At 43.4% G+C, this 72089-nt stretch overlaps 1 protein-coding gene across 1 annotated transcript; it reads left to right on the top strand.

Moving 5' to 3' along the window:
• The first annotated feature begins 20887 nt into the window (after positions 1–20887).
• B4GALNT2 (beta-1,4-N-acetyl-galactosaminyltransferase 2) lies at positions 20888–62834 on the top strand. Its single transcript, XM_060135722.1, has 9 exons — positions 20888–21039; positions 21733–22024; positions 48040–48240; positions 49178–49315; positions 58649–58677; positions 58736–58923; positions 59658–59798; positions 61424–61643; positions 62481–62834. Exons 3-9 carry the CDS (start codon positions 48065–48067, stop codon positions 62684–62686), a joined length of 1098 nt encoding a protein of 365 aa, XP_059991705.1. The 5' UTR covers positions 20888–21039; positions 21733–22024; positions 48040–48064; the 3' UTR covers positions 62687–62834.
• The last annotated feature ends 9255 nt before the right edge of the window (positions 62835–72089 follow it).

Below are 72089 nucleotides of genomic sequence, written 5' to 3'. Positions count from 1 at the left end.
CCCAACGCAGCCAAAAATAAATAAGTAAATTAATTAATTAAAAAAGAAAGAAAGAAAGAAATCTTGCCATTTGTGACAAGGATGGACCTTGAGGACATTATGCTAAGTGAAATAAGTCAGACAGGGGCTTCCCTGGTGGCGCAGTGGTTGAGAGTCCGCCTGCCGATGCAGGGGACACGGGTTCGTGCCCCGGTCCGGGAGGATCCCACATGCCGCGGAACGGCTGAGCCCGTGAGCCATGGCCGCCGAGCCTGTGCTTCCGGAGCCTCTGCTCCGCAGCAGGAGAGGCCACAACGCTGAGAGGCCCGCGTACTGCAAAAAAAAAAAAAAAAAAAAAAGTCAGAGAAAGACAAATACCATATAATCTCACTTATATGTAGAATCTTTAAAAACCTGAAAAACAAAGAACCAAAAAAACGTATTCATAGATTCAGAGAACAGATTGGTGGTTGCCAGAGGTGGAGGATGGATGGTGGTCAAAATAGGTGAAGGGAGTCAAAAGGTAGAAACTTCCAGTTATAAGCAATGTACAGCATGGTAACTATAGCTAATAATATCGTATTGCATACTTGAAAGTTGCTAAGAGGATAAATCTTAAAGGTTCTCATCACAAGAAAACAAATGTGACCGTGGATGGTGACAGCTGTTAACTACTTACTGTGGTGATCATTTTACAATATATATAAATACTGAATCATTGTGTTGCACATCTGAAACTAATATGTCAATTATACCTCATCATGTTATATATCAATTATACCTCAACAATGGGGAAAAAAAAGAATTGTTAACTAGGTGAAGCTAGGTATAAAATGGTAAAAGAGGTAACTCAAAGTGTAAAAAGAGAAGTCTGGGGTATCATGGAGTGAGGAACTGAAGTAGCTACAAATAAAATGAAGAAGCTGCTTCTATTGGCTTTTAGCTACAGGTTATGAGTTACTTTCTTCCTTCTCATGTCCAGTAATTTTTTTTTCATTTTACAAAATTTTTTAAAAAATTTATTTCATTTATTTATTTTTTGGCTGTGTTGGGTCTTCGTTGCTGTGCAGGCTTTGTCTAGTTGCGCGTAGCAGGGGCTATTCTTCCTTGCGATGCGCGGGCTTCTCATTGTGGTGGCTTCTGTTGCAGAGCACAGGCTCTAGGCGCGTGGCTTTAGTAGTTGTGGCGCATGGGCTCAGTAGTTGTGGCTCACGGGCTCTGGAGCGCAGGCTCAGTATTTGTGGCACACGGGCTTAGTTGCTCCGCGACATGTGGGATCTTCCCGGACCAGGGCTCAAACCTGTGTCCACTGCATTGGCAGGTGGATTCTTAACCACTGCGCCACCAGGGAAGCCCCCATGTCCAGTAATTTGTATTGTGTATTGGACATTGGGATAATATGTTGTAGAGGTTCTGGATTATTTTATCTTCCCATAAAGAATATTACATTTGGTTTTGGCAGGCAGTTAAATTGCTAATAGGTAACCCTGACTTAGGTTTTGTTAGAGTGAGTCTGTTTAATTTTTTACTTTATTCCTAGAGTGTGTGTAGCCTTACTTCTAGGACATGGTCTGTCTGGGATCTCAGATTGTTCTCAGAACAGCTCAGATTGTTTGCCAAGCTCTTTTCATTCTGGATGGGGAAATTTGGGCTGACCACAAGAAACCATATCTAAGAAGCTTGAGAATAAAATAAGATTTTATGGGAAATTTGCTGCCTTCAGCTGGCCCTTCTAGAGAGAAATTTTATTTTCCAATTATATATTTCACTTTTCATTTCTCAGGATTGGGTTTTCGTCCTCAAACTTTGAACAAGAGTAGAAACAGCAGACAGAACAGAACAGGCATAGTTTGGGAGTTGAGGGTGTTAAAAATTCTGGAAGAAACAGGGAACACACTGCAGTCTTCAGTAGAAGTTTTGAACTGCTTATATTAGAAAAAGCAGAAGTTAGGAGGGTAGGGGAAGAAATAAAGCAAGTAGAATTTGATAGAAGAACGAAAGCTGTCTTCCCCTTTACTTCTTTTTTAATAAAAAATTGGGTTAGTAAATTGCTTTAGGCTAGGCATTAGGAGTCCTGAGATCTATTCTCACTGATTGAACTATCATTAGGGACATTTATTTCAGCCAAGTCTCTTAGTTATTTATGTTATTAGGGAAGACCTATGCATAATCAGAATTTTAAACCTTCACCCAAAGCAATATCTTTATCTGCCTTCTCTGTCTTTTAAACCCTTTATCAGAAGCACTCACACAGGGAAAACCATGATTTGCAAAATCATGATTTGGAAATCGTCTCTCTAGTCCTCTTCCTGTTTTGTGGTGGAGATGCTGTGAGAAAGCAGTGGCCTGGTTAAGTCATAAGCAGAGAGCATCACACTCTTGAATCCCTGAGAACCAGCTGTATCCCTCACTCTCAGGGGCTCAGTTTTCCATCTGGCTTCTCTGAGGGCTTCAAGCAGGCCATCAAAGGACCTTGGAAGAGCACTAGTCAGTGGTGGGGGTCCTGGAACCCACAGGTCTCCTCCCCTAGGGAGGTGGTCAATCGAATAGATACCTTCTGGTGCCCGTGGGCTGTGTTCTACCTGAGGGGTGCCAGAATGAGGTACAGGAGCACTTTGGGCAGCCGAGGATTCTGGGGTGTGAACTCAGGTTGGGCACGGATGTGGAGGTGGAAGGGCGTTCTGACCTCACATTGTCTCCAGCTGCTAGAGCCATTCGTGGCCTCTTCCTCCAGCGGCCGTGCGGGCCCTGCAGCAGCGCTGTCGAAGCCATTACTCTGCCTCATCTCGTGCTCACTCTCTCCCCTTAGACGCGTCTGACCTTCGGGAAGGCGTTCACAGAAGCGCTGGAAGCCAAACAGGTGGCTCAGTAGGAAGAGGATGCAGCAGTTACACACGACCAGATGATTGAAAGGACTCATGAGACTTAGCAAAGTATACTTGTTACGACAAAGGGTACAATACAGTAGAAGAAAGAGAACCCAAGCAAACATCAAAGAGGTCCAAGACATTCAGGTCCTATCTCAGTCACCTAAGCAAAGTGTACTTGTTACGACAAAGGGTACAATACAGTAGAAGAAAGAGAACCCAAGCAAACGTCAAAGAGGTCCAAGACATTCGGGTCCTATCTCAGTCACCTAGGACATGCTTTTGGGGGACATCACAAACCACCAAGATGTGTGTAAGAGATCTAGGTCTTGCAGAAAAATAAGATAACAAAAAACTGCAGTGCTGTGGAAGAATTGTGTCCTCTCCAAATTCATACGCTGAAGCCCTAACCCCCAGTGTAATGGTATTTGGAGATGGGGCCTTTGGGAGGTAATTAGTTTTAGATGAGTTCGTGAGGATGGGACCCTAAAGAATGAATTAGTGCCTTTAAAAGAAGATACACAAGACTTCCCTGGCGGTCCAGTGGTTAAGAATCTGCACTTCACTGCAGGGGGCTCAGGTTTGATCCCTGGTAGGGGAACTAAGATTCTGCATTGCATGCTGCATGGTGTGCCCCCCACCCAAAAAAAAAAGATATACAAGAGAACTTCTAGTCTCTCTCTCCACCATTTGGGCACACAGCAAGAAGGTGGCTGTCTGCAGGCCCGGAAGAGAGCTCTCACCAGAACCTGACCATGCTGGTGCCCTGCTGCCAGACTTCCAGCCTCCAGAACTGTGAGAAAAGAACTTTCTTTTGGCTAAGTCACCCAGTTTATGGTATTTTGTGATGGCAGCCCCAGCTGACTAACATATACAACCATGTTTTTCCAGAATGAGGGAATGCAGGACAAACTAGCTCAGCCTTAAGCTGAGTGAGCATAGCTCATCTAATTTTATTCCCAGACCTTCTGCTATGTGTCTCTTCATTTAGCGGGTCCTGATTTGTATCCTTTATAAGAAAACTGTAATAATAAGTATAGAGTTTCCTGAGTTCTGTGAGTCATTCCAGCAAATTATTGAATCTGAGGGGGTGTGGTGACCTCTGAATTTGTAGCCAGTTGGTCAGAAGTGCAAGTGATCTGGACACCCCTGCACTTGGCATATGAAGTTAAGAGCAGTTTGGGAAATTGTGCCCTTAAACCTGTGGTGTCTGTGCTAACTCTGGGTGGTTAGTGTCAGAACTAGAGATACAAATTTGATAGTCATTGGCATGGAGATGGTATTTAATGCCATGATCTGGATGAAATTTCCTAGGGATACTGTATAGTTGGAGAAAGGACTCTCAGGAATGACCTTGGATTACATTTTGAGTTTGAGCAGATAACAGAGCCAGGAAAGAAGACTGGAAAGCAGCTGCCAGGGTGTGGGAGGGAAACCTGAACTATGTGGTGGGGTAGAAACCAAAAGAAGAATGGGTTCCTAGAAAGAGGGAGCAGTCAACTGCTAAAAGCTCCTAAGAAGACAAATAGCATGAGTGTAGAGAAGGGACCATTGCATTTGGCATCGTGACGTTCTCAGTGGAGTGTTTACCACCTGGGTGTCCTTCCTGTCAGACCTAACTCAGTATTTACAAGATCCTTCCTTTCTCATTCTCCTCGGTCACTTTGGAAGAAGGCGTTGAAAATATGCCCCCTGTGTTAGCGGAGAAGCTCTATTAACCTTCTTGTCTTCAGTGTCAATGAAAATAATAATGCAGGAGCTGCAGATAAGAAAAGAATTTACTTATTTATTTAATTGGGGTCTTGAGAATTGCGATTGAGGGCTTCCCTGGTGGCGCAGTGGTTAAGAATCCGCCTGCCAATGCAGGGGACACGAGTTCAAGCCCTGGTCCGGGAAGATCCCACATGCCGCAGAGCAACTAAGCCCATGTGCCACAACTACTGAGCCTGCGCTCTAGAACTACTGAAGCCTGCGCACCTAGAGACTGTGCTCCGCAACAAGAGGGGCCACCGCAATGAGAAGCCCGCACGCTGCAATGAAGAGTAGCCCCCGCTCGCTGCTATTAGAGAAAGCTCGTGCGCAGCAGCGAAGACCCAATGCAGCCAAAAATAAATAAAGTAAATAAATTTTTTAAAAAATTGCAATTTGAGAGGCACAGATTTGGGTAATACTGAAAGAGTGTTCCAAGGAAGAGAGAGTCAGGGGTTTATAAATACAAAAAGCCACTAGGTTGTTAAAAGTTGCCTGGTGAGAATTGTGATTGACTTTGACGAAAATCGGAAAATATTTGTCCTCAAGGAATCCCAAGTTGTTGTAGGGTAGGTGTCTGATAAGTAGATAGATTATCACAAGTTATTCTAGTGTAAGGGTCCAACACATATGTTGAGTTTCTGGCAGGTGTTCTGTGTGACTTCGTCAGGTCAAAAGGTCAGATTCCATCCAGGCTGAGAAGTGCATACATCACACTTCCCTAGTGTCCTGCTGGCTCCTTTGTGGAGAGTGCTCTTAGCAATGCAGACTCCCATTGTGATTTTCCTTTCATAGTAGAAACTTGGGGGCATCGAAGTTCTTTTACATCTCCTGTCTCTTTCAGTCCAAGTTGGGGCCACTTTGTCAACATAACTGCCAGAAATGAATATTTCTTATGTATTTGATTTCAGACAACTTCATGGGCCAGAAGCCATGCTCACAATTCTTTTATGCTCTCTAGACTTAATATTGGATATTTATGAACAGGCATATCAACTGTTTACAATAGCCAAGACATGGAAGCAACCTAAATGTCCATTGATAGAGGCATAGATAAAGAAGATGTGGTACATACATACAATGGAATGTCACTCAGCCATAAAAAAGAACAAAATAATGCCATTTGCAGGACTTCCCTTGGGGCGCAGTTGTTAAGACTCTGCACTCCCAGTGCAGGGGGCTCATGTTCGATCCCTGGCCAGGGAACTAGATCCCACATGCATGCCGCAACTAACGGTTGGTGTGCCGCAACTAAGGAGCCTGCCTGCTGCAACTAAAGGAGCCCACATGCCACAACTAAGGAGCAGACAAGCTGCAACTAAGGAGCTCGCCTGCCACAACTAAGACCCAGAGCAACCAAATAAATAAATAAAGAGTTTCATACAGTAGAGCATTAAAAGAATAATAATAATGCCATTTGCAGCAACATGGATGGACCTAGAGATTGTCATACCGAGTGAAGTAAGTCAGACAGAGAAAGAGAAATATCATGATATCGCCTACATGCGGAATCTAAAAAAAAAAAAGATAAAAATGAACTTATTTACAAAACAGAAACAGACTCACAGACTTAGAGAACGAACTTATGGTTACCGGGGGTTGGGGGAAGGGGTAGTTAGGGAGTTTGGGATTGACATGTACACACTGCTATATTTAAAATGGATGGGGACTTCTCTGGTGGTGCAGTGGTTGGGAGTCTGCCTGCCAATGCAGGGGATGCGGGTTCAATCCCTGGTCCAGGAGGGTCCCACATGCTGCTGAGCTACTAGGCCCGTGCGCCACAGCTACTGAGCCAGCACGCCTGGAGCCCATGCTCCACAACAAGAGAGCTCACCACCGTGAGAGGACCCTGCTCGCTGCAACTAGAGAGGGCCCACGCGTGCAGCGACGGGGACCCAACGCAGCCAAAAATAAATTAATTAATTAACCAATTTTAAAAAGTAAAGAAAATTAAGGTTTAAAACAAAATGGTTAACCAACAAAGACTTATTGTATAGCACAGGGAACCCAGCTCAATATTATGTAACAACCTAAATGGGAAAAGAATTTGAAAAAGAATAGATACATTTATATGTATATTTTGCTGTACACCTGAAACTAACACAACACTGTTAATCAGCTATACTCCGGTATAAAATAAAAAGTTAAAAAAAAAAAGGCAAAACAAACAAACAGAAAAAGAACTGGCATATCACTCTTCTGTGAGTTTACAGTTATTCATTCGAGGAACCCTTCTGTCTAGCTGAGTGGATTTATTAGGCCCTGCCTTCATCTTTTCAGAGGTCTTTTTAAAAGGGTGTGATAGCCACACACTTGACTTTTTCTTTATCTTAAAGCCATGTAGTAGATGGCAGTAATGGCCACAAATTCCTCCAGTGGGTGTATGCACACCCCTTTCATTGTGACTGCCAATCCTTCCATCAAGAGGTAGATCCTGTTTTTCACGCTTTCAATCTGGGTTGGGCCAGGTGGCTTGCTCTGTAGGATGTTACATTATTAGCAAAATTGATGAAAGCAGAGACTTGGGAAGGGTTTGCCCTCACTGAAGTTAGGAACCTTTCTCCCTCAGAAGGGTTCCTAAATGTGAAGAGTCCTCAATGCCAGCTGAGGTCTCCTTAGGCCACTCAGCCTGCCAACAATCAGACATGCCATGAGGCTCTCAGGTTATTCAGCCCCAGCTCCAGCTGAACCCAGTCCGGAGCAGAGGAGCTGCCCAGTCTACCCACAGTATCATGAGAAGAAATAAGTGCTTGTTGTTTTTAAGCCATTCAGACTGGAGAAGTTTTTTACGTAGCAAAAGCTAACTGATACAGGCTGTATCTTAATGGCAGCATCATAGTATAGATGGTAAAGTGGTCAGAGGTTAAGAGATACATGAATGTCTGGATAATAAAGAATAGCTTGGCTGGATGCTCTGGGGTCTGGAAGAAGCAAGATTGAAAGACTAGAGAAAGGAGGTCTAGAGATGTGTGTGGATGGACCTGTGGGAGTGGGCATCAGTGTGCATATATTTATGTTTTCCATCAATAACCGTAAGAGGGCATCCACCTCAGAGGCACTCAACAATGAGGTGGATACACTAACTCATTCAGTGGTTGCCAGCCAGCCTCTGTCCTGCCCCACCCCCCAGCCCCACCCTATGCTTGCCAATGGGCCCATGAGCAGAGTAGCCATAATGGCAGGGATGCAGCTAGGCATGGCCCTGTGCATGGGCTCCCATCATCAAGGCTGGTCTCCGTTCTGCTGCTACCTCTGAGTGTCTGACCTGTCAGCAGCAGAAACAATGGCTAAACCCTCAAAATGGTACCATCTTTAGGAAACCAACTTGCCAGTCAGAGGCAGGTTGATTATATCAGATCCTTTCTGCTCCGGAGGGTCCTAACTAGGATTGATGTAAATACCAGGCAGGGGGTTGTTTTCCCTGCCCAGTCACCCTAGTGCTTGCTCAATGGGCCCAGGTACAAAGTGGCCATAGTGGAGACACGTTCTTCCCTTCCCAAGGTTGATTTGGCCTCTGCCACTGCTGAGTGCCGAACCTGCCAACAGCAGAGACTAACACTAAGCTCCCCCAATTCCCTGGGAACCAGCTGGCTACCTGGAGGCAAGGTGGGTGGACTACATTGGACCCTTCCCCATCATGGAGGGCAGTGCTTTGTCCACATGGGATAAGACACGTTCGGGTACAGATTTGCCCGCCTACCCTCAGCACTTCTGCCCGAACCCCCTGTACAGAATGCTTCGTCCATCACCATGATGTCCCCCATAAAATGTGGAATGCCAACCAGGGGACACGTTTTGTGGTGAAGCAAGTATGATAGTGGGTTCATGCTCACAGAATTCCTGGTCTTAACAAGTGGCCCCATCACAGAAGCAGCGGCTTGACAGAACAGCAGAAAGGTCTGCTGAAGACTCAGCCACACGCTAGCTGGGAGACAGCACTGTGCCTTTGGAGTTCTGTCCCACAGCGCACAGGACACAGGCCCAGTGGCGAGGCTAAGGCAGGAGTATAAGAGGCAGACATACCGTGTGTCTAAATACTTTAAGTTACAAATGAGGCTAGCAGTCAAATATAAAATGTTCTGCCCTCCTACCTTAACAAATACACTTTCATAATGAATTGGAAACTCAATTTTTTAGTGCATCTATTCCTTTTTTTAAAAACTAAATAAATTTATTTATTTTTGGCTGTGCTGGGTCTTTGTTGCCGCACGTGGACTTTTCTCTGGTTGTGGCGAGCAGGGGCTACTCTTCATTGTGGTGCACAGTCTTCTCATTGTAGTGGCTTCTCTTGTTGGGAGCATGGGCTCTAGGTGCAAGGGCTTCAATAGTTTTGGCACGTGGGCTTGGTAGTTGTGGCTCACGGGCTCTAGAGCGCAGGCTCAGTAGTTGTGGTGCCCCGCCCGGGCTTAGTTGCAACGTGGCATGTGGGATCTTCCCAGACCAGGGCTCGAACCCATGTCTCCTGCATTGGCAGGCGGATTCTTAACCACTGCGCCACCAGGGAAGCCCCAGTGCATCTATTCTCTATTTCTGTATTACTATTTTTATTGAAATATAGTTGGCTTACAATATTATATTAGTTCCAGGTGTACAAATGGCAATTCGATACAAAGTTATTACAAAATATTGACTATATGGCCTGTGCTGTACTTTACAACCCTAATACACTGCTGGTGGAAATGTAAATTGGTACAGCTTCCATGGAAAACAGTATGGAAGTTCCTCAAAATATTAAAAATAGGACTACCATAGATCCAGCAGTTCCACTTCTGGGTATTTATCCGAAGAAAATGAAAAGATATGTGCATTCCTGTGTTAACTGCAGCACTATTTACAATAGCCAAGCTATGAAAGCAACATAAATGTCCATCAACAGTGACTTCTCTGGTGGACCAGTGGCTAAGACTCTGCACTCCCAATGCAGGGGGCCGGAGTTCGATCCCTGGTCAAGGAACTAGATCCCACATGCCGCAACTAAAGATCCCGCATGCCCCCAACTAAAAGATCTCACGTGCCACAGCAACTAAGACCTGGCGCAGCCAAATAAATAAATATTAATAAAAAATAAGTGCCCATCAACAGATGAATGCATAAAGAGGTTGTGGTGTATATATATATATATATATATATATATATATACAATGGAATATTGACCATGAAAAGGAATGTTGGCATTTGCAACAACATGAATGGAGCTGGAGGGTATTATGAACTAAGTCAGACTGAGGAAGAGAAATACTGTATGTTTTCACTTATATGTGGAATCTAAAAAACGAAACAAACAAGTGTAACAGAAACAGCCTTACAGATACAGAGAATAAACTAGAGGTTACCACAGGGGAGAGGGATGGGGGAGGGTCGAAATAGGTGTAGGGGATTAAGAGGTACAGATTAGAAGGGGAAACTCAAATTTGAATTGAGAGTTTTCGGATCTCTGTAGTGCAAGGCAAACCAATGTCCAGCTGCAGCCCGTGGTCTAGCCCCTTCCCTTTCCAACCACTGCCTTTGTCTTTCCGTAAATTTGTATAGACCAAACCTTCACATCTCAAGCGCCATCCACACGCCGTGCAAATAGCTAACGCTTGGCCACTCTGTGAGTCTAGGGATGTATATGTTGATGGTGGTGACACATTCCTAGGGAAGAGGCCTGTGCAGATTCCGGAAGTGGGCAGGGAATTCCAGGGTCCTGGGCACCTAGAGAGTGGCCTGAGTGTGTGTGGGCTCTGGGTTGGTACATCCCCTTGGCCCAGACTCTTCCTCCCATGAGAGTGCCCCCACAGGAGAAACACAACAGGGCCTCTGAAGTTCATGGCCCAAGTCAGGGTTCCCTTTCGCTTGTGTCTAAAGGGCATATGCCTTAAACCTGTGGCCAGTATATGCCATCTTCTTCCCCTTAGCCTGGAAGCACGGATTGGGGAACCATGGAGTGAAGGATGAAGCAGTCCTCTTACTATTACACATAAAAATTTGCTTGAATAATTTTTCTTCCCATCCCCCATGACCTTGTGTTTGGGGATGTGAAGGTCCTAGTGAACAAGGAGGAATGTTCTCACTGAAATGCACAGTCATGGTTTCACAGAATTAGGAACTGAAACTGTCTCCTGGAGGTTTGGGGAGAGAAGTGAATATACAGGTTGGTTGGCCTCCTTGTTTTCCTTAGCCCCTCACTTGCTTGTGCTGCCCTGATTTTACTCTGAGGACACCTGGAACAGCTCTGAGTCACCACAGGTGTGGCCAGGCATGAATTGTTCCAAGGTAATGGCATAACTCCAATAGCTCCTCCTTGAGTTTATATAACCACCTTCGGCTAACCTCGAGCCAAAGCTGCTGTCCTATACCTTCCACCCACCCCTCCACCCCTAGGTTTTTTCACAATCTTCCCATTTCATGGTATTTTCCCTCCATAGTTAGTTCAGCTTACTGGTAAAAACCAGAACCACACCATAGTTCACTTCTAAATATTTAGCAATTTCCATTGAGATTTCCTCTTTAAGGCATGCATCATTTTAAAGTATGTGTCTCAGTTTACAAATTAATAAGGGTTCCTGGCGTGTGTGTGTGTGTGTGTGTGTGTGTGTGTGTGTGTGTGTGTGTGTGTGTGTGTGTGATTCTAACTGCTCTGCACTATGGTTAGAGAATGTGGTCTATAAGATGTTGACTTTTTGGAGATTTTGGGGGGCACAGTAAACAGTCCATTTCATAAATGTGTGTGTGGTTAAAAAGAATGTATATTCTCTATCTTTTGAGTACATATATGTGTGTATGTGTATATATGTCAGTGTACATAAGCGTGCGTGCGCGCACACACACACACTTGATCAAGGTTGTTAACTGGATTTTTCGATTCTAGTAAATCCTCACTAGAATTTTGTCTGCTTGAACTGTTTATGTTAAAATCTCCAACTATAATTGGATGCTTGTTAATTTCTCCTTATAATTACATTTTTGAGGTTCTATTATAAGGAGACAGAAGATTTCCTGATTACTATCTATTCTTTTAAGAGTGTTCCTTTTATCTTTACCAAATATTGCTCCTTGTCTCTGTTAATATTCATTGCCTAAGATTTTCCTGTCTGATTTTAATATTGTTCTACCAGCTTTCTTTCAGTTAGCTATTTGCCGAGTAAATATTTTCCATCATTTTATGTTTAACCTTCCTGTGCCCCTTTTGTTTTGTTTTATTTTGGTTTGGGATGTGCCTTACGAGGATCATATAGCTCATTTTAATAATCCAAGTTGATAAGCTGTCTTTTTTTTTTTTTTTTTTTTTTTTTTTGGCCACACCTTGCAGCTTGCAGGATTTTAGTTCCCTGACCAGGGATCGAACCCCCGGCCCCTGGACAGTGAAAGCGCCGAGTTCTAATCACTGGACTGCCAGGGAATTCCCAATAGGTTGTCTTTTATATATGAGTTTAGTCCTCATATCTATCTTGGTTTCTAATATAGCTGTACATATTTCTAACATCTTATTTGCAGGTGATTCAAAGACAAGAGGTATAGCTAATATAGCAGATGACAGACCCAGCTCACCACCTCTGTTTGGTGCTTCTGCTTCTCCCGAGCCTGGGTCTGCCACCAGGTGCCCAACTAAACCCTGTGGTATTACAGGTAACCTGAGGCTTATGCAGTGCCATCCGGCTGAATGAAGCACCTGTGTAAAGTGTTCATAAGAAACTGCAAACAAGCTGTACCCACTCGTTCACCGGCCGTTTGGGTCTCCATGGGGCCTCTGAATTAACTAAAGGGCCATGCAAATAGACAGTTTTCCCAGGGGTGTCAGATGACGGGTGGACAATGCCATTAGGTGTCCTTTGGCGTGGGAGGTCATTCGAATATCCCTCTTTCCACCTCTTGCCCCTCAGCCTAAGGTGGTAACAGCTTCTTGCTGCTGCTAGTCACCCAAAGGTTTCACTGTCTCATTTTGGTTTCTTTAACCCTACCCACATCTCTGTAAATAACTCTTATTCTAACTCCCTTCAGCCAAACCCTTTGGAGTGAGCCAACTGTGAACTTGACATTGACCGATGCATACGATTGTTAAAGGAACTTTAAATATTAATCAAAGTTTTCCTTAAAACTTAGGATTAAAATGTACTGGACTTGTTGATAGAAATATGTCTTAGTTGACTTTTGTCAAAATAGTGCTGTGTAAAAACCATCCCAGGGCTTCCCTGGTGGCGCAGTGGTTGAGAATCCGCCTGCCGATGCAGGGGACACGGGTTCGTGCCCCGGTCCGGGAAGATCCCACATGCCGCGGAGCGGCTGGGCCCGTGAGCCATGGCCGCTGAGCCTGCGTGTCCAGAGCCTGTGCTCTGCAATGGGAGAGGCCACAACAGTGAGAGGCCCGCGTACTGTAAAAAAAAAAAAAAAAAAATCCCAGAAATGCGTACAAGCATTCATTCTCAAGTTTGTGGCGTCCAAAGATCAACTACGTTTCAGCAGACCTAGGCTGTGCTCAGCTAGGTGACTCTGCTATAGACTGCTCGTCAGTTGGTCTTGGCTCCTGGCCATGGGTTCGGTTTGAATCCCCTTCCTGGGTTTTCTTCTAGAGTCAAAAGCTGAAGGGACAACAGCTACCTGGGGCGTGTTCTTCTAAGGGCAGGTCACTGGAACTCAGGAGAAGAAGCCGACCCACACAAACAGGTTTCAGCCTCTGCTAACATCCACTTGGCTCAAGCAAGTGTTGTGACTGAACCCAGGGTTGCTGGGCTTGGCCCACCCTGAGGCCATGGCAAGCATGTGATGTAGAACTCTACAGGGGGGTGAAGTATTGGAGCCCATAATTCATTCCACCACAAATAATAAGATTTGTTCATTGAATATGGAGCTTGTAGTTGTGATTTCAGTACATTCAGTATTAATTTGTGAGTCAGAAAGAGAAAAACAAATACCATATGATATCATTTATATGTGGAATCTAAAATATGACACAAATGAACCTATCTATGAAACAGAAAGAGAATCAGGGACATAGAGAATAGAATGGTGGTTGCCAAGGGGGAGGGGTTGGGAGAGGGAAGGACTGGGAGTTTGGGATTAGCAGATGCAAACTGGTAGATATAGAATGGATAAACAACAAGGTCCTACTGTATAGCACAGGGAACTATATTCAATATCCTGTGATAAACCATAATGGAAAAGAATATGAAAAAGAATATATATATATGTATAACTGAGTCACTTTGCTGTACAGCAGTAATTAACACAACATTGTAAATCAACTAGACTTCAATAAAAAATAAAATTTAAAAAATATTAACTTAAACCCTAGTAGTTACAGAGACTTCAAAGCACAAAAGCTGCCCTTCAGGCAGAAATCGAAACACAGATGTAGAGAACAAACGTATGGACACCAAGGGGGAAAAGCGGTGGTGGTGGTGGTGGTGGTGCTGTGGTGAATTGGGCGATTGGGACTGACATGTATACAAGGATGTGTATAAAACTGATGACTAATAAGGACCTGCTGTATAAAAAAAAAAATAAAATTCAAAAATTAAAAAAAAAAAGCTGCCCTTCTGCAAGAGGGAAGAGAGATGGGAACATATGTATAACTGATTCACTTTGTTATAAAGCAGAAACTAACACACCATTGTAAAGCAATTATACCCCAATAAAGATGTTAAAAAAAAAAAGCAGCCCTTCAAATAATAATTGCCAACACTTACTATGAGAGTACCACTTGCAGGCACTGTCTGAAGCAATTTACATGTATTAACTCACTTAATTCTTAAAACAATCTCATGAGGTAAGTGATATTATCATCCACATTTTCACAGCTGAGGGTACTGAAGCACAGAGATGTTGAATAACTTGTCCAAGGCCACACAGCAGGTAGGGGGCAGGAGCAGAGCCAGGCTCTGGAGTTCACCTTTTAACCAGTACACTCTGCCTCTTGAAGGCATCCAGAGAATTCAGAAGACAATTGAGAAGAAATCCGTAGCCTTTCAAGTCTGCATTCTTTTCCCCTCGGTCCTCATCAGTGAGGCACTTTCTTTTTTCTTTTTTGGCCGCACCATGCAGCTTGTGGGATTTTAGTTCCCTAACCAGGGGTTGAACCTGAGCCCTCAGCAGTGAGAACATGGCGCCCTAACCCCTGGACCACCAGGGAATTCCCAGTGACGCACTTCTTGACTGTCAAGTTAAGGCTAAAGACAGCGAGGCAGTATCCTCCACTTCAGTCCTCGCTTCACTGTTCCAGACTTGGCTCTATCCTTCCTGACTTTCTTTCTGTCTCTTCCTGTCTCTTCTGTCTCTTTCTATTTCTCCCATAATCACTAACCTGGACCCTCCCTTCTACACAGGCAGCAGGCGAGGTATAGGGCTTTAGATCCAGCAGACCCGGCTCCAGTCCCTCTGCCTCCCCTCACAAGTCTCTGAGCTCACTTTCCTCATGTGAAAATGAGACAAACACAACACTGAAGGCCCGAGATTGTTCTGAGCATCAAATGGTAAAGCAAAACGCGTTCATTCCTTTCTCCATGAGATAGTTTTGAACATTAACTATAAGCCAGCTCCTACGCTAGGGATAAACTGGAGAGCAAAACAGAAGTGGTGATGTTCCTTGTTTTCAGGGAATGTTGGAAACAGGCAGCAACACACACACACACACACACACACACACACACACACACGCACGCACACGCACACGAGCACATTAATATAACTTACAAACTCCGCCCGGGACGGCGACCAGGAAGTACTGGGTGCTACAAGGACACCAAAAGAAAAATTTGACCTGGTCCCTGTGTTACCGAGTCCAAGCTCGCTCTGCTCACCGCACGACTGGCCAGGGAATCGGAGGTGTTGAGGCAAGGAATATGACTTTATTTGGAAAGCCGGCAGACCAAGAAGGTGGCAGACTAGAGTCTCTGAAAAACCACCTTATCTGGGTCTGGCTGCCAGTTTCTCTTACAGTATCAGAGAGGGAGAGGCAGTAAGGAAGTAAAGTAAAAGGGCCATCAGTCTTGCAAAACATCTGCTGGAATGGCCAGCTTCAGGGAGGAGATGTGTTAGTTTCTTTTTTCTTGCAGCCATTCACAGGTGGGCAGGGTTTCCTGAGGCAGGTATGATTATAATAACAAAAGCAACGAAAAGCAAAGGTTAAAGTCAAAGAAACAGGTCGAACAAGGAGTCCGATTTAGATACACCTGCTCCGGAAAAGGCCACTTTGAGGAAGTGACATTTAACCAGAGACTGAAAATAAAAGCCAGACAAAAGAAGCATGGAGGATCGGAGGAGTCTTTCGGGGAGAAGGAATAGCATGTGAGACCTTGAACAACCTTTGAGCCCACCAAGATCATAGCCTAATTTATTTAGGACCTTCCCTCCTTGAGGGCCCAACCCTGTACATCTAGAGCTTAATTATTCTCGGGCAAAGGGCACCACTTGCCTTTTGAGATTATGGCAAGCCAGGTGTTGGAGGAGGTAATCAAGAGGACATGGCCTCTGGTTGACCCTCGAGGTGGATGTAGGCAGCTCCTCGCCCCCTCCCCTGTCCTTGGAAGGTACACTCTGTACATTGTTCCCTCAGCGAGAGCCATTCCAAGGACACAACCTTGAGAGAGCAAGGTGGTGTTGGGACCATCAACAACGGTATACGAGTGAACCCTGTTAAGGCCTCTATATAAACTTAAGATTCTGGCAGATGGATGCTGAGATCCACTTGCCTTGCTGCTGCTCAAGACAAGCCTTGTAAATTCCCTTGCTTAGTAAAATTGCCAGCTACCAGTCTGGAGTGATCTGCTGCTTTCTTCAGTCGCTTCTTGCCCTCCGTGTACACGGGCCAGTTTGCAAACCAACACCAGGGTATTTTGTCCCTGCTCCTTCAGTCCTTTGAACAGCTGACCCCCACCTTCTTTTTTTTTTTTTTAATTTCAACATAGGACTTCCCTGGTGGCTCAGTGATTAAGAATCCACTTGCCAATGCAGGGGACACGGGTTCAAGCCCTGGGCCGGAAAGATCCCATATGCCACGGAGCAACTAAGCCCGAGAGCCACAACTACTGAACCCCGTGCGCCTAGAGCCTGAAGCCCGCGCACTGCAGCGAAGAGTAGCCCCTGCTCGCCGCAACTAGAGAAAGCTGGAGCACAGCAATGAAGACCCAACGCAACCAAAACTAACTAACTAAATAAATTTATATAAAAATAATTTCAGCATACATTTATTGAGCATCAGCAAGGACTAGATTTGGGGAGGAGGAAGGGCTAGTGACTATGTGGATAAGAAAGCAATTCCACCAGTCAAGGTAATCATCCACTCAGTCAATGAACAGTGCCTAGTTTGTGCAATTTGCTGTACAGCAGTAATTAACACAACACTGTAAATCAACTATACATCAATTAAAAAAAAAAAAGAGTTTGGACTTTGACCCAGTGACACCAGTAATGGAGGTGGGTGTAATGGGACACTGGGAGTGGCTAGAATAACCAAACACAGAGGAGGTTCAAATGACTTAAGAACTTGCCAATTTATCAAGTGACAGCCAGAAATGGGCCCACACATAGGGAGAAGTGGAGGTCTTGTTATGGTGGTAAAATACATAGTAACCAGCCACCATGAAAAAGCCTGAAGTCATCCTGGGAGAGGCTACCCTCAGGCTGGCCCAAACAGCACCTGGTGTAAGATGTGCACAGACCTGGCCACACGTTAGGGCTCCAGGTAGACGGGAGGGGCCCTTTCTTCCCTATGTCTCAGGGCAGCAGCGAACACTGCTTGGCTCTGGGTCTAGACACCCAGGGACCACAGCCAGGCTTTTGCCATGGGGAACTGGTGTTTAAACCCCTGGCTAATCGAACTGAAAACCAGCAAACATCCTCACTTAGCTAACTTTCCCTTCCTGCCCATCACAAAGAATGCACCCTGGAACCAAAATCACAGGTCACAATGTTACGGAAGAAAAGTTCTGTGTCCAGTGCACAATGAGGCCAAGCTGAGGCTTCGGAGTTCGGAGCAGAGAAAGGTTTATTTCAGAGCCAAGCAAGGAGGATGGGTGGCTCGTGCTCAAAAACCCCTAACTCCCCAATGGTTTTTGGGGAGAAGATTGTCTAGGCAAAATTTGGGGTGAGGGCTGCAGTGTGTGTGACTTTATTCCGATTGGCTGGTAGTGAGGTAATGGTTGGTGTTCCAGGAATTGAGACAGGCTGGGATTTGGGACCTGGGACACTTTGCTGCAGTGCTTGCACCGGGACAAAAGTCTCCTCAAGCAACAAAATACAGAGAAACTATAAGAGACTAAAAACAACTGCGTCCATGCGCAACTGGGGCAAATGATGGACAAGATACAAAAAGACGAAAAAAAAACCCCAGCTGCCACCTCTGAAGAGTGGGAGCAAATACCAGGGTGTCGGGAGCAAAAGCAGGGTACTGCGCATGCCCCCTGCACTCAACACAGCTAAAAGGGTGGGTAAGCCTCCTAAGCCACCCCTTTGGCTAGACCCCTGGACACACCCCCTACCCTCACCCCCTGTGAGGGACCAGCTCATCCCCCCTCGTCTCTCCTCTGGAGCCAGAAAGGGAACCTGTTACTTGTTTTCCGCTCCCCCTCCCTGCTGCAGCAGGGGCCCCAATAAAGCCTTGCCTGAATTTCTTGTTTGGCCTCTTAATCAATTTCTATTGATGGGGGAAGACCAAGAACCCTGGTTGGCAACAGAATCTTGTGTTCAGCCTGAAGTTACCACCTCCGCTTGGGTGGGGGCCTTACTTCCTGTAGAAGAACTCAAAGGTATTGTTATGTATATTCCCTGAGGAGGAACCAGGATCTTGCCCCATCGCTGCACTATAGTTTCTTGATAGTTCCTCCTTTGTTTCTGAATTCCCTATTTCCTTATTTGAATCTGCTCTTTGGTACTCAGGGAAGGTCTAGAAGGCTGAAGCCTTTATCCTGCAAATATGAAATGGGGGATCTGATCAACTATACTTCAATAAAATTTTTAAAAAATTAAAAATTTCAAAAAAAGAAAAGAAATAGGGGACACCCAAAAGGCTTTTGTGCCCAGGAGGACCCCACAGGGTCCTTCTCGGTTCAACAATACTTCTGTGAGGCAAGAGTTAATCTGGCTGAATTAATCCAGTCCCACTTCCAAGTCACAAGAAGAGCTCCCCATTTAGATAGAGCTGGGGGGGGGGCGCGGTAGAGTGGAGTCTGCACTGGCCTTAGAGACACAACTCCTGGGTGCAAGTCCTAGCTCCAGGCTGGCCACAAAAGTTTGAACAAGTCATGAAATCTCTCACAGGCTGGGTGTTCACATCTGCGAAGCGGTTCACAGCTTTATTATCCGTTGAATTAAGAAGGACAATGCATGTGAAAGCCCTTGGTAAACGGTGAGGTGTTTTTATTACATGTACGTGGCAAATAGTACAACGTACAACGCTTTGCTGATTAGTCTTGCCCGGGAAAGCATAGTATCCCTTTCACAGCTATTCTTAGAAAATAGTTACCTATAATAGCTGCTTCAGAACTCTCTCCAGCAGGGTTTCTCTTTTCTGCTGGCTGCTGAGAAGCTCTGAGCCGAATTTGGGACTCACCTGCAGCAAGGTCGTAGATCCCTCTGGTAGCAGATCTCTTTCCAGACTTATTTGGTTTGACTGATTGACTGTCATTTTTCTCTTTTATTTGCACGACATTCTATTTTATGTCTCTGTCTTAAATTCCTTTTTGGGACACGGCAGGGTATAAGTAAGGACGTACTATATACACATAGAAACACCGGTCATTTTGCAAGCATTTTAAATGCCTTTGTTTTATTTTTTTTAAATAAATTTATTTATTTTATTTATATAGTTTTGTCTGTGTTGGGTCTTTGTTGCTGCGCTGGGGCTTTCTCTAGTTGTGGCGATCTGGGGCTACTCTTCGTTGGGGTACTCGGGCTTCTCACTGTGGTGACTTCTCTTGTTGCGGAAAATGGGCTCTAGGCGCGCGGGCTTCAGTAGTTGTGGCGCATGGGCTCAGTAGTTGTGGCTCGCAGACTCTAGAGCGCAGGCTCAGTAGCTGTGGTGCAGGGGCTCAGTTGCTCCGTGGCATGTGAGATCTTCCCGGACAAAGGCTCGAACCCGTGTTCCCTGCATTGCAGGCAGATTCTTAACCACGGTGCCACCTGGGAAGCCCAGTGCCATTGTTTTGTCTAGTTTAAAGCAAGGTTATGTTTGTGACTTAAGCTGGGTCATAGTAAAATACAGTACAATTGCACTTGAGATGAAGTACAGGAAGCCGTCCGGCACCGCACCTGGCTTATGAAAAGGTTCCAGCAAATGCTAATTTCATGTGAAATTCACCAGACTCGTCCAGACACAGAGGCATTAAGTGGCTGTAAGGGGCTGTTAGAGGGTTTCAACCCACTCCAGTTTTCCTCCCCGCCTCTTTTGCCGGAACTGTTCCGGTGGGGTGTGGAGTGCGGAGCGAGGTGGAGGCGGGGCAAAGACGGAACTCTAGCTTGAGCTGCGCGGGAGGCAGTGAGGCTCGCGGACAGGTGGATACGGTTTCAATGGGAAGGAAAGCGAGAGGCCGCGATGGTAGGGAGGCTAGAGGTGGGCGCAGGGATTTTGTTGCTCCTTAAGGTGGAGCGGGAACTCCGTTTACCCACCGAGCGGGAGAAGTGGTCCCAGACCGAGTCTGGGAAGTTGGGAGAGAAGCGCGGGAGCGGGACTGCAGCCCTTGGGTAGGGTGCGCTACGCGTTCGAAGAGCGCTGCGAGGACGGGCTCCGACAGCCCAGGGCTGGTGACCCGGCCGGGAGAAGGCAAGCGCGGGTGCCGCGGGGTAAAACGCAGGGTCCACGCGGTTCTCCGCAGAAAGGCCCCTTCTTTCACCTCGGACCACTAACAAGGTGGCGTCTGGCCGGTGTGGGGGTTCCGCGTACAAGGGACAGAAACTGCTACACTCGCCCGGGGCTTCCGAGTCACCCAGACTCACTTCGAATTCCAGCCCTTCCACCTACTAGCTGATCACCCCACTTCTCCTCAGCTTCCCCATCCTAAAAGTGGGGCTAATAACAGCACTCGTCTCTTGGGGCTGTTGCGACGAATAAATGGTACAACGTAAATAAAGCGTTTAGCCCCCAAGCCCTTGCCTAGTAGCTATCACAAGCAGGGGCTGTGGTCATTACTGTCACCTTTTCGGCAATTCCCTGGCGGTCCAGTGGTTAGGACTCGGGGCTTCCACTGCAGGGGGCACTGGGTTCGATCTCTGGTCCGGGAACTAAGATCCTGCAAGGTGCGGTCGTCCCCAAAAGACCACAAAGATGCTGGGACGGACTGGCGCCAAGCTGGGCGGAAGGCAAGACCCAGGAGGTGGGCGGGGGTTGGTGGTGACGTGGACAGGTCCGACCCAAGCTCCCGCGGCTTCCTCTACCCCGGGTCGGTGCCAAGGGCTGGACAATCGGCGGGGTGGCTGCCCGGCTCCACCACCTCGGAACGTGCTAGGCGGCGGGTTTCGGGATGACTTCGTGCGGGTGAGTGTCCCCGAAGCAGAGAAAAGTGGGAGGTCAGACTTGGCCAGCCGGACGCGCCGTCGGGAAGCGGCCAGGTGTGGGGGCCGCGGAAGCCAGGGCCGAGGGAGGGGGCAGCCGGTCTCTAAATTAAGTCCAACCGGTCCCCTGCGTAGGTGGGGCAGCGAGGAGACAGTACCTGGGGACGGTATTGAGAGCCCCTGCTCGTTTTCCAGCGCTGCGCTCCAGGGAACACTGGTTTTCGAGGTGGAAAATTCGACGTGGAGGCTGCCTCTCGTGCTTGGAGTGCGTAGCGCTGTGGTGCCGAGCGTGGGGGGCGGCCTGGAACCCGGACGCTCTGACCAGGGCTGGACATGTGGGTCCCTGGTGATGTGGGTCCCCGGCGAGGGGACCGCGGGCTCCGGGCAGTTGGGAAACCTAGGCTGCTCCTTCTTACGCAGCTTCAGAAAACAGCCCGGGGTTTTGGAGTCAGGGGTTTCGAAAAGTAGGTTTTCAGGTTCAGGCGACAGCCTCGAGGCAGAGTGAGCGTCTGTTTTGGGGCTCCGGGCGCTAACGCCTCTAAGGAATAGCATATTAATTAACGGGGGAAAAGTAGACTTGGAGGGCTCATTTAGTTTTTATAAACCAGGAAGAAGGATCAGAAATACATTTTGTGCCTTTTATCCCCAAAGTTTACTTTTTCTTTTTCAAAACTAGAACGATCATTTAACGCTAACAAGGAAGGTGTCTCCCGACAATGCAAAAACGTGCTGGTCAGATGATGTTTTATGAGCACTAAAATGAAGCACACGTTGTACAGAGGCTGTGGCAGAGCGAGGGGAAGGAGGCAGCCCTCGTGTCGCCGAAAGTCCCTGGCTAAGGCTTTCATTACAGCACCTTCCTCATTCCCTCACCCCACATTCCTGGTGCCAACGAATTTAACGCTGGCAAGTGCTCGGCAAACTTGACTTTCCTTTCACATATGGGCAGCTGGAACCCTGAACAAAAGGTCTGGGTTTTAAATGATGTTGTTGCTGTTTAATTTACATCTCTATGATCTTAAGGCGGCTGGCCTTTGTGGCCTTGGGGAAGTAACGTTTCTTCCTCCGAAGAAACTATTTCTTTTCTTTGCCTTTTTAGTTTTCTTTTTTATTAAAAAGTATCTGGCTTTGGGGCTTCCCTGGTGGCGCAGTGGTTGGGAGTCTGCCTGCCGATGCAGGGGACACGGGTTCGTGCCCCGGTCCGGGAGGATCCCACATGCCGCGGAGCGGCTGGGCCCGTGAGCCATGGCCGCTGAGCCTGCGCTTCCGGAGCCGGTGCTCCGCAACGGGAGAGGCCACAACAGTGAGAGGCCCGCGTACCGCAAAAAAAAAAAAAAAAGTATCTGGCTTTGAAATAGGTATTTCTGATTTTTGTCCCTCTGAGATAGGCTAGTTGACTCCAACACACCCTACCAACCCAGGAAATGATCACTACAGTAGCACGCAGTAAACTCAGTAAATGTTAGTTTTTTTGCATATTAGTAAGTTTTATTTAAAACTAAAATGTCAGTGACTTAGACTAGCTGGCAGGAATAATCTAGATTTTCATATTTTTTATTCTTCGGTAATACCGCAGGACCTTCATCGGCAAATGCAGCACGTGGCATATGAGTCAGGGGAAATGAAGCAGCGTTATGTTGAGCAGCGTGTCTCCAAAAACAGTTTTCAGACTGATGGGAAATACAGACAAGAGGGCTGTTAGTTGGTAAATTCATTTCATTTCATTCAGTGTGGTGCACTTATTTGTTACGTATAGGCCCTGTTCTAGACTGTGCCACTAGTGTTCACCGAAGCACTCTTTGAAGAATTATGTCCATGCCATAGTTGTGGAAATGGAGAATGAAATGAAGTTTGCCCAAGGACTACAATGGAAGGAGCAGGTTGGAATCCAACTCCATTTGGGGATAAAGCCAGTATTTTTTTGATTGTGTGGGACATTTTATTCATAATATTTCATTCCACAGAAGTTTGATAATCCTACCACGTGCGAGGCATCATACTAGGTACTGGGAATACAACTGACACGACCTCTTGGAGAAGTTATGACTCTAGCGTATTTGACATCATCAGCTGATCATTTTTTAATACTCCCCTTCTCTATAGGACAGAATTATTTTTAGTAATAATATGTAATACCAATGATAATTACTGTTGTCTTGCTTTCTTTTCATTTGAAGACAATTTTAAAAAACTACAATTTTTAAAGATATGCAAACTGGGTAAAATATTTTATGTATGAATTAATCCATACGTGGTAAATTCACACTTACCAGACAAAATATACTTGGCAGTCTGCACTGTTTTAAATTTTAAACACTAATGAAAAACTCAAAGTGCTCACACGAATGGCCGAATTGAAGTTAACTGATGCTTGGTTTCATCTTTAAAATTGCTGTGCTATTAGTGTTTATTTCACATCTATTGCATAGATGGAGGAATGAGTAGTACCCCCGAGGTTAGGGACACAAACTTCTCCCTAAGACAGCTTGAACAATTCTGAATGTTATATATTTACTCTGATTGCAAGTTGACTCTTGAAAGGAGCCTATGTTGCTGAGCCAGGTAGTGTGTTAAAATCTCACACCATGATTGTGGATATGTCTATTTCTCCTTTGAATTCTTTCAGGATTTTGCTTTATGTATTTTGAGACTATGTTATTAGAATAAAGAATTGTTATCTCTTCCCGTGAACTGAATATGTTATAACTTGTGGTATTTATCTGTGGTTTTGGCTTTTTGTCTTAAAAGTCTACTTCATTTGATATTAATATAGAGATACCAACTTTATCTTCGTTACACTTGGTATATTTATCTCCCTTTTTACTCTCAGTGTTTCTATATCACTGTTTTAGATGTGTCTCCTGCAAACCGTGTATAATTGGGCTTCTTTTTTCCATCCGTTCTGATTGCCTTATGTTTTAATTGGAGCATTTAATCAGTTTACATTTATGTACTTATTGATACAATTGGTTTACATCTAACATCTCAATGAGTGCTTTCTGTTTGTTCTACCTGGTCTATGTTCTTCTCTTTTCTTGTGCTATTTTGTATTATTTTATTATCCCATTTTCCTATTGAATATTATTTCTTATTTGTACTACTTCTATAGTAGTTACTCTATAGATTATAACATATTCTTGACCTATCATAGTCTAAAACTACTTGGTATTTTTAATCTTCTTCCTAGACAATGCGAAGACCTTGGAACGATTTTAGTCTGTTTGCTGCCTTTCCTGATTTACATGTCATTACTTTACCCTTTTTTGGTTATAGTGTGCTTTATGATTGTTTTTACTGTTTTGTTTAGGAACAAAACAATATTAATTTACACAGTCAGTAGTCATCTAGACTTACCCACTTATTTGTCATTTTTATTTCTCTTCCTTCTTTCCTTATGATCTTCCTTCTGGAGTAATTTGCCTTTAGTAGTTACTTTAGTGCAAGTATACTGGTGACAGATTCCCTCAAATGTTGCTTGTCTGAAAATGCCTTTATGGGCACCTTCATTTTTGAATAGTTCTGATGGTATAGAAGATATTTCAGTGTCTCTGGCTTCCCGTATAATCTGCTGGAAAGTTAACTAACAATCTCTTTTATTTTATTTATTTATTATTATTATTTTTTGCGGTACGTGGGCCTCTCACTGTTGTGGCCTCTCCCGTTGCGGAGCAGAGGCTCCGGACGCGCAGGCTCAGCGGCCATGGCTCATGGGCCCAGCCGCTCCGCGGCATGTGGGATCTTCCCGGACTGGGGCACGAACCCGTGTCCCCTGCATCGGCAGGCGGACTCTCAACCACTGCGCCACCAGGGAAGCCCCCCCCGTAATATTTATTAGCTCCTTCTTTGGTGCATAGGCAACAGCCTCCACAGTATGGAATCCAGCTTCTTCCAATTTCTTCACATCATTGGCATGTATGCCACATTGCTCTAATCGAGAAATAGGTTGTGGGTCAAAGCTCTCTTCTTCTACTGAAGTATCTGCATTTGCTTCAAGCTGTATCTGCATAGCCACTACTTAGTGTTCAATACTCCGCCTGCAACGTAACTCGCCTGGGCGGGCTGCGGGCTCTGACTACAGTCCGCCGGACCCGCGCGCGCCCGACCCCGGATGGACTGCAGACCCGCTCGCCTGTGCGCCACTTCTCTACACCTTTGCTCCGGCCTTCTGCATGAAACCCAGGCGAGTTTCAGCTCCTAACTGCGCTCCTAGGGCGCGTCTCAGCTCTCTTCAGGCCTCGGTCTCAGGCGGCAGCGCCCACTCCGTCTGCCGCTCTTATTTTATTTTTTTATTGAAGTATAGTTGATTTACAATGTTTCAGGTGTACAGCAAAGCGATTCAGTTATACATATATATATCTATTCTTTTTCAGTTTCTTTTCCATTATAGGTTATTACAAGACACTGAATATAGTTCCTTGTGCTATACAGTAGGTCCTTGTTGTGTATCTGCTTTATATATATCAGCGTATATCTGTTAATCTCAAATTCCTCATTTATTCCTCCCGCCCCTCTGCCTGCCTTGGCAGTTATAGTCTGATTTATCTTCCAGTCTTGTCTAATTGTCTGTTAAATTCATCCACTTAACTTTTCAATAGTGTTATTTTATTTTGTATTTCTAAAATTTCTGTCTGTTTCCTTTTGTATTCTCCAATTTTGTGTTAAAATTCTCCATAATTAATTTACAGTTCTTTAATACTAAGTCTATTTACTTTACAATATATGTCTGATAACTCCAGTATCTGAAGCCCTGTGTTTTTATTGCCTTATTTTCCTCTTTTTAAAAATGCTATCGCCACATGTGCCAAACAATGTCTTTACAAAATAGTTCGTGAAAATAATCTGAGACCTAGGATAACTTCTGCCAGAGATGATTTATGTTTTGTTCTGCTAGGCACTGGGTTCACTAGCAATGTGGGATTGCCTCAATCCAACTTCAAGAGATGACGGGAAGCCTTATGGCCATGCCTGGGAAGTCCTATCTGATTCTGGTTCACTCCTCCGAGGTGTAAGCCATTGGAGTTCCAATGCAAAGCAAAGGGGATTCACCAGGAACGCCCCCCCCCCCAGCCCATCTCCACTCACGGTGGATCTTGGACTCTAACGTTTATTCCCTTAACCCCAAGGGGCTGAGATAAACATGCTCAGCCTGTGAGCCGCCCACTTAGGAATCAGCAAACACATCCAGAGGAAAAAGTAGCCTCCATCCTTAGCCTCCGTTATCTCTTGAATCCAGTCCCAGTAATTCCTCACCGTCTTGGTAGCCATCTGATCCTTTCAGGCAGATTTGTTGTTGTAGTTGTTCAGCTTTTCTAGTTGTCATCAGTGAGAACGTTGGTCTGAATTGCCCAGTCAATTGTTATTGGAGGCAGAAGTCTCTTTTGCCTCTAAGGCTCTTAGACTAGCCAGTAGAGGAGGCAGGAGCTCCATCAGAATGTTCTTCTGACTTTCTACCAATCACAGTAGAGGATGGGGTATAGCCAATTCTAATTTAGTTCAAGGAAAAAAGGATAATGTTATCTGTGTTCTTAATATAGTGAAGCAATTCATAGGTATTATATAATTACATAATAACTCATAGTTGTTATGTAAATAATTTGACTACGTTTCTGTTACTTGCAACCAAAAATTCCTGACTAAAATATTTAAAAGTAGTGTGTATATATCACCTTTGCCCACAATTTCACCAAACCTTTTTGGTTATTTATTTATAATTAATTAATTATTTATTTTATTTATTTGGCTATGTTGGGTCTTCGTTGCTGCTCGTGGGCTTTCTCTAGTTGCAGCGAGCGGGGGCTACTCTTCGTTGTGGTGTGCGGGCTTCTCATTGCAGTGGCTTCTCTTGTTGCGGAGCACGGGCTCTAGGCGCACAAGCTTCTTAGTCGTGGCACGTGGGCTCAGTAGTTGTGACTCACGGGCTCTAGAGTGCAGGCTCAATAGTTGTGGCGCTAGGGCTTAGTTGCTCTGCGGCATGTGGGATCTTCCCTGACCAGGGCACGAACCAGTGTCCCTTGCATTGGCAGGCGGATTCTTAACCACTGTGCCACCAGGGAAGTCCCACCCTTTTTGGTTATTAACTTAATAGGCATAAAATGCTACTTCAGGGCTTCCCTGGTGGCGCAGTGGTTGAGAGTCCGCCTGCCGATGCAGGGGACACGGGTTCGTGCCCGAGTTCGGGAAGATCCCACGTGCCGCGGAGCGGCTGGGCCCGTGAGCCATGGCCGCTGAGCCTGCGCGTCCGGAGCCTGTGCTCCGCAGCGGTGAGAGGCCCGCGTACCGCAAAAAAAAAAAAAAAAAAAAAAAAAAAAAAAGCTACTTCAGTGTTATTTTCAATATCAATCTTTTTAACTTATAGGTGAGAACAAATATTTTCCTGTGTGTTCACCTGCTAAATGTACTTTTTCTTTGGTCAGTCATTTCTTCATATTCTGTGCCCATTTATTACTTGGTGTCTTGGTGCTTTTCTCGTAGGTAAATTAAGATTAAACCTTTGCTCTCATATTTGTTAGGAACCATTTCAGTAGTCTAATACTACCCTTTTGATTTCAGTTTTTTTTTCACTGTGCAGACATTTTTAAAAGTTCTGATGCATCTTTAAATATTTAAATCTTTCTCTTTGTAGATGTTTCTATGCTGTCAAAGTGTCATGGTTCACAAAGGGATTATTGTAATAAAGCACACAGAATCATGAGACTACATTTTTAGGCAAAAGGAAAATCTTGACTAATTGGTTTCCACTGTCTGCAGAGACAGCTTAACATCAGACCCTACTTGCTCGGGTACAAGAGTGCTTTGGGGCAATGAGCATCACCACCTTTGACTGAGGACTCAGGCTGCCTCTCTAGTTTCTGCCTGGTCCCAAAGCTCTCTGTACTTGGACTAGGAGAACCACTTGGCAGGGTTAACAGCTTCACTTGGCTTGAAGGGACAAGTTGCCATCAGCTGATACACATGACAAGCTCATTTCCTTATTTCTCATTGACTTTATAAATTGGATTTTGGCCCTTTTTTGAATGTTTCTCAAATATGGTCCAACCAGAATAGCAGACCCATACAATTATAATTTTAATATCCCCTCATAAGCACATAAACAGTGTGATTTTAACAGTGTAGAACATTTGTAGTCGTCTGTTAAAAATTCGGCTGTTGAACATTTTATTAGGAATCGCCTACGGAACAATTCCTATGAATGACTGCATCACAAAATGCTGTCCCTAGCTGGAACCAGCTTTGATAAATCAAAACTCCAAGCTGAGAGGGGTCTGATCAGATGGTTGAAACTTGACTAAGAGGAAGTAAAGGCCTTTTTTCTGCGGGCATGTCTGTAACTTGAATAGGTTAAAGCATAATGCTGGCTTTGGCTTGAAAGGTAAATCTTTTGCCATGTTAAGAAAGCATCCACCTATTCTTATTTTACCTGAGGAATTTTTACTTAATTGTTTATAAATCCCAAAGTTTTATTTTTAAAATTGTCAAACTAAAGAAGGCTTGAAACAATGTTACTGAATACACTCATACACCCTGCACCTAGATCCACCTAGGTTAATATTTTACCACATTTGCTTTATCTCTCACCCCTACTTTCAAATGGCTGAACCATTGAAAAGAATTTTCAGACATCTTAACACTTCACCCGTAAATACTTGAGCATACTTCTAAGAATAACAGCATTCTCCTATATAATCATAATATAATGATCTCACCTAAAAAAAATGAACAATTCCCTAACATGATCTAACATTCAGCCCATGCTCAAATGTTCACAATTGTCCCCTAAATGGCTTTTTAAATTTATTTTATTGAAGTATAGTTGATTTACAATGATGTGTTAATTTCTATTGTATAGCAAAATGATTTAGTTATGCACATATGTATATTCTTTTTCATATTCTTTCCCATTATGATTTATCACAGGATATTGAATATAGTTCCCTGTGCTATACAGTAGGACCTTGTTGCTTATCCATTCTCTATATAATAGTTTGCACCTTCTAATCCTAAACTCCCAATCCTTCCCTCCTCCACCCCTCTCCCCCTTGGCAACCACAAGTCTGTTCTCTATGTCTGTGAGTGTTTTTTTCTTTTGGTCGCTCTGCGCGGCCTTGTGGGATCTCAGTTCCATGACTAGGGATTGAACTGAGGCCATGGCAGTGAAAGCACAGAATCCTAACCACTAGGCCACCAGGGAACTCCCCTGTGAGTCTGTTTCTGTTTTGTAGATAAGTTCATTTGTGTCATATTTTAGATTCTACATATAAGTGATTATCATATGATATTTTTCTCTGACTTACTTCACTTAGTGTGATAATCTCTAGGTCCAGTCAACATGCTGCAAATGGCATTATTTCATTCTTTTTTATGGCCAAGTAGTATTCCACTGTGTGTGTGTGTGTGTGTGTGTGTGTGTGTGTGTGTTATATACATATATACCACATCTTCTTTTATCCATTTATCTATCAATAGACATTTAGATTGCGTCCATGTCTTGGCTATTGTAAATAGCACTATTGTAAATAGTGCTGCAGTGAACATTGTGGTGCATGTGTCTTCTCGAATTATAGCTTTCTCCGAATATTTGCCCAGGAGTGGGATTGCAGGATCATATCGCAACTCTATTTTTAGTTTGAGGAACCTCCATACTGTTTTCCGTAGCAGCTGCACCAATTTACATCTCAACCAACAGTGTAGGAGGGTTCTGTTTTCTTCACATCCTCTGCAGCATTTGTTATTTGTAGATTTTTAAGTTATGGCCATTCTGACTAATGTGAGATGGTACCTCACTGTAGTTTTGATTTGCATTTCTCTAATAATTAGGGCTAAATGTCTTTCAAAACTGTTTTTTGAAACAATGATCCAGTCAAAGTTCACACATTGCATTTTGTTGTTTGATCTTTTTAGTCTCCTTAAACTATCAAAAGCTATCCCATCCCTCCACTTTTTTCTTTTTTCTCTTTTCATAGCATTGTCTTTTTGAAGAGTCCAGGCCAGTTGTCTTACAGAACGTTCCACATCCTGATGTGTCTGATAGTTGTTGATAGTGTTATTCAGTTTGCTTTTTTATTTGCTGTTATTTCCTATAAACTGGTAGTGAGGTCTCTGAGTCTTGATTACATTTTGATTCAACATTTTTGGCATTAATACTCCATAAGTGATTTGTGTGCTTCATATCACATCATATCAGGGGGACATTTTGTTAGGCTGTCTCACTATTAGTGATGCTCATTTGGATCACGTGGTTAAGGTAGTGACTACCTGATCATTCCATTGTAAAGGTGAGTTTTTTTCTCTTTATAAATAGTAAGCAATCTGGACGTTGGCACCATTCAATATCCTGCTCCCCAACAGCCTTCCACCCACTGGTTTTAACATGCATTGATGGTCCTGGCCAGAATCATTTATTACATTGGTGGTAGCAAAGTGGCGATTTATTTCTCTAATTCTATCATTTCTCCTACATACATTAATTTTCATTTTTTTGTAAAGAGGAGCTTTTTTTCTTCAATGGAAGATTAAGATTTCAATTACAGAAAAATTGATAAAAGATTAAGATTTCAATTACAAAAAAATTGATAAAATATATTTGCATGCAAAAATATAAGCAAAGAAAAAAGGGAAAAGTTCTGGAGGTCCATTGTACAACAATGTGAACAATATACTTAACGTTACTGAGCTGTACACTTAGAAATGGTTAAGGTGGTAAACTTTATGTTTATTCCCACAATTAAACATTTTTTTTAAAGAAAAAAGACAAGTGACAAATTGGGAAAGACAACCTTAGCTATTTACACCACAGACAAAAGGTGAATATCTCTGTACATCAAGAGCTTCTAAAATTAGGGGAGGAAAAGCCTGTAGAAGAATGCGCTAGAGCAGGGCTTCTCCAATTGTGGGCCGTAGAATCCCGAGGGTCCCAGTGACCCTCAGGGAGTCTGCAAGGTGAAAACTATTTCATGATAATAGTAAGATGCTACTTGCTTTTTTCACTGTGCTGACATTTGCACTGACGATGCAAAGGCAATGATGGGCAAAACTGCTGCTGGTACCTTAGCTTGAACTGGTGGGAGTTGTACTTTCCCACCACACTCAGGGAAAAAAGCCAGTTTACTTTAGAATATCCTTGATGAAACAGTAAAATCGATTGATTTTTTTTTAAAAAGTGTCAATTTTAAGTAGATTTTTTGATGATAGGTACACGTAAAACATTCCTGACAGAGACTGAAGTGCAGTGATTGTTGTCTCAAGAAAAAGTGCTTGTGCAATTTGAGTAGCGAGCTGAAGTAGCTGCTTTTCTTTTTTTTTTTTTTAACTTATTTATTTTTGGCTGTGTTGGGTCTTCATTGCTGCAGGAGGGCTTTCTTTAGTTGTGGCGAGCAGGGGGCTACTCTTCATGGTGGTGTGTGAGCTTCTCATTGTGGTGGCTTCTCTTGTTACGGAGCACAGGCTCTAGGCGCGTAGGCTTCAGTAGTTGTGGCACGTGAGCTCAGTAGTTGTGGCTCGCGGGCTCTAGAGCACAGGCTCAGTAGTTGTGACACACAGGCTTGGCTGCTCCGTGGCATGTGGGATCTTCCTGGATCAGGGCTCTAACCCGTGTCCCACGCACTGGCAGGTGGATCCTTAACCACTGCACCACCAGGGAAGACCCTGAAGTAGCTGCTTTTTAATGGAAATCTCTTTTTTTCTTTTTCTGTTTTTGGCTGCGTTGGGTCTTTGTTGCTGCGCCCAGTCCTTCTCTAGTTGCAGTGAGCGGGGACTACTCTTTGTTGCAGTGTACGGGCTTCGTATTGCCGTGGCTTCTCTTGTTGCCGAGCACTGGCTGTAGAGCGCGGGCTTCAGTAGTTGTGGCTCACGGGCTCTAGAGCACAGGCTCAGTAGATGTGGTGCACGGGCTTAGCTGCTCCGCGACATGTGGGATCTTCCCGGACCAGGGCTCGAACCCATGTGCCCCGCACTGGCAGACGGATTCCTAACCACTGCGCAACCAGGGCAGCCCCTGAAGTAGATGCTTTTTAAAGGAAATGTTTTTTGCTTGAAAGAATAAGAATGAATAAGAATAAGCTGGTTATTCAGACTTCTGTACTGGGTAGATGTCTTCTCAAAAAAATGGACCATGTGATGCACCAGTTGCCAGTATTAGTTGCCAATCATAAAGTTCAAGCTTTCCATAAATTAGAACTTTGTAAAACTTATTTCCACCGCAATGAGTTTGACAGTCTTAATATTTAAAGACTTTTCTGATGAGATTGGTGTTGATATTAATGAATGTGAATTCTCCATATTGCATTAAAAATACATCAGCAGGGCTTCCCTGGTGGCGCAGTGGTTAAGAATCCGCCCGCCAATATAGGGGACACGGGTTCAAGCCCTGGTCCAGGAAGATCCCACATGCCGCGGAGCAACTAAGCCCGTGCGCCACAACTACTGAGCTCACGTGCTGCAACTACTGAAGCCCTCACGCCTAGAGCCTGTGCTCCGCAACAAGAGAAGCTGCGACAATGAGAAGCCTGAGCACCACAAGGAAAAGTAGCCCCCGCTCGTCGCAACTAGAGAAAGCCAGTGCGCAGCAACAAAGACCCAACACAGCTAATAAATAAATAAATAAATAAATAAATGCATAAGCATTTGGGGGATCAGCATAACTCAGTTAACCAATATTTTCCATATGACTAATGTATAGTGTAATAAAATCATGAGTAGGTAAAAGATGCATTCAAAGTCCAAGTCATACCAGTGGATTTTAATGTTAACAGTGTACAAAAAATTCATTGACTTAGGGCTGGAAAACGAGAGTCACACACACACACACACACACACCCCAAAATTTCCATTACTAAGAGTCAGATTTTGGCTTCAAAACCAGCCCCCAAGAAACCTACCCAAAGCCCCCGAGAAATTACAGGAATTCTAATTTTCTTCTTCTGGGCAACCTTCTCTGGGTCAACCCTCTAAACACCCCTCTCCCAGCATCTTCCATTACTCACCACCCCTCCTCCACCCTCAGCATCACCCCAGACCCTGATTTTCTGATGATGCCCATTCTAACTGGTGTGAGGTGATACCTCATTGTAGTTTTTTATTTTTGTGTGTGTGTGTGTGTGTGTGTGTGTGTGTGTGTGTGTGTGTGTGTTTGTGTGTGTGTGTTACGCGGGCCTCTCACTGCCATGGCCTCTCCCGTTACGGAGCACAGGCTCCGGACGCGCAGGCTAGCGGCCATGGCTCACGGGCCAAGCCGCTCCGCGGCACGTGGGATCCCCCCGGACCGGGGCACGAACCCGTGTCCCCAGCATCGGCAGGCGGACTCTCAACCACTGCACCACCAGGGAAGCCCTCATTGTAGTTTTGATTTGCATTTCTCTAATGATTAATGATGTTGAACATTCTTTCATGTGTTTGTTGGCAGTCTGTATATCTTCTTTGGAGAAATGTCTATTTAGGTCTTCTGCCCATTTTTGGATTGGGTTGTTTGTTTTTTTGTTATTGAGCTGCATGAGCTGCTTGTAAATTTTGGAAATTAATCCTTTGTCAGTTGCTTCATTTGCAAATATTTTCTCCCATTCTGAGGGTTGTCTTTTGGTCTTGTTTGTGGTTTCCTTTGCTGTGCAAAAGTTTTAAGTTTCATTAGGTCCCATTTGTTTATTTTTGTTTTTATTTCCATTTCTCTAGGAGGTGGGTCAAAAAGGATCTTGCTGTGATTTATGTCATAGAGTGTTCTGCCTATGTTTTCCTCTAAGAGTTTGATAGTTTCTGGCCTTACATTTAGGTCTTTAATCCATTTTGAGTTTATTTTTGTGTATGGTGTTAGGGAGTGTTCTAATTTCATACTTTTACATGTACCTGTCCAGTTTTCCCAGCACCACTTATTGAAGAGGCTGTCCTTTCTCCACTGTACATTCCTGCCTCCTTTATCAAAGATAAGGTGACCATATGTGCGTGGGTTTATCTCTGGGCTTTCTATCCTGTTCCATTGATCTATGTTTCTGTTTTTGTGCCAGTACCATACTGTCTTGTTTACTGTAGCTTTGTAGTATAGTTTGAAGTCAGGGAGCTTGATTCCTCCAGCTCCATTTTTCGTTCTCAAGATTGCTTTGGCTATTCGGGGTCTTTTGTGTTTCCATACAAATTGTGAAATATTTGTTCTAGCTCTGTGAAAAATGCCTGTGGTAGTTTGATAGGGATTGCATTGAATCTGTAGATTGCTTTGGGTGGTAGAGTCATTTTCACAATGTTGATTCTTCCAATCCAAGAAAATGGTATACTCTCCATCTATTTGTATCATCTTTAATTTCTTTCATCAGTGTCTTATAATTTTCTGCATACAGGTCTTTTGTCTCCTTAGGTAGGTTTATTCCTAGATATTTTATTCTTTTTGTTGCAATGGTAAATGGGAGTGTTTTCTTAATTTCACTTTCAGATTTTTCATCATTAGTGTATAGGAATGCCAGAGATTACTGTGCATTAATTTTGTATCCTGCTACTTTACCAAATTCATTGATTAGCTCTAGTAGTTTTCTGGTAGCATCTTTAGGATTCTCTACATATAGTATCATGTCATCTGCAAACAGTGACAGCTTTATTTCTTCTTTTCCGATTTGGATTCCTTTTATTTCTTTTCCTTCTCTGTTTGCTGTGGCTAGAACTTCCAAAACTCTGTTGAATAATAGTGGTGAGAGTGGGCAACTTGTCTTGTTCCTGATCTTAGTGGAAATGGTTTCAGTTTTTCACCATTGAGGACGATGTTGGCTGTGGGTTTGTCATATATGGCCTTTATTATGTTGAGGAAAGTTCCCTCTATGCCTACTTTCTGCAGGGTTTTTATCATAAATGGGTGTTGAATTTTGTCGAAAGCTTTCTCTGCATCTATTGAGATGATCATATGGTTTTTCTCCTTCAATTTGTTAATATGGTGTAACACGTTGATTGATTTGCGTATATTGAAGAATCCTTGCATTCCTGGAATAAACCCCACTTGATCATGGTGTATGGTCTTTTTTTTTTTTTTGCGGTACGCAGGCCTCTCACCGCCGTGGCCTCTCCCGTTGCAGAGCACAGACTCCGGACGCGCAGGCTCAGCGGCCATGGCGCACGGGCCCACCTGCTCCACGGCACATGTGGGATCTTCCTGGACCGGGGCACGAACCTGTGTCCCCTGCATTGGCAGGCGGACTCTCAACCACTGTGCCACCAGGGAAGCCCATGTATGATCCTTTTAATGTGCTGTTGGATTCTGTTTGCTAGTATTTTGTTGAGGATTTTTGCATGTATGTTCATCAGTGATATTGGCCTGTAGTTTTCTTTCTTTGTGACATCTTTGTCTGGTTTTGGTATCAGGGTGATGGTGGCCTCACAGAATGAGTTTGGGAATGTTCCTCCCTCTGCTATATTTTGGAAGAGTTTGAGAAGGATAGGTGTTAGCTCTTCTCTAAATGTTTGATAGAATTCACCTGTGAATCCATCTGGTCCTGGGTTTTTGTTTGTTGGAAGATTTTTAATCACAGTTCCAATTTCAGTGCTTGTGATTGGTCTGTTCATATTTTCTATTTCTTCCTGGTTCAGTCTCGGCAGGTTTTGCATTTCTAAGAATTTGTCCATTTCTTCCAGTTTGTCCATTTTATTGGCATAGAGTTGCTTGTAGCAGTCTCTTAGGATGCTTTGTATTTCTGCGGTGTCTGTTGTAACTTCTCCTTTTTCATTTCTAATTCTATTGATCTGAGTCTTCTCCCTTTTTTTCTTGATGAGTCTGGCTAATGGTTTATCAATTTTGTTTATCTTCTCAAAGAACCAGTTTTTAGTTTTATTGATCTTTGCTATCGTTTCCTTCATTTCTTTTTCATTTATTTCTGATCTGATCTTTATGATTTCTTTCCTTCTGCTAACTTTGGGGTTTTTCTGTTCTTCTTTCTCTAATTGCTTTAGGTGCAAGGTTAAGTTGTTTATTTGAGATGTTTCCTGTTTCTTAAGGTAGGATTGTGTTGCTATAAACTTCCCTCTTAGAACTGCTTTTGCTACATCTCATAGGTTTTGTGTCATCGTGTCTCCATTGTCATTTGTTTCTAGGTATTTTTTGATTTCCTCTTTGATTTCTTCAGTGATCACTTGGTTATTAAGTAGTGTATTGTTTAGCCTCCATGTGTTTGTATTTTTTACAGATCTTTTCCTGTAATTGATATCTAGTCTCATAGCGTTGTGGTTGGAAAATATACTTGATACAATTTCAATATTCTTAAATTTACCAAGACTAGATTTGTGACCCAAGATATGATCTATCCTGGAGAATGTTCCATGAGCACTTGAGAAAAATGTGTATTCTGCTGTTTTTGGATGGAATGTCCTATAAATATCAATTAAGTCCATCTTGTTTAATGTATCATTTAAAGCTTGTGTTTCCTTATTTATTTTCATTTTGGATGATCTGTCCATTGGTGAAAATGGGGTGTTAACGTCCCCTACTATGATTGTGTTACTGTCGATTTCCCCTTTTATGCCTGTTAGCATTTGCCTTATGTATTGAGGTGCTCCTATGTTGGGTGCATAAATATTTACAGTTGTTATATTTTCTTCTTGGATCGATCCCTTGATCATTATGTAGTGTCCTTCTTTGTCTCTTGTAATAGTCTTTATTTTAAAGTCTATTTTGTCTGACATGAGAACTGCTACTGCAGCTTTCTTCTGATATCCACATGCATGGAATATCTTTTTCCATCCCCTCACTTTCAGTCTGTACGTATCCCTAGGTCTGAAGTGGGTCTCTTGTAGACAGCATATATATGGGTCTTGTTTTTGTATCCATTCAGCCAGTCTGTGTCCTTTGGTGGGAGCATTTAATCCATTTACATTTAAGGTAATTATAGATATGTATGTTCCTATTACCATTTACTTAATTGTTTTGGGTTTGTTATTGTAGGTCTTTTCCTTCTCTTGTGTTTCTTGCCTGGAGAAGTTCCTTTAGCATTTGTTGTAAAGCTGGTTTGGTGGTGCTGAACTCTCTCAGCTTTTGCTTGTCTGTAAAAGTCTTAATTTCTCCATCAAATCTGAATGAGATCGTTGCTGGGTAGAGTAATCTTGGTTGTAGGTTTTTCTCCTTCATCACTTTAAATATGTCCTGCCACTCCCTACTGGCTTGCAGAGTTTCTGCTGAAAGATCAGCTGTTTACCTTATGGGGAGTCCCTTGTCTGTTATTTGTTGTTTTTCCCTTGCTGCTTTTAATATGTTTTCTTTGTATTTAATTTTTGATAGTTTGATTAATATGTGTCTTTGCGTGTTTCTCCTTGGATTTATCCTGTATGGGACTCTCTGTGCTTCCTGGACTTATTAACTATTTCTTTTCCCATATTAGGGAAGTTTTCAACTATAATCTCTTCAAATATTTTCTCAGTCCCTTTCTTTTTCTCTTCTTCTTCTGGGACCCCTATAATTCGAATGTTGCTGCGTTTAATATTGTCCCAGAGGTCTCTGAGACTGTCCACAGTTCTTTTCATTCTTTTTTCTTTTCTTTTCTTTTTTTTTTTTTTGTAGTACGCGGGCCTCTCACTGCCGTGGCCTCTCCCGTTGCGGAGCACAGCCTCCGGATGCACAGGCTCAGCGGCCATGGCTCACGGGCGCAGCCACTCCGCGGCATGTGGGATCTTCCCGGACCGGGGCATGAACCCGTGTCCCCTGCATCGGCAGGTGGACTCTCAACCACTGCGCCACCAGGGAAGCCCCATTCTTTTTTCTTTATTCTGCTCTGCAGTAGTTATTTCCACTATTTTGTCTTCCAGGTCACTTATCCATTCTTCTGCCTCAGTTATTCTGCTATTGATCCCTTCTAGAGTATTTTTAATTTCATTTATTGTGGTTCATCATTGCTTGTTTCCTCTTTAGTTTTTCTAGGTTCTTGTTAAATGTTTCTTGCATTTTCTCTATTCTATTTCCAAGATTTTGGATCATCTTTACTATCATTATTCTGAATTCTTTTTCAGGTAGACTGCCTATTTCCTATTCATTTGTTAGGTCTGGTGGGTTTTTACCTTGCTCCTTCATCTGCTGTGTTTTTCGGTCTTTTCATTTCGCTTATCTTACTGTGTTTGGGGTCTCCTTTTCGCAGGCTGCAGGTTCGTAGTTCCTGTTGTTTTGGGTGTCTGTCCCCAGTGGCTAAGGTTGGTTCAGTGGGTTGTGTAGGTTTCCTGGTGGAGGGGACTAGTGCCTGTGTTCTGGTGGATGAGGCTGGATCTTGTCTTTCTGGTGGGCAGGTCCACGTCTGGTGGTGTGTTTTGGGGTGTCTGTAGCCTTATTATGATTTTAGGCAGCCTCTCTGCTAATGGATGGGGCTGTGTTCCTGTCTTGCTAGTTGTGTGGCTTAGGGTGTCCGGCACTGTAGCTTGCTGCTCGTTGAATGAAGCTGGGTCTTGGCGTTGAGATGGAGCTCTCTGGGAGATTTTCGCCGTTTCATATTACGTGGAGCTGGGAGGTCTCTTGTGGACCAGTGTCCTGAACCTGGCTCTCCCACCTCAGTGGCACAGTCCTGACGCCTGGCTGGCGCACCAAGAGCCTGTCCTCCACATGGCTCAGAATAAAAGGGAGAAAAAATAGAAAGAAAGAAAGAGGATAAAATAAAGTAAGATAAAATAAAATAAAGTTATTAAAATAAAAATAACTATTAATAAAAAAGTTTTAAAAAGTAAAAAAAAAAAAGATAAAAACTGGATGGTCAGTATCCTAGGACAAATGGTGAAAGCAAAGCTATACAGACAAAATCTCACACAGAAGCATACACATACACACTCACAAAAAGGGGAAAAGGGGAAAAAAATAATATATCTTGCTCCCAAAGTCCACCTCCTCAATTTGGGATAATTCGTTGTCTATTCAGGTATTCCACAGATGCAGGTACATCAAGTTGATTGTGGAGCTTTAATCCGCTGCTTCTGAGGCTGCTGGGAGAGCTTTCCCTTTCTCTTCTTTGTTCTCACAGCTCCCGGGGTTCAGCTTTGAATCTGGCCCCGCCTCTGCGTGTAGGTCGCTAGAGGGCGTCTGTTCTTCGCTCAGACAGGACGGGGTTAAAGGAGCAGCTGCTTCGGGGGCTCTGGCTCACTCAGGCCGGGGGGAAGGGAGGGGCACGGAGCGCGGGGGCGGGCCTGCGGCGGCAGAGGCCAGCGTGACGTTGCACCAGCCTGAGGCGTGCCGTGCGTTCTTCCGGGGTAGTTGTCCCTGGATCCCGGGACCCTGGCAGTGGCGGGCTGCACAGGCTCCCCGGAAGGGGGGTGTGGAGAGTGACCTGTGCTCGTACACAGGCTTCTTGGTGGCGGCAGCAGCAGCCTTAGCGTCTCATGTCTGTCTCTGGGGTCCACGCTTTTAGCCGCGACTCGCGCCCGTCTCTGGAGCTCCTTTAAGCAGCGCTCTTAATATCCTCTCCTCGCGCACCAGGAAACAGAGGTAAGAAAAAGTCTCTTGCCTCTTCGGCAGGTCCAGACTTTTCCCCGGACTCCCTCCCGGCTAGCCGTGGCGCACTAACCCCTTCAGGCTATGTTCAAGTCGCCAACCCCAGTCCTCTCCCGGCGCTCTGACCGAAACCCGAGCCTCAGCTCCCAGCCCCGCCCGCCCCGGCGGGTGAGCAGACAAGCCTCTCGGGCTGGTGAGTGCTGGTCGGCACTGATCCTCTGTGCGGGAATCTCTCCGCTTTGCCCTCCGCACCCCTGTTGCTGCACTCTCCTCCGTGGCCCCGAGGCTCCCCCCCTCCGCCACCCGCAGTCTCTGCCCGCGAAGGGGCTTCCTAGTGTGTGGAAACCCTTCCTCCTTCACAGCTCCCTCCTACTGGTGCAGGTCCTGTCCCTATCCTTTTGTCTCTGTTTATTCTTTTTTCTTTTGCCCTACCCAGGTACGTGGGGCGTTTCTTGCCTTTTGGGAGGTCTGAGGTCTTCTGCCAGCGTTCAGTAGGTGTTCTGTAGGAGTTGTTCCACGTGTAGATGTATTTCTGATGTATCTGTGGGGAGGAAGGTGATCTCCGCGTCTTACTCTTCCGCCATCTTCTCCAAATCCCCCCAGATACGATGATTCCGGCCCGCTGTCCCCACTACTGTCGCAGCTTCGGCCGCCGGGGCCTCTCCAGAGCCAGCAGCCTCAGTGAGGCCGCCCTCCCCTTGGGCTCCGGGGCAGTTCCGCGATGGCGGAGGAAGAGACCTCGAGCCGGAAGTTCCAGCTCTGCGGAAACGCGGGCTCCGTTCTGGGTGCAGGGTGTAGGACCGCTCTGCCCCGAGGCCTTCTGGGAGGGAGGGGGCGCCGGGGGAGGGAGCTTCCAGGAGTGCAGGGCCCCGTCGGGGGTCCTGGAGGGCTGCTAATCTTTTAAGAAACTACCACTTCTTGATTTTTGGTGTGGTATCAAAGATGAATATCCACAATTATCTGAAAACGCGATTAAAATGTTTCTCCCTTTTCCAGTTATACATCTGTGTGGGGCCGTATTTTCTTCATATACTTCAACCAAACAACATATCATAACAGATTGAATGCAGAAACAATGTGAGGATTCATTTTATCTATTAAGCTAAACATTAGATAGGCAAAAATGTTAAACGACGCTACTTTTCTCACTACTTTTTATTTGGAAAAATGTAGGTTTTTTTCATAAAATGTGTTATTTGTGTTAACATGTAATGGGCTTATTATTTTACTTCTGAATTAATAAATACTTCTAAAAACTCCTCAAATTTAATTTCCAAAATGGTAAACATTGACAGATATAAGCCACAAATACAAAAGCTCTTTGGGGGTCCTCCATAATTTTTAAGATTATAAAGAGGTCCTGAGACCAAAAATACTCAGAACCAGTGATTTGGGCAAGCATCAAATGGCTGCTAATATCCCCTGAAAGAGAGATGATGAGCTATTCTGTGCCTCGCCTCCCGGATGGAGGGGCACACACCATCACCTATGAAGTAGTTTTCTCAGAAATCAAACCTGAATTTGACTGAGCCTCTCGATCTAACTACAAATTTATAGAAAATACAGGGGACAAAGGAACATGACCCAGGGGGCTGAAATCAGCACAGTCCAGATGTGGAAAATCCAAATCATGTAGGATAAACAACATGGTTCCTTCAACAAATAAGTTGCAAGAAAAAAATAGATATAGGGGAATCTGTATATTAAAAGGAACTGATGAGACATATCAACCCGTGTATGGACCTTATTTGGATTCTACTTTGATCCTTAAAAAAAAAAAAGACAAAAGGGAAAGTTAAACTCTGTGGACATTTGATGGTATTAGAGAATGATTGTTAGATTTTTAGCTGATAATGGTATTGTGTGTCTGTGTAAGGACTCTTATCTGAAGCCTTAAGCAAAGAAGGAAAACTTCCATGAGTATTGCAGAATAAGAAATATTTTTTATAGGAATTAACACAATTGTGGGACAAGCTGGGGAAAAAAAGTTCCAAAAAAAAAAAAAGAATTAGAGAAAAGTTACCAGCCACCTTGTCACAGGTGAATGAGCTGGAACTTGCAAGAATTCAGAAGCAGGGCTTCCCTGGTGGCGCAGTGGTTAAGAATCTGCCTGCCAGTGCAGGGGGCATGGGCTTGAGCCCTGGTCTGGGAAGATCCCACATGCCGCGGAGAAACTAAACCCATGTGCCACAACTACTGAAGCCCGCACACCTAGAGCCCATGCTCTGCAACAAAAGAAGCCACCGCAATGAGAAGCCTGCACACCACAACGAAGAGTAGACCCCGTTCGCCGCAACTAGAGAAAGTTTTTTTGTGCGCAGCCACAAAGGCCCAATGCAGCCAAAAATTTAAGAAATAAATAAATTTTAAAAAGAAAAAAAGAAAGAATTCAGAAGCATCTGTTTTTCTGGAGTACAGCCACAAACAGAGTTGCTGGAGAAGTATATGAAAGCTTGTCCCTCATGGTTACCACTACTGTGAATTCTCAGAGGAAGTTCTGATAGTGAACCTGGGGTAGCTGGTCAGCAGGACCGGTAGTTGGGAAGGAGTGCTGGACCCAGAGTCGAGGGAAAGAGGATCAAGTGGATGGAACTTGCCAGTACCTGCAGTGCCTCTAAATCTCATGCAAATTTCTCTTGTGGCCATCACTAACCTGGCGTTACACAGGGAAGGGAATTCAAGGAAACGTGGTTCCAGCTCGGGTCATTTGAGTACAAAACTACCACATTACCCTTCAGAGATAGAATATTTGCTGATGAAATGATATGATGTCAAGATTTTCTTCAAAATGATTTGAGAAGTGAGGGAAATAGGTAAAAAAATAGATAAATCCATTTTGTACAGGAGTAGAAGGTGGGTAATGGGTACAGTAAAATTTATTTTATTTTTCTCTTTATTTTTTGTATTAACTTGGATTTTTTTCTATAATTAAAAAGTTTTTTTTTTTTAAGTACCCCACTCACCCCTTGCATTTTTTTCCCTTGGGTATCATTAGCTTCATGGGTTTTATTTATTTATTTATTTATTTGCGGTACGCGGGCCTCTCACTGTTGTGGCCTCTCCTGTTGCGGAGCACAGGCTCTGGACGCGCAGGCTCAGCGGCCATGGCTCATGGGCCCAGCCGCTCTGCGGCATGTGGGATCTTCCCGGCCCGGGGCACGAACCCGTGTCCCCTGCATCAGCAGGCAGACTCTCAACCACTGTGCCACCAGGGAAGCCTCATGGGTTTTATTTTATTTTATTCAATGTGTTATAGTTAATTATAGCCATTGTTCTTGTTGATGTATCAATTGTCCCAAATATGGCTGGTAGAAGACCCTAAACTGGCTTCTTTTTCTTTGGACATAACTGTGGTCTTCTTAGACAGCTTCCTTCCTTTCTGACACCACAGGATATTCCAGACTTGCTTTGAATTTTCCTTGCCCCAAAGCCAGAATCAACCATTTCTCCAAGGGGCTCTGATTTCCTTTAGAAGGGAATACTGTATGGAAACCAAGATCCAGATGTTAGGTGTGCTTATGATTATTAGTGTGGTGTCATTTCTTTTAGGTCCTTTCTTTTAAAAAATTTTTTATTATAGTTGATTTACAATGTGTTAATTTCTGCTGTACAGCAACGTGACTCAGTTGTACATATATATATATTCTTTTTCATATTTTTTCATTATGGTTTATCACAGGATATTGAATATAGTTCCCTGTGCTATGCAGTAGGACCGTGTTGTTTACCCATTCTCTATATAATAGTTTGCATCTGCTAATCCCAAACTCCCAGTCCTTCACTCCCCCACTCCCACTTCTCCCTTGGCAACCACAGTCTGTTCTCTATGTCTGTGAGTCTGTTTCAATTTTATAGATATGTTCATTTGTGTCATATTTTAGATTTCACATATAAGTGATATCATATGGTATTCGTCTTTCTTTCTGACTTACTTTGCTCAGTAATCTCCAGGTCCATCCATGTTGCTGCAAATGGTATTATTATTTTATTTTTTATGGCTGAGTAATACTCCATTGTGTGTGTGTGTGTGTGTGTGTATATTATATATATGTGTGTATATATATAATATATATTATATTATATATATTATATATATAATATATATATTATATATATATTATATATATTATATATATACACACACACACACCACATCTTCTTTATCCATTCATCTGACAATGGACATTTAGGCTGTTTGGCTATTGGCTATTGTAAATAGTACTGCTATGGACATAGGGGTGCATGTATCTTTTCGAATTATAGTTTTGTCTGGGTATATGCCCAGGAGTGGGATTGCTGGATCATATGGTAGCTCTGATTTAGTTTCTCCATAGTGGCTGCACCAATTTACATTCCTAGCAGCAGTGTAGGAGAGTTCCCTTTCTCCACACCCTCTCCAACATTTATTATTTGTAGACTTTTTAGTGATGGCCATTCTGACTGGTGTGACGTGGTACCTCGTTGTAGTTTTGATTTGCATTTCTCTAATAATTAGCGATGATGAGCATCTTTTCATATGCCTCTTGGCCATCTGTATGTCTTCTCTGGAGAAATGTCTATTTAGGTCTTCTCCCATTTTTGATTGAGTTGTTTGTTTTTTTGTTATTGAATTGTATGTTTGTATGTTTTGGAAATTAAGCCCTTGTCAGTCACATTATTTGCAAATATTTTCTCCCAGTCCGTAGGTTGTCTTTTTGTTTTGTTTATGGTTTCCTTTGTTGTGCAAAAGCTTGTAAGTTTGATTAGATTCCATTTGTTTATTTTTGCTTTTCTATTGCCTTGGGAGACGTTTTTGGTCCTTTCTTAAATGAGGGATGTTTAACAAATTAAGAATGGATGTTGGATTTTATTAAATACTTTTTAAATCATCTGTCAAGGGCTTCCCTTGTGGCGCAGTGGTTAAGAATCTGCCTGTTAGTGCAGGGGACACGGGTTCTATCCCTGGTCAGGGAAGATTCCACATGCCACGGAGCAACTAAGTCTGTGCGCCACAACTACTAAGCCTGCGCTCTAAATCCCGCGAGCCACAACTACTGAAGCCCGGGTGCCTAGAGCCTGTGCTCTGCAACAAAAGAAGCCACCGCATGAGAAGCCCGCGTGCAGCAACGAAGACCCAACGCAGCCAAAAATAAATAAATAAATTTATTTTAAAAAAACATCTGTCAATATAATCATATTGGGTTTTCTCCTGACCTGAATTTTCTCTTGGTGAAATTTATTAATAAATTGTGTGATTGTTGGGAGGCAGAGACATCGAATAATATCCTTCTAACTGAGAATGAATTTTGATACCGGAAAACGAAGCAGGCAACTCCATTAAGTACAGTTATGAAGTTTATTGTGGGTAACTTACATATGGGCTGGATCTGGCAGAGGATCCAGAGGCATTCAAAGCTGCACTCTGTGCTGCAGAAAAGGGTACAGGGGGATTTAAAGGGCCAAAGCTAAAAATAGAATCTGACTACTAGGGAGAATCATGTCCATATTGATGGGAACCGGGTTATTTTCCCCTCCCCTTGGGGCTCTCATGACCCTTAACCATCTGCGTCAGCAAAAGGCATCCTTCCAGGACTGAAAAGGCCAGGGAAAAAGTTGATAGGAAACTTACCTTGCTTGGGCACATTCCTCGTGAGTAGGCTCAATGACATGGAAAAGGGAGCAGGTAACAGTTGAAGGAGAAAAAAACTATAGAATACCAGAAAAGCCATTTACCTGGAGAATTTTTTTCTCCCCACTTTCGTTTTTACTCAGTGACATAATTCTTAGTTTTATTTCCTGACGGCAAAAGGAAAAAAACCCAACCCTCAAAAAGGTCAAGACCACGTCCCTCTGTTGTCGGTGATTTGTTTCTTTTTGTTAGGTTGAAAATTGTGTAATGAATTTGATGACGCTGTCATTCTTTAAAAAAGGAAAAGAAAAGAAAGGGGAGCGAGTAGGACTGTGGGCCTAAGATAAGCTGACAAAATGGAGTTGTTAGACCTGCGCGGTCTCCTAGGAGTTTCAACTCGCCCAGGAAACAACAAGAGTCGGAAGTCGATGCAAAACGCAAGAGGTTTATTGAAGGCCGGTGCACCGGGGTTCCTTGGTCCTCACGCAGGAGGTCGAAGAAGGAACCCTTTTGGGCGCGAATATGTCAGTTTTATAGGTTCCCACTTCCCCGTATGTAAATTATAGATTTGGTTGTGTTCTCCTGCTGATTGGTCCCGGCTTAGGCTCGGACCAGAGAGGGAACTTGTCCCCAGCTGCCTGATTGGTCTTTGACAGACACCTTTTTTACATTTTGTTATCTCCCTCCTTCTCGGAAGGGGGCCGGACATCCTGGAAATTCACCCATTGTCTAAGAAGCCCCTATTGTCTGGAGAGTTCTTAATCATTAGCTGGAACAATGTCTCTCGAGTCCCACAGAGTCAGAGTGGTTCAGCCACACTATAGCACTGAGACATCCTTGCTCTCCTAGAGAAAACTCCATTTGTTAGTGGTGAATCTTTCATTTAGGATACCACTGTACTGTATTTGCTAGTATTTGTTTAGCATGTTTACATCATTATTCATCTATACCTACATTTGCATCGCTGTAAAACATTTTTTTAAATATTTATTTAATTTATTTATTTGGTTGTGCTGGGTCTTAGTTGTGGCTCGCTGGTTCCTTAGTTGTGGCACGTGTGCTCCTTAGTTGCGGCTTGTTGGCTCCTTAGTTGTGGCATGCGAACTCTTGGTTGTGGCATGCACGTGGGATCTAGTTCCCTGACCAGGGATTGAACCCGGGCCCCCTGCATTGGGAGCCTGAGTCCTAACCACTGCGCCAACAGGGAAGTCCCTAAAACTGGTTTTTATAAATCGGCATTGAGTTGTTTACTTATGAAACATGGATTTGGGACTTTGTTGAGTACATAGGCCTTTGACAACTTCCTCAATTTTTTTTCACTTTTACAGATCTGTTTAGGTTATTTGTGGTTTTCTAGAAAGTCATCTCTTTCATCTAGCTATTCAAGATCTAGGCTTCTTGTGTTGCTCATCTTCTATCTCCTCTCCCTTCTCTCCTCCCCTCTATTCTCAGTTCAGGGGACCAGGTTTAACTGATCAATATCTCTGCTTCCCGATTCCTGGGAATAAGTTCTGGCTGATCAGCCCAGCTCAGAGGTGTCCACCCTTGGTCCAGTCAGCCATGGCCAGGGGAGCATCGTGTGGTACAACTAGACTCATAGGTGTCACCTCTGTGGGTCAGGAGAAGAGTCTTAGAGCAGGGAGGTTATAAAGTAGGCAGATATCTCAAAAATTTTCTCCTCAGTGCTTAGATTTAGCAATTATTTCATTTCAGGTTTCTTTCTAATTTGCCACTTTCCATTTGCATTGTTATTAAGTCCTTGTTTCTGCTTTTCTTAGATTCATTTTGTTATCTATTTTCAAACTTCTTATTTGATTGTTTAATTTATTAATTTTATGTGTGATCAGAAATTTGTATTTAAAGCTTCAAATTTTCCTCTCAGTGTAGTTTTAGTGTGTTCCACAGTTTTGTATGTAGTACCCTCATTAGTTTTATATTTTTGTCCTAATGTTGTCCTTGATTCAAACACTTGCTTTGGAAAGCTTTAAAAAAATTTTTCCACATTGTTGGGAGAGGGGGCTTATTATTACAGGTTTCATTTTGATTGTACTTGTCAGAGTGTGGAGTGTATAATCTGAACGATTTCTACTTTATTATGGTTTTCTTTGTGTTCAAATAAGTGGCCCATTTTTGTAAATGTTCTAAAAGCTCTTTAACAGAATATGAGTTCTATAATTTAGTTGCTCTATTGCTTTATATATTTTTGAGACTTGATCCGTTAAGGACTGAGATTTTAGAGTGTTAGATGTGAGAAGGTTACAATCTATGACTGTCTTCGTATTTGTAATCCTTCTCCTTCCATGTCCTGCCATTCTTTGCTTTGTGTGCTTTAATGCTATTATCTAATGGATAAAGGTCATGACCTCTGCATCTGTTTTCTGGATCATGCATGTGATCGTGATAAGTGATCCTTTTGGTCCCACTTAATAATTTTTTTGCCTCGAATTCAACTGTGTTGACATTAATATTGCAAACCTTACTCTTTATTTCCCCTTGGGCTCTTTTTGCCTTTTTTTTTTTTTTTTTTTTTTTTTTTTTGCGGTACGCGGGCCTCTCACTGCTGTGGCCTCTCCCGTTGCGGAGCACAGGTTCCGGACACGCAGGCTCAGCGGCCATGGCTCACGGGCCCAGCCGCTCCGCGGCACGTGGGATCCTCCCGGACCGGGGCACGAACCCGCGTCCCCTGCATCGGCAGGCGGAGACTCTAAACCACTGTGCCACCAGGGAAGCCCCCGCCTATTCTTTTATTTCTGATTTTTTATTGAGTCTCTCTGTTGCAAATTGATTCTTTACTCTTCTATTTAACAGAAATCAATCTTGCTAAGTAGTGTAAGATACAGGTTTAACTGACGTTTTTCCTCCAGTTACTGTTCCCGTCTATATTACACAATCAAGTCTTTTTTGTTTACATAATCAAGAAAAATAACTTTAACAGCCTTTGCTCTTTTGTGTCCCAACAGCTGTAGATGTCTGTGGATCCTCAAGATGCCGGTCTTACTCTTGGTCCTGGGCATTGTGTTATTTATGTTCAGAAGTGTATACCTTTATACACAGTCCAGTAACCACAAACCACGGCTCCCTCACCCTGCTCCGGCTGCCGGGATGCTGAAGCTTCTACCTAAGGAACATGTCAGGAGCCTCTTTGCCTATGATGGAATCTGGTGAGATAACAAGTTATTCCACCTTGGTCTGACCTTTCCTTCCTGTGGCTCACAGTGTCCTGTTGTGCCCACTTTACAGCCAGTTCCCTACCTTCCTGCACCTGTGTTGATTGCGAACGTGATTCCAAACCACGGAACCAGGAAAAGGCTTGGTCTGCAGGGCATGGACTCTGTTCCCAGCGAACGAAGTCCCTTACGATTTTGGAGGGCCTGTTTAACCCAAACCACAGGAAAGATGCTGCCTTTCTGTCCCTCTGGCCTCCTCTTCTGGTCGGGGTTGCTGAGATGCCACTGACATTCCTGCGATTCTCAAGTTTAAAGAAGCTTGGGGAATTCCCTGGCTGTCCAGTGGTTAGGACTCTGAGCTTTCACTGCCGGGCCTGGGCTCGATCCCTGGTCGGGGAACTAAGATAGCACAAGCCGTGCAGTGTGGCAGAAGTTGGGTGCAGGAGATGACTCAAGAGAGGGGGCCTTTTTTTGGATTATAAAATTTATTTTTTATTATTTTATTGGAGTCTAGTTGATTTACAATGTTGTGTTAGTTTCAGGTGTACAGCAAAGTGATTCAGTTATATACAGAATATTGTGTAGAGTTCCCTGTGCTATGCAGTAGCTCCTTGTTGGTTATCTATTTTATCTATAGTAGTGTGTCTATGTTAATCCCAAGCTCCTAATTTATCCCTTCCCCCCACGTTTCCCCTTTGGTAGCCATACGTTGGTTTTGAGAGAAGGGCCTTCTTGCCCTTTCCCCTTCCTTCCCCTCCCTGTGTCTTTGGGAACAGCCACTGCTGGCATTCTAGAGTCTCAACCCAACCCAGATGGTAGCTATGGGAAAGGAGAGTCTGAGGGGAAAAACACACTGGCTTAGGCTTCAGGCCCCGCCTTACCCACCAGCCCACCCACCCAATCCGTGACCTTAGTCCTCATCTTGTTCTAGGCTCTTCCCGAAAAACCAGTGCAAATGTGAAGCCTCGGGACATCAGGGAAGCTATAACTTTGAGGATGCCTATGGCCAGAGTGACCTCCTTGCGGTGAAAATGAGGAGACAGGCTGAATTTGAACACTTTCAGAGGAGGTAATGCAGACTATGAGGGCTCTTGGGCCCTGAGGTGGAACAGAAGCTCTCCCTACTGTCTCCTGAGGGTGGGGGTCCAGGGAGAGAAGGAAGGCACTCCCGCTCTTGCAGGGTCCCTGGAAGGAACTATTAGGAATAAACCAAGTAAAGAGAATTGAGGAAATAGTCCTTCAATAAAGATTTATAAAACTTGGGAATTCGGGCTTCCCTGGTGGCGCAGTGGTTGAGAGTCCGCCTGCCGATGCAGGGGACACGGGTTCATACCCCGGTCCGGGAAGATTCCACATGCCGCAGAGCGGCTGGGCCCGTGAGCCATGGCCACTGAGCCTGCGTGTCCGGACCCTGTGCTCCGCAATGGGAGAGGCCACAACAGTGAGAGGCCCGCGTACCACAAAAAAAAAAAAAAAGAAAGAAATTCTTCCCTACGTTGGAGCCATAAAGATACTCTCCTCTATTTTTTTCAAAAGTTGCACGTTTGGTTCTTACATTTAGATACTTATGTGTGGCATGTGAAGAGGACCTAATTTTTTGTGTATGGAGAGCCTGTTGTCCCACCACCACAGACCTAGTGGTGCAGCCGCCTACTGCTCATACAGCCAGCCGTTCACACACCCACTTTCATGCATGCAGGGGTCTGAACCTTTCTTAGGTCACATCGATCTATTTATCCTTGGGCTCATTCCATAATGTTTCCATACACTTTATAACAGGTTTTGTATCTAGTGGGGATAAATCCTATACTTCAGGATGACTGTATTTCATTTAGCAAACTTTTCTCAGCCCTTCTTGGTCTTTTACTTTTTCATTAGCGTTTTGGCATCAGCTCATCAAGATCCTCCAAAATCCCTTGAGATTTTGATGAGAATTTCATAGAATTTGTAGATTAATTAGAGATGAATTGACAGTTTTATGAAGTTGAATATTCCCAACCATGAATCTGGTATACCTCTCCATGTTATAATCTCCATGTCATAGTCTCTTCATAGGTTCTTCAATAATTTATTTTCTAGTTTTATTTGTAAAGGAATTGCACACTTCATTGGATTTAGTCTTAGGTACTTTATATTTCTTATTGCTTTTATAAATTGGATCTTTTTCTTCTACATTTTAATTGGTTGCTGTTGGTATATAGGACATTAGTGATTTTTGAATGCTGAACTTACACAAGCAGCATCGTTCTTGCACTCATATTAGTGATCGTTTTTAACATAGAGTCTCTTGAACAAATAATAATTTTTGTCTCTTCTTTTCCAGTTCTTATCATTTGTTTAGTTTTCTTGTCTTACTGCATTTTGCTAAAATCTGCAGTACAGTGTTGAATGATGGCAGTGGTAGCAGGCGCTTTTGCTTGTTCCTGAGTTTAAGAACATTCGAATGCTCTACCATTCATGTTTGCTGGGTAGGAGTGTGGTAGATGTGTCAGGGTAAGAAAGTTTCCTTCTTTCCTTCTATTTCTGATGTGGACCATTTTTTTTAAAGTCTTTATTGAATTTGTTACAATATTGCTTCTGTTTTATGTTTTGGTTTTTTGGCTGTGAGGCATGTGGGGTCTTAGCTCCTCGACTAGGGATTGAACCTGCACCCCTTGCACTGGAAGGCAAAGTTTTAACCTCTGGACCACCAGGGAAGTCCCTTTCCTTCTATTACTGCTGCTAAGAATTTTTCTATTTCTACTTTCTATTTCCTTGCAGAGAGTTTTTATATGAATGAGTATTGAATTTTATCAGATAAATTGTCTGTACCCATTGAAATAATTTTTCTCCTTTAATTGGGTTTATGTAGTGACTTACATTATTGATTTCCTGCTGTTGAAATTGTTCTTGTATTTCTGGAATAAACCCATCTTGATTGCAATGTATTAGTTGATTAAATGCTGAATTAAATTTGATGCAATTTTATATAGGATTCTTGCACCTGTATTCAAAACTGAAACTATTTTTTCCTGTAATGTCCTTGCCCAGTTTTGTTATCAATATTATACAAGTCTCGTAAGACAAGTTGGATAGCTTTCCTTTTTTCACTGTTTGCTGAAGTGAATTGTAATAAAATAAGAATAATAGGTCTCTTGGAGTTTTATTACAACTTATCTGATCCTTATGTCTTTTTTTTTTTTTTTTGGTCCAAGTTTTGGGGAAGGTGGTTAAGGATGGGAATGTGGATGGGAAGGAGTGAGAGAAAGGGAAGAAATTTAAAACTATCAGTTCTGTGTCTTTAATGGTTATTGATCTGTATGTACACTGAGTCCATTTTTTAAATGTTTCTGTAAAGTTGTCTTAAATTTGATGTAAATTGCCTATTTTCTTTTTTTGTCATAGAGCTGTTCATAGCATTCTCTTATGTTTGTTAAAAAATTTTAAATATCTGAAGTCAGGTCTCCCTTTTGGTTCTTTACATTTATCTTCAGTAATTTTAAGTTGGTTTCATATCTAAATATTCTCGTTTCATTTATGCCTGTTTTTGTTCCATATTTTCTTTTTCATATAGGTGATTCTGTGATTTGTCACTTTAAAGATTTTAAACATTCTCATTTTAAATCCTTTTCAGCTTCCTCTATGATTTTGTCTATCTAGAGTGGTAGATACACACTGTGCAGGGTCGATTTGCTGGCTGTAGTTTTCTTTGAGTGTCTTGGAATTTTTGCTGGTGGCTCATCTTGAGTAGGAGGCTTTTGCTTGTTTGTTTCATTTTCTCCTCTCTCCTTCTTTCTCCCTCTTTTCTCTCTCTCTGTCTCCTGATTTGTTCCCATCTCACAGCTTTACAATTGCTTCTATTCCCACTAGCCCAAGATTCCTAGTCCATCATTTCATACCGGAGTGTTGGGGTCCTTGTTCCCTAGTGATACTGGCATCACTGAAGAGCCAGTTGCTGGGCCTGAGGGTGGCTTGGTGCAGGGCTTGGCTGTGATGTGGTGTCATCTCTGCACCCAGAGTTGTGTACAGGGATGATGGATGTTTGGGGTTCCTTGCCCAGCAGGTAGTATGTGGTGAGAGATGGAGGGAGTGCAGCCTGGCTTCAGTGTGTGGCTTCTAGCAAAAAGCCTGGCTGTGGACCCACATGCCTTATGAGACACTTTTATTCCATTAAAACACTCAGACTTGGCCTCCCAGCCTCCTCTGCTGTTCTGACCTCAGATTGCTGCAAGCCCAGCTCCAGCTCTGCTCACAGCTGTTGATATCTGTTCTTGGAAGAAATGTTGTCTATTTTTGAGCACAGCTATGTCTGCATTTTTCTTTATCATTGCTATGTGTTTGGAACAATATGGAATTTCAAAGCAAAATTCTATACCACCAACTTGCCTGGGAGTCCCCTACCTTGACCACCTCCTATGGTAATTCAGGCCCCTGATTCTCTCTTTACTATAACAAAAGAACCAAACTTATCATGTGGCCTGAGAAGAGAAAAGGTAGGAGAGGATTCATTTGCCATGCTCTTGAACATGATTTACTTGACACTTTCTGTTACTGAGCCCTTTCCAGATTCTTGGGCAGCAGCAATACCATAGAAATGAATATCGCTTCTGCAAGACTCTTAAGCACGCAGAGCTTTTTATTAAAAGAGATAGTTTGTGCACAAGAGAGAAGGCAGGAGACAAGCCTCTCGGACAGCCTCATCCACCAGAGGGCAGACAGCAGAAGCAAGAAGAACTACAATCCTGTAGCCTGTGGAATGAAAACCATATTCACAGAAAGATAGACAAAATGAAAATGCAGAGGACTAAGTACCAGATGAAGGAACAAGATAAAACCCCAGAAAAACAACTAAATGAAGTGGTGATAGGCAACCTTCCAGAAAAAGAATTCAGAATAATGATAGTGAAGATGATCCAGGGCCTTGGAAAAAGAATGGTGGCAAAGATCGAGAAGATGCAAGAAATGTTTAACAAGCACCTAGAAGAATTAAAGAGCAAACAAACAGAGGTGAACAATACCATAACTGAAATGAAAAATACACTAGAAGGAATCAATAGCAGGATAGCAGAGGCAGAAGAACGGATACATGACCTGGAAGACAGAATGGTGGAATTCACTGCTGCAGAACAGAATAAAGAAAAAAGAATGAAAAGAAATGAAGACAGCCTAAGAGACCTCTGGGACAACACTAAAGGCAACAACATTTGCATTATAGGGGACCCAGAAGGAGAAAAGAGAGAGAAAGGACCCGAGAAAATATTTGAAGAGATTATACTCGAAAACTTCCCTAACATGGGAAAGGAAATAGCCACCCAAGTCCAGGAAGTGCAGAGAGTCCCATACAGGATAAACCCAAGGAGAAACATGCCGAGACACATAGTAATCAAACTGACAAAAATTAAAGACAAAGAAAAATTATTGAAAGCAGCAAGGGAAAAATGACAAATAACATACAAGGGAACTCCCATAAGGTTAACAGCTGATTTCTCAGCAGAAACTCTATAAGCCAGAAGGGAGTGGCATGATACATTTAAAGTGATGAAAGGGAAGAACCTACAACCAAGATTACTCTACCTGGCAAGGATCTCATTCAGATTCGACAGAGAAATCAAAAGCTTTACAGACATGCAAAAGCTAAGAGAATTCAGCACCACCAAACCAGCTCTACAAAAAAATGCTAAAGGAACTTCTCTAAGTGGGAAACACAAGAGAAGAAAAGGACCTACAAAAACAAACCCATAACAATTAAGAAAATGGTCATAGGAACATACATATCGATAATTACCTTAAACATGAATGGATTAAATGCTCCAAGCAAAAGACACAGGCTCGCTGAATAGATACAAAAACAAGACCCATATATATGCTGTCTACAAGAGACCCACTTCAGACCTAGGGACACATACAGACTGAAAGTTAGGGAATGAAAAAAGATATTCCATGCAAATGGAAATCAAACGAAAGCTGGAGTAGCAATACTCCTATCAGATAAAATAGACTTTAAAATAAAGAATGTTATAAGAGACAAGGAAGGACACTACATAATGATCAAGGGATCGATCCAACAACAAGATGTAACAATTATAAATATATATGCACGCAACATAGGCACACCTCAATACATAAGGCAATTGCTAACAGCTATAAAAGAGGAAATAGACAGTTACACAATAGTAGTGGGAGACTTTAACACCTCACTTACACCAATGGACAGATCATCCAAACAGAAAATTAATAAGGAAACACAAGTTTTAAATGACACAACAGACCAGATAGATTTAATTGATATTTATAAGACATTCCATCCAAAAACAGCAGATTACACTTTCTTCTCAAGTGCACACAGAACATTCTCCAGGATAGAGCATATCTTGGGTCACAAATCAAAAGCCTCAGTAAATTTAAGAAAACTGAAATCATATCAAGCATCTTTTCTGACCACAACGCTACGAGATTAGAAATCAATTACAGGGAAAAAATGTAAAAAAAAAAAAAAAGGAAAAGAAAAACATGGACGGTAAACAATATGTTACTAAATAACCAAGAGATCACTGAAGAAATCAAAGAGGAAATCAAAAAATACCTAGAGACAAATGACAACAAAAACATGACCATCCAAAACCTATGGGATGCAGCAAAAGCAGTTCTAAGAGGGAAGTTTATAGCAATACAAGCCTACCTCAGGAAACAAGAAAAATCTCAAATAAACAATCTAACCTTACACCTAAAGCAACTAGAGAAAGAAGAACAAACAAAATGCAAGTTAGTAGAAGGAAAGAAATCATAAAGATCAGAGCAGAAATAAATGAAATACAAACAAAGAAGACAATAGCAAAGATCAATAAAACTAAAAGCTGGTTCTTTGAGAAGATAAACCAAATTGATAAACCATTAGCCAGACTCATCAAGAAAAAGAGGGAGAGGACTCAAATCAATAAAATTAGAAATGAAAAAGGAGAAGTTACAACAGACACCGCAGAAATACAAAGCATCCTCAGAGACTACAACAAGCAACTGTATGCCAATAAAATGGACAACCTGGAAGAAATGGACAAATTCTTAGAAAGGTATAACTTTCCAAGACCGAACCAGGAAGAAATGGAAAATATGAACAGACCAATCACAAGTAATGAAATTGAAACTGTGACTAAAAATCTTCCAACAAACAAAAGACCAGGACCAGATGGCTTCACAGGTGAATTCTATCAAACATTTAGAGAAGAGCTAATACCCACCCTTCTCTAGCTCTTCCAAAATATTGCAGAGGAAGGAACACTCCCAAACTCATTCTATGAGGCCACCATCACCCTGATACCAAAACCAGACAAAGACACTACAAAAAAAGAAAATTACAGACCAATATCACTGATGAATATAGATGCAAAAATCCTCAACAAAATACTAGCAAACAGAATCCAGCAACACATTAAAAGGATCATACACCTTGATCAAGTGGGATTTATCCCAGGGATGCAAGAATTCTTCAATATATGCAAATCAATCAATGTGATAAACCATATTAACAAATTGAAGAAGAAAAACCTTATGATCATCTCAATAGATGCAGAAAAAACCTTTTGACAAAATTCAACACCCAGTTGTGATAAAAACTCTCCAGAAAGTGGGCATAGAGGGAACCTACCTCTACATAATAAAAGCCATATACAACAAACCCACAGCAAACATCATTCTCAATGGTGAAAAACTGAAAGCATTTCCTCTAAGATCAGGAACAAGACAAGGATGTCCACTCTTGCCACTATTATTCAACATAGTTTTGGAAGTCCTAGCCACGGCAATCAGAAGAAAAAGAAATAAAAGGAATTCAAGTTGGAAAAGAAGTAAAACTGTCACTGTTTGCAGACGACATGATACTATACATAGAGAATCCTAAGGATGCCACCAGAAAACTACTAGAGCTAATCAATGAATTTGGTAAAGTTGCAGGATACAAAATTAATGCACAGAAATCTCTTGCATTCCTATACACTAATGATGAATAATCTGAAAGAGAAATCAAGGAAACACTCCCATTTACCATTGCAACAAAAGGAATAAAATACCTAGGAATAAACCTACCTATGGAGACAAAAGACCTGTATGCAGAAAACTATAAGATACTGATGAGAGAAATTAAAGATGATACAAACAGATGGAAAGATATACCGTGTTCTTGGTTTGGAAGAATCAGTATTGTGAAAATGACTATACTACCCACAGCAATCAACAGATTCAATGCAATCCCTGTCAAATTACCAATGGCATTTTTTACAGAACTAGAACAAAAAATCTTAAAATTTGTATGGAGACATAAAAGGCCCCGAATAGCCAAAGCAGTCCTGAGGGAAAGAAATGGAGCTAGAGAAATCAGACTCCCTGACTTCAGACTATACTACAAAGCTACAGTAATCAAGACAGTATGGTACTGGCACAAAAACAGAAATATAGATCAATGGAACAGGATAGAAAGCCCAGAGATAAACCCACGTACCTATGGTCAACTAATCTATGACAAAGGAGGCAAGGATATACAATGGAAAAGACAGTCTCTTCAATAAGTGGTGCTGGGAAAACTGGACAGCTACACGTAAAAGAATGAAATTAGAACACTCCCTAACACCAATAAACTCAAAATGCATTAGAGACCTAAATGAATGACCAGACACTATAAAACTCTTAGAGGCAAACATAGGAAGAACACTCTTTGACATAAATCACAGTAAGATGTTTTTTGACTCACCTCCTAGAGTAATGGAAATAAAAACAAAAATAAACAAATGGGACCTAATGAAACTTAAAAGCTTTTGCACAGCAAAGGAAACCATAAACAAGAGGAAAAGACAACCCTCAGAATGGGAGAAAATATTTGCAAAATGAATCAACGGACAAAGGATTAATCTCCAAAATATATAAATAGGTCATGTGGCTCAATATTAAAAAAACAAACAACCCAATCCAAAAATGGGCAGAAGACCTAAATAGACATTTCTCCAAAGGAGACATACAGATGGCCAAGAGGCACATGAAAAGCTGCTCAACATCACTAGTCATTAGAGAAATGCACATCAAAACTACAGTGAGGTATCACCTCGCACCAGTTAGAATGGGCATCATCAAAAAATCTACAAACAACAAATGCTGGAGAGGGTGTGGAGAAAAGGGAACCCTCTTGCACTGTTGGTGGGAATGTAAATTGATACAGCCACTATGGAGAACAGTATGGAGGTTCCTTAAAAAATTAAAAATAGAACTACCATACAACCCAGCAATCCCACTACTGGGCATATACCCTGAGAAAACCATAATTCAAAAATAGTCAAGTACCACAATGTTCATTGCAGCTCTATTTACAATAGCCAGGACATGGAAGCAACCTAAGTGTCCATTGACAGACGAATGGATAAAGAAGATGTGGTACATATATACAATGCAATATTACTCAGCCATAAAAAGGAACGAAATTGGGTCATTTGTAGAGATGTGGATGGATCTAGAGACTGTCATACAGAGTGAAGTAAGTCAGAAAGAGAAAAACAAATATCGTATATTAATGCATATATGTGGAACCTAGAAGAATGGTACAGATGAATCGGTTTGCAGGGTAGAAATAGAGACATAGATGTAGAGAACGAATGTATGGACACCAAGTGGCGGGGGGGTGGTGGTGGTGGGATGAATTGGGAGATTGGGATTGACATGTATACACTAATACGTATAAAATGGATAACTAATAAGAACCCTCTGTATAAAAAATAAAATAAAATTCAAAAAATTTTTAAAAGAGAGAGGGAGAGAGAGAAGGCGGGAAAAAAGTGCCAACTCCTCGAGTAGAAGGGGAGAGTTGCTTTTATAACAAAAGGGAGGTTTGTCTCATGATCACGGATAATTTTCAGAAATCATCCAACTTCTTTGATCAGCAGCGGGTGGCTCCATGGTGGCTGTCAGGAATAGGGAGCCCTTCCGTGAGGGGGAAGAAATGCATGAGAATGCTCTGTAAGAAAGCCCAGGAACAGATTAGGCGAAAATTTACAGTTGAGCTTCTTGTCTTGTGGCAGCTAGGTATACTCTTAGTGGCACAGAGATAAAGTTAATCTTTTATTCCTGTGAGTCTGGTTTTTTTCCTCTGGGACTCGGGCCCCCAGGGCCTTTGTTCTTTAGTTTGCAAGGCTTGTTTACCCAAGACCGGTCTTTTTCCAAAATGGCTGTACTCTTGTCTCCCTGTCTCATTTCCACTCACTCCCACAGACCCAGGAGAAGCTGGGTAATGCTGCAGCATGTACTGAAAAGGGTTTATAGAATGATTTCTGATTTCTGTCATTCTGAAAAGTGGCTCTGCAGTCGGGTTCTCTTGCATTCACCCACAACAATAGGTGAGGGTGTAGCTTTCAGCATGCGTTAACTTCAGCTGACCCCACCGCACCAGACGACCCATGTGCCCCCAGAATGATGCAAGTCAGGACAGCGAGGCTTCCTGAAGACAGAGCTCTGACATCTACCCTTTCTTGCTCAGAGAGGAAGCTCAGAGACCTGGTGACCATTGCCACCAAAACTTTCCTCCGTCCCCACAAAATCATGACCATGGTCCGGAGCATTCGTGAGTATTACCCAGATTTGACCGTGATCGTGGCTGATGACAGCAAGGAGCCCCTGAAAATTAATGACAGCCACGTGGAGTATTACACCATGCCTTATGGGAAGGTATGTCCCTCCCAGATGGGGAGACACCCAGATCCCGGGACAAGAGGGCCCACAGTCAGGTTCTGCCCTGAATGGGGCTGCTTCAGTGGCCCTCCCAAGGCAGCAGGGGCCTGGCATGGGAGGGGAGTCCCCTTGCTGATTCCAAATTCACAGAGAAATCAGGCCCCTCTCCCTTTTCTGCATTAACAGGGTAGTTAATCTGCCTCTCCTCACACTTGGTGTGGAAACTGATTGAGGGCCTTCTAAGTGACTTGAGGTGTCCGACAGTCTAAGGTTTCCTGACATGCAGGTCCAACAGCAGAGAAACCTCTCATCCCTATAATTCCCCCCTCGCTGGAGCGTCTCTCTCCCCCATGCACCATCTTTCAAGCACACACAGGAGGAAGTGGATAGTGGATATTATACGTACCAGAGTGTCCCCTCCTCCAACAGCTTCCAGGCTGCATGAGGGGAAAGGGCGGGAGAGCCACAAAGACTCTCTGGGGTGAAAGGGGACTTCCATCGGTCATATTAGCCACAGGGCCAAGGAAGGACTTTCTGCCTTTGTCTCAGTCTTTGATCCAGAGAGCCCCTGTCCCTCTCCCAGTGTCTCTGAGACAGGGACTCCCTTTAACCCAGAGGTTCTCAGCCACTGTTTGTGGCGCAGCCTGCTTGTTGGGAACTGAGAAAGCTCCCAGGTGACGCTGATATGTAGCAGGGCAGGCAGCCACCATCTAACCTCACTCTACTCACAGGGTTGGTTCGCTGGTAGGAACCTGGCCATATCTCAGGTCACCACCAAATACGTTCTCTGGGTGGACGATGACTTTCTCTTCAACGACAAGACCAAGATTGAGGTGCTGGTGGATGTCCTAGAGAAGACAGAACTGGATGTGGTAAGGGAGAGTTGCTCGTTCTACCCCATTGCAATCTGACAAGTGAGAGGGGAAGGGGAGGAGAAAGGAAGCGAGGGAAGTATGCGAAAGAAGAGGAGGGAAAGAGAGAAGGGAGGGCAGAAGGGGCGGGGGAGGGCCCGGTGCAGGAGGTGAAACAGCACAGCTCTGGGTTGAGACCATCACGCGGGAATCAGACACACGAGTTCCGCTTCTGCCTCTGTTCTTACTTTTCTTTGAGCAAATTACACCAACACCCACGCCCAAAACTCACCGTTGTTCTGTTTTTCAAATGGTGTGTTTATTACTTCTACCTTCCTCCTCTCTGGAGCGGCCAGAGAAAGCGAGCGGGGCTCTGGCGCTGTCACACACCGTTACAAAAATGAAAATGGCACAAGGCTATAAAAGACTATGTGGCCTTAAGGACATTAAAAAAATAACAAAAACATCAAAAGTCAAGTCACATATAGAAAAGAGAAGAAAAAGGTGACAGTAATTAATAATGCTGCATTGTATTCTTGAAATTTGCAGAGATTACTAGGTAGAGGTGATAGATTTGTCAATTAGCTTGTGTGGTGATCTTTTCACAACGTATACATACATCAAAACATCAAGCAATTTTAATATGTCAAAGATATCTCAATATAGCTGTTAAAAAGAAAGAAAATGTATAAGAAGTAGCACAGTGACCACAGTTACTTCATACTCCAGGTGGACAGTCCCCAAAGCATCTGACTTGACTAAGATGTCTCTAGAGACCCAATCACAATAGCGTAAATGACATAGAAGGTGCAGTTCCCACCCGTGTAAGAATGCAAGCTGGCACTCGACTCTCCTTCCAGGGTCATCCTGGACCAGCTTCCTTCCCCGTTGTTTGTCCATCTTCGTGGTCCTCAGCTGTATGGTCGGAAGAAATGGGGAGAGGGGAAGTGAAGGACAAGTTCTCTTTTAAGATTGAGATCTTTATAAAAGTTGCAGACATCTGTTCTGAATCACATCCTTTCAGCCAGGACTTAGACACCTGGTCAGACCTTGCAAGGGAAGTGGGAAAATTTCATCTTTATTGGGTTAATTGGCTAGACTTTAATTTAGTCCAGTTAAAACTCAAGAGGGTTCATTTACTAAGGGGGGAGGGAAAGTACAGGTGATGGCAGACAATCAGACTGGTGTGCTACCCAGGGTGATTATGATGGTTCAGGAATAGATATAATTGCTTGTCCTGTTTTGTTCGGGCTCCAACAGCTAGATGCATGCATCTCCCACGAGTGCAGGGACGGGCAGCACAGAGAGGTGAGCCGGGAGCAGAGAACGGAACGAAGGCAGCTTGAGACAAACTACTGGCTGCAGGAAGTCCACACAGGGACCCCTGCACGAGCAGGCTGCCTCTTGCACCTAAACACCACTCCTTGTACTGGAAGGGAGTGAGTCACCTGGAAAGAGTGAGCCTGCTGGAGGGTAAACGGAGCAGAGTTGTCTGCCCTTTGGACTTGGTGTAAGTGTAGTGTGAAGGGTAGATAAAGGGTGTGATTCTTGTCATAACTGAGGTTCAGTCCAGGAAGGCTTCTTGACAGCAGCTACATGGATACTGAGTCTATTCTCTAATGTGGATTTCTCTGCCCACCGGCTAGGTAGGCGGCAGTGTGCTTGGAAACGTGTTCCAGTTTAAGCTGTTCCTGGAGCACAGTGAGAATGGGGACTGTCTCCACCGGCGGTCAGGATCTTTCCGGCCCCTGGACGGCTTCCCCAGCTGCGTGGTGACGAGTGGCGTTGTCAACTTCTTCCTGGCCCACACAGAGCGGCTCCAAAGAGTGGGCTTCGACCCCCGCCTGCAGCGAGTGGCTCATTCAGGTGGGGAGGCTGGAAGAGTGAGGAAGGGAGCTGTGCTGTGGACAGATCTCAGAAGCCTATTTTTTCCCAAGGAGGGAGGGCCGTGTGCCACTGCTCAGGGGAGCTTGTCCTTTCTCCCCAAAATGGGGAGCTCACCCTTTCTCCCTAAAATGGAGAGCTCGTGGTCTCTCTCTTTTTTTTTAGAATATTTATTTATTTACTTGGCTGCACTGGGTCTTCGTTGCGGCACACCGGATCTTCATTGCCATGTGCAGGATCTTTGTTGCAGCATGCAGGGTCTTTAGTTGCGGCATGCGAACCCTTAGTTGCGGCATGTGAGATCTAGTTCCCTGGCCAGGGATTGAACCCAGGCCCCCTGCATTGGGAACTCAGAGTCTTAGCCACTGGACCACCAGGGAAGTCCCTCGTGGTCTCTCTTGCCTCCCACCACCCTCTCTGCCTTCTTGTCTCCCCCAGGCTGTTCTGCTTCTCCACAACACCCTTCCCCTTCCTTTGCCTACAGCTCTGGCCCCTCCCTCTTTTCCCACCTGGCTGCTGCTGCTTCTTTTCCAGACATCCTCTCCTATGAAACTGCAGCTGGTGACCTTCCCCTCTCATTCCTCTCAGTCCTGGAGTCCACAGTTCCGTCCAGTTGGAAGCCCATCTGTGTCTCTCTACCCATATCACTGTCTGTCCTTCCAACTCAGTAGCCTGGGCAGGTGGCTTCACAGGGGCGGAAGCTCCCCAGGGGTATAAACTGTGTCCCCTCCCCCCGACTCTCCTCCCAGACCTGCAGTATGGCCCTGGGTCTCTGGCGGAAGCTCACCTTTGCTTCTCGCACTTTCCCTCTCTTGGCAGAGTTCTTTATCGATGGGCTCGGAAGCCTGCTTGTGGGGTCCTGCTCAAATGTGGTTGTAGGTCACCAGCCCCGTTCTCCAGTGGCGGACCCAGAGCTGGCAGCCCTGGAGAAGAGCTACAACGTATACCGGACCAACACCAAAGCTCAGATCCAGTTCAAGTTGGCTCTCCACTACTTCAAGAACCATCTCCAATGTGCCACGTAAAGGTTGTCCGGGCACTGGAAAAGCGCTATGCTGACCGGGTGCAGGTATCTAAAACAGAGGAACTGGTGGATGGGCTATCAAAATTTGAACTCTAGATAAGATGGACAGGGCAGATGGGTCTGGCTCAGGTACTGGAAATATCAATCAAAAGCTGAGGGTCATTAGAAATGGACCAATCACTGATCAGGGCAACAGAGACTGTATTCATTATTGTTTGTATGATGTCTTACCATTTATGAAACATTTGTACATATAGTATCTCACATTATCTCATTTCATCTCACACGAAAGAGTATATGATGGGTTGGTATCCTCAGTCAAAAAGATGGCTGCTGGGTCCTTGAGGGTTATTTGGTGGAAATTATATCACAGATCATCTCCAGCATATTGCCATCCACAGATTTTTTTTGGTCCTACCTTGTGGACTCAAATAATGTGAATAACCCAGGGTCCTTGCCTGGAGAAGGTGGAAGCCTGGTTCAGTTCAGTCCACTAGTGGAATCGGATCAGATGATGAGAGGCGGACCAGGCAGGCGAGGAGGGAGTCAGCTCACCTGGAGCCCGGCACATGGATGGGACGCAGGCAGTTGGAGGGATGAGATCCCTGGGGTAGTCCACTCACTGCTGGAATAAAGGTTTCCCTGGCATCAGACTCCCTATCATAAAGACAGATTCCATACTTCCTGGGATTGAACTCAGACACTGTGCTGAGGAGCCATGATAAACGGCGTAAGTGCAGTGGCCAAGCCACTAAATTCTAGGGCCTTGAGATCAGTTGCTGACCGCTCGAGACCCGTGTCATCTGCAGAGTGGAGCCGTCACGATGAGGCAGGCTCTCTCGGTTACCTTGGGAGTCAGGAGGTTCTCCCAGTGCTGCACTGGCTCTGCCTTTTGGTTTCTACTCTTTCCTACTGAAGATGGCCGAGGGTAGTTCAGGATCTCTGAAAATGTGTCTGTGAGATATTAATAAAACTTCATGAAAAATGTTTTGGTGGTCAAATAATTTTGAAAAATACTGCACGCTCTGTCTCCCTCTTGGACAGTCGCAATTCACATTATTATATTCAAGGTTCTGAGAAGTCCTGCTGTAAAGAAATTGGCTTAACTTCAATTTAGCGTTTCTCAGATACAAATACAGACTGGTGATCATTGTTTATTCTCCCAAACAGGAGTAAAGTACATACCTCATTCCATTGTGTATGTCATAAACATAGTTATAAAGTTTTTATAACTTTAGCATGCATGATCATTTAGTGCAATAGTATGCATTTTATGTACAACACCATAGCTATATAGGGGGACAATGTTGGATTGCTCCATTCAGTACTGTCCTTAGACCCAGGCAAGACGAGCCCCTACCTGGATCCTGTGCTTTAGAGAACCCTGCATATCACAGACACATGTATTTACTTCAAAAACAAACAAACAGGGCTTCCCTGGTGGTGCAGTGGTTGAGAGTCCGCCTGCCGATGCAAGGGACGTGGGTTGGTGCCCCGGTCCGGGAAGATCCCACATGCCGCAGAGTGGCTGGGCCCGTGAGCCATGGCCGCTGAGCCTGCACGTCCGGAGCCTGTGCTCCACAACGGGAGAGGCCACAACAGTGAGAGGCCCGCGTACCACAAAAAAAAAAAAAAAACAAGAAACAAACAGGGCTGGGATAGGGAGGGTGGGAGGGAGGGAGATGCAAGAGGGAAGAGATATGGGGACACATGTATATGTATAACTGATTCACTTTGTTATAAAGCAGAAACTAACACACCATTGTAAAGCAATTATACTCTAATAAAGATGTTAAAAACAAACAAACAAACAGGAACTTCCTTGTTGGCACAGTGGTTAAGACTCCACGCTCCCAATGCAGGGGGCCCAGGTTCGGTTCCTGGTCAGGGAACTAGATCCCACATGCATGCTGCAACTAAGAGTTCACATGACACAACTAAGGAGCCAGTGAGCCGCAACTAAGGAGCCTGCCTGCCTCAACTAAGACCCAGCACAACCAAATAAATAAAACAAACAAACTCACAGAAGAGATCAGATTTGTGGTTACCAGAGGCAGGGGGTGGGGGAAGGCAAAGTTGGATGAAGGTGGTCAGAAGGTACAAACTTCCAGTTATAAGATAAATAAGTACTAGGGACATAATGTACAACATGATAAATATAACGAACACTGCCGTGTGTAATATATGAAAGTGGTTAAGAGAGTAAATCCTAAGAGTTCTCATCGCAGAAAAAAATATTATTTTTCTATTTCTTTAATTTTGTACCTATGTGAGATGATAGATTTTCACTAAACTTATGGTGATAATCATTTCATGATGTATGCTAAGTCAAATCATTATGCTCTACTTAAACTATACAGTGCTGTCGGTCATTTATATCTCAATAAAACTGGAGGAAAAGAACAAACACATGTATTTACTGATGAACATTTGGGCATCTCTGTCACTCAGGATCTAGTGCTTAGCGCCGGGACAGCATAACCTGTTTCCCTAAATATCCCCTCTTGGGACTAAACACTGTTCAGGCTCTAGAGAAATGTTTCTCTGTTCCTTTTTTTAAGAAAATAAATTTATTTATTTTAATTTATCTTTGGATACATTGGGTGTTTGTTGCTGCACGCGGGCTTTCTCTAGTTGCGGCGAGCGGGGGCTACTCCTCATTTCAGTGCATGGGCTTCTAATTGCAGTGGCTTCTCTTGTTGCGGAGCACGGGCTCTAGGCTGTGGGCTTCAGTAGTTGTGGCATGTGGGCTTCAGTAGCTGTGGCACATGGGCTTCAGTAGTTGTGGTGCACGGGCTAGTTGCTCCGTAGCATGTGGGATCTTCCCGTGCCAGGGCTCGAACCCATGTACCCCGAGTTGGCAGGTGGATTCTGAACCACTGCGCCACCAGGGAAGCCCTCTCCATTCTTTTTGCCCTATGTTCTCAAAACAAAAGGCGACTGCGTGTAAACGCCCTGCAAGTCTGTGGACAGTGCTTTGGAATGCTGGTAATATTTGAGCAGCAAAGTGCTTAGGTAAAAGAAAAAGACACATTTTTAAATTTGTCAAATTCTTCCTCTCAGATAACATAAATAGCAATAGAGTCTTGCCCACTACCTAGTGTCTATTTTCTTGCCTTTCAATTCATGGTTCCAAAAGTACTAGAAAATTAGTGTGCTGTTCACAACAATTGCACGTGTGGCTTAAGAACATTTAAAAATAGTAAGCAAAGATCTTTGAACAAGATACTATGAGACATTTTCTTTTGTTTTGGTTTTTTTTAAATAGATCTTTATTGGAGTAAGATCTTACCTTAATTTTTAATGTAAAAGAGTCCTCAATGCCTCATGCCAAAAATAAACATTCTAAATTGGATAGTTTTAAAAAATAAAATAGAAGCAATTTTTATTACTCTAATTTTTATACATGTAGTTCTAGATGTATCATGCTTGAAGTGTGATACCAATTCTTTTTTATTTATTTATTTATTTTTGGCTGCATTGGGTCTTAGTTGCTGTGCGTGGGCTTTCTCTAGTTGCGGTGGGGGTGGGGGGCGGGGGCTGCTCTTCATTGCGGTATGCGCGCTTCTCATTGCAGTGGTTTCTCTTGTGGAGCACAGGCTCTAGGTGCGCAGGGTGAGAGCGCAGTCTCAGTAGTTGTGGCGCACAGGCTTAGTTGCTCCGCAGCATGTGGGATCTTCCCGGACCAGGGCACGAACCCATGCCCCTTGCATTGGCAGGTGGATTTTTAACCACTGTGCCACCAGGGAAGTCCCAATACCAATTCTTTACGCTGGGAATTAAGTGGTTATTGAATGCAAAAACTAATTATTTTATAAAAACACTTAATGGCTTAAGTTTTTTAAAATTAAAGTAACTACAAAAGGGACTTCCCTGGTGGTCCAGGGGTTAAGACTCCACGCTCCCAGTGAAGGGGGCCCAGGTTCAATCCCTGGCTGGGGCACTAAGATACTACATGCCACAGGGCACGGCCAAAAACAAAATTTTTTTTAAAAAAGGGGGGGGATAATAAAATAACTACAAAAATCACAGCTTTACAATATTTTGGATTTTTCCTTTTTAAAGATATATTTGTCAAGGTAAGAGGATAGAACATTTATTTTAACAATTTGCTAGCTTCAGTTTTTATAGCTTTTAAATATTTAAATATATAAACATAGCTAAAATGTAAATTAAATATTCAGACAAATATTTAATTTGTCCCATGCCTGGTTCCAAAAAAAGAAGTCTGCCTTCCTGGTGAATTTCTTGCATTCTTGAGACAGGGAGATAAAGGTGTGTGTTTACATGGCAATTGTAGCATCCTAAAACATCCCCCAGCAGGGACTGTTGTGATGTGCTGTGGTTACCATCGGTAGGTTCCAGGAAAATCCTCTTCCCTGTCCCAAGAACTGGAACCTTCTACTCCAGCAGGGAGGAGTTCTTAAAGTGGAGGGTGTTCTCCTAAACTGTGAGCCAGTTCTCCAAGAATTCTTCTCCAGGAATAGATCAACTACCCCGAGAGTGTGTGCCTCCATTCCCTAGCCAAAATATATTGGATTAAGAGAAGCTGTACCAATAGCCAAGCAGATTGTCTTTCTTGGAATTTGAATTGGGCCTGAGAATACCCAGTGGGGCTTTATGGGTGGCTGGATGGCAGGCGTCACACTCCGGAGCAGCGGGGCAGCCCCTTACTGTGCAGACCGGGGAGCTGAGACAGCCAGCGTGCAGTGAGAAAAGAATTCGACATAAGCACAAAAAGGAGCTGAAATGAGAGACTCCTGGCGGCCTTCTGGTTCTTTCCTGAGGTCTGGCTATACTCCTTCCCTGGGGTTTTGTGAAACACTATACCCTTATAATTCTCCTTTTTTGCTTAATCGAATTTGAGTTGGCTCCTGTGACTTATAAGCAAAGTGTCCTAAATAATACAACCATTCTGTGTGTTTTCAAAACAGAAAGGCATAAATAAAAGGTTTTCTCTTTGGGTGGTTTGGAAGTAAAAATCAGATCACAGAAAATAACCGCCGTACAGGCCTCCCTCCAGCCTTCAATTTCAGACACAACTGAGCAGCCTGGACTAAACCAATGACAAAGGTATCCTTCCAGGACAGCGAAGGGCCTCTCTGATACTTGCGGGTCAACTCCTAATTCCTGGACAACTTGGTGCAAATAATCGTGTGGGCCTCCAGGGGGAGCTGAAGTCCACTCTCTCTGTTTCCCCTCTACTAATTCCCACCCTCCTGCTCAGGAAAGGAAAATTCCTAAGACTTTCAGAAAGGAGGGATCCTATTGGCTACTGGGCTAGTGGCCTTTTTTTGCGTGCATGGGCGTGTCCACTTCCTGTGGCTGAAGTGGAAATGGGACTGGGGTCCGCCTCATTCTGGATACTGTCTCTCCCTGACTCAGGAAGGTACCTCCCCAGCTGTTTTTTGATTGTTGATAGACCAACAACATATACAAGCCGCTACCAAGTGTATCTATGAGAATGCATTTGTCTGCAAGTACCAGAAACTTGACCCAAACTGTCTTAAACTATCATATATAGGTTGCAGCCCAGAGGTGGGGCAGAGCACAGGTGTCCTATGACCGACAGGAATATGTATGAGGGATTCCAAGCCCACAGGTCTCTGCACCTGGCCTCTGCCTTAATGCTCTTCAAAACAGTCATCTAAGGTACAGAAAGACCATCTACAATTTGCTCTTTGCCCCCAGGTTTTTCCTCTTAATGGGCAGAAAATGTTTAAAGCATTGCAGTGTAGTAGGCTGGTCTTTTACTCAAATTGGTCTCCTGCGAAGTCTTCTGTCTCTGCCGGTGCTTTCTCTTGGGTTGGAGATTTTAGCTTTTCTAGGCCTACAAGGCTCCAAGTTATAGGACATCCAGTAAACTTGGATTGCAAGATACTCTCAGCAAAACCATACTACACCTGCTTTAAAACAGGCTGCCTTGGGCTTCCCTGGTGGCGCAGTGGTTGAGAGTCTGCCTGCAGATGTAGGGAACACGGGTTCGTGCCCCGGTCCGGGAAGATCCCACATGCTGCGGAGCAGCTGGGCCTGTGAGCCATGGCCGCTGAGCCTGCGCGTCTGGAGCCTGTGCTCCGCAATGGGAGAAGCCACAACAGAGAGAGGGCCGCGTACCTCAAAAATAAAAAACAGGCTGCCTCAGCCTGAAGCTTATCTCTCATAGGACCAACATGAAGACTAACACATGCCAATATCCTGATTCTTTCCTCCCATTTCCCATTCTTGATATTCTACAGTCTTGGTAGGCCCATAGTTTGTGTTTCAGACACCAGTAACAACATCAGGATCACCAGCTTCCCAGGAAGTCTCTGCTCTCTACCCCATTTCTTCTGCTCAAACCTACATCTAATGACCTTCACAGTATTCATGTCTATATACAGCTCTTTTTCTTAATCCTTTGCCTGGGTCCTCCAGCTACCTTTCTGCCCTTCAGCCTCCCTGCTCCAGTTTCAGACAACTCTCCCATGTAAAACCTACATCCCATAAGAACCTGCTGTATAAATAAATAAATAAATAAATAAAACTTAAAAATTAAAAAAATAAATAAAACAAAAAAAATAAAAAGAAATAAAACCTACATCCCTCTTAAAATTTTACCAAGTGATTATCAAAGTTTTCATTGTATAATTGAGTAATCTGTATTAACTGCACAAGCCCCTCTTCTATCCCGTGTGCTTGGAAATATCCCAGATCTCTGCATGCAAGAACATAGAGGCATTAATCATAAAAGGAAAAAAAAAAAGATAAATTTGACTTGATTGAAATTAAAACCTGCTAACCAAAAGACACTATCAAGAAAGTGAAGAAACTTCCCTGGTGGTACAGTGGTTAAGACTCTGCACTCCCAAGGTAGGGGTCCCGGGTTTGATCCCTGGTCGGGGAACTAGATCCCGCATGTATGCCGCAACGAAGGAGCCCGCCTACCACAACTAAGATCCAGTACAACAAAATAAATAAATATACTTTTTTAAATTAGCAAAATTAAAAAAAAGAAAGAGTGAAAAGACAAGCCACAGACTGGAAGAAAATATCTGCAGTACAAATATTTGATAAAGGATCCATATATATAATTACCATATATATATCCATAATGGATCTATCTATCTATATATATATATAAGTATGTATAAATATATAATTCTTATAAATCAATAAGATAAAGACAGGTTTTTTTTTTCTAAATGGGCAAAATACTTGAAGCACTTAGAAAAGAAGATATTCAAATGGCTAGTGAGCATGTAAAAAAATACGTTCAACATCATTAACCATTAGGGAAGTGCAAATTAAAAGCAAAAGGAAAGATTATTATACACCTCCTAGAATGGCTAAATTTAAGCGACTAATAATACCACTTGTTAGCTAAGATGTGAAGCAACTGGAACTCCCTCATACACTGCTGGTGGGAGTGTAAAATGGTACAAGCACTTTGGAAAGCTGTTTGGCTGTTCCTAATAAACTTAAATGTACACTTACCCGACGACCCAGCAATTCCATTCCTAGTTATATACCCAAGACCGAAAAAGGTTTGTAAAGGAATGGTCATAGTAGCTTTACTTATATTAGGCCCAAATTGGAAACAACCCAAATGTCCATCAACTGAAGAATGGACCAACGAATTGTGGTATATTCATACAGTGGAGTACTTCTCAGCAATGAAAAACATACTGCTGATATATAAAGTGACATGAACGAATCTCGAAAACATGTTTAGCAAAAGAAGCCACACGCGATAGATACTGCAAAACAGTATATGTATACTATAATAATAGGCAAAACTAATTTCTGGTGATAGAAACCAGAGTAGTGATTTCAGTAAAAACTGGAAAAAGGCACCAGGGAACTTTCTGGAGTGATGGAAATGCCCTATGTCTTGATCTAGGCGATGATCACACAAGTGTATACATTTGTAAAAAACAATTGATTCCGTTAAGATTTGTGCATTTTCCTTAATGTAAATAATACCTCAAAATACAATGCCTTTAAAAAAGTGAGGTATATTTCATATGTACTGTTATGGAACAATGCTCAAGATATGGTGCTAAATAAATAAAACCAGGTGCAGAATAATGTTTTGATTTCTTTTTCTAGAAAAGGATTATGCATATGCATGTATATCTGTGTAAGAATGAAATATCTCTAGAAGGACCATATCAGAAGTTGCCTCGGAGAACAAAAAAAAATTATAGTCAGGAAGTTTTATTTATCTGTGTTTTCCTTTTATACCTTTTGAATTTTGTATTATGCTCATGTATTATCCATTTAAATATTTTTTAACATTTTAATTAGGTTAAGTGCAAAAGCAGAACATAAAATTATATATACAGTGAGACTGTAAAAATGCATTTTAAAAAAGGAAATGAAATATCAAATGTAAAAGTGCTTGTTGGAATTGTAGTTATTTAAAAATCTTCCTTCTACTTTACTGTATTTTCTACATTTTCCATAAATATTTTACCTTTGTAATCTGAAAAGATAATTATTATTATTTTTTAATTAATTTATTTATTTTTGGCTGCCTTCCATCTTCATTGCAGTGGCTTCTCTTGTTGCGGAGCACGGGCTCCAGTAGTTGTGGCACGTGAGCTCAGTAGTTGTAGCTCGCGGGCTCAGTAGTTGTGGCTTGCGGGCTCAGTAGTTGTGGCTCATGGGCTCTAAAGCACAGGCTCTGTAGTTGTGGCACACTGGCTTGGTTGCTCCGCGGCACATGTGATCTTCCTGGACCAGGGATCAAGCCTGTTTCCCCTGCATTGGCAGGCAGATTCTTAACCACTGTGCCACCAGGGAAGTCCCAAGATAGTTATTTTAAAAAGAGAAAGTAAAAACACGCAAGAAAAGGATAAAAGGTGAATGCTGCTTTTTTCTGTTGTTCAAAAAAAGTAAGTGGCCTGGGAGGGATACATTAGGAGTTTGGGATTAACAGATATACACTACTATGTATAAAATAGATAAACAACAAGGACCTACTGTACAGCACAGGGAACTATATTCAATATCTTGTAATAACCTATAAGGGAAAAGAATCTGAAAAAGAATATATATATGTATATATTATATATAACTGATCACTTTGCTGTACACCTGAAACTAACACAACATTGTAAATCAACTATACTTCAATTAAAAAAACAAAACAACTAAGCGGTCAGATTTCCCCCATCAGAGCCTGGGGAATGCCAGGCCCAGAGCGGGGGCCTGGACCGGAGGGCTTGGGTAGGGGCCAGCTGTCACCCTGCACAAAGTGGTGGCTTGTCTGGCAAAACCAGGGCTCCCAAGGCAAAGTGGGGACTTGTGGCAGATCTCACTTATCCTGAATGGCGAGGACACAGAGCAAGGCCCACTCTATCCCAGCTGTGAGCAGCCTAGCATGGATACAGGAAACTGTCTGAACACAGCCTTGAGAGTGA

The sequence above is a fragment of the Lagenorhynchus albirostris genome, chromosome 20 (genome assembly GCF_949774975.1).
Source record: "Lagenorhynchus albirostris chromosome 20, mLagAlb1.1, whole genome shotgun sequence".
In the NCBI taxonomy this organism is placed as follows: domain Eukaryota; kingdom Metazoa; phylum Chordata; class Mammalia; order Artiodactyla; family Delphinidae; genus Lagenorhynchus; species Lagenorhynchus albirostris.
Note: the sequence above shows the minus strand (reverse complement) of the source record. Positions and strands in the feature narration are given on the sequence as shown.

Coding starts and splice junctions, on each gene's coding strand:
- B4GALNT2 (XM_060135722.1), top strand. CDS start 48,065: ATGCCGGTCTTACTCTTGGTCCTGGGCATTGTGTTATTTATGTTCAGA. Junction 58,678..58,735: donor GTGCCCCCAGAATGATGCAA/GTCAGGACAGCG, acceptor TTTCTTGCTCAG/AGAGGAAGCTCAGAGACCTG. Junction 58,924..59,657: donor ACACCATGCCTTATGGGAAG/GTATGTCCCTCC, acceptor CTCTACTCACAG/GGTTGGTTCGCTGGTAGGAA.